Source organism: Vulpes vulpes, chromosome 8 (genome assembly GCF_048418805.1).
Source record: "Vulpes vulpes isolate BD-2025 chromosome 8, VulVul3, whole genome shotgun sequence".
Classification (NCBI taxonomy): domain Eukaryota; kingdom Metazoa; phylum Chordata; class Mammalia; order Carnivora; family Canidae; genus Vulpes; species Vulpes vulpes.
Window position 1 is genome coordinate 74,046,049 of NC_132787.1, and position 72,089 is coordinate 74,118,137.

Consider the following 72,089-nt stretch of genomic DNA (forward strand, 5'->3'; position numbering starts at 1 on the left):
GACCATACCTGCACTGGCCCCTGCCTACCGTGACAAACTCACCTCTCACTTTTCTTTCCTTTTCATTCTGCTCCAGCCACGCTGAGAGGGTTTGGGTTGCAACAAAACTTTACATTTCTCCCTGTCTTAGGGCCTGGGCATTCAGGGCCTTGGCCCAGTGTCTGTAATGCTTTGTTCCTCTTCATTCAGGACAATAGGACTTAACTCAAATGCTACTTCCTTGGAGTGGCCTTCTTCTGATCTGACTCCATTTTCCTAGGTTTTGCTGTCTTAGATTTGCTTGGGGACACTGTCCCAAGGATTCAAAGTATAGCTTTAGGTCTATCAAACAGCTAGACATGTTGCCCTGGTTGGCAGGCCACCTCATATGGCTTTATGAATGAGGATTTAATAGGAAAACATCATGCAGTAAGCATACACAGACAACCTAGAAGCAAATGTGCCATATAGCCTGAACTAATATAGCTCTGGTCCCCACCCCTTTGCTCATATCTGTCATATGAGCCTGGATAAATATTTGATACACTGTTGGACCAAGTTTAACTGAGTACATTACTGGATTACATTCCCCCAGGGCCAGATAATCTGGGGGAAATTGGCCTGTTCCAGAAATTCTTCACAGCAGGAAACGGAGGAAGACTTCATAATCTAAATATAGCAGGTTACCATTGCCTCTAGTGACCAAATTGACCCTTCATTAGGGAGGATGGTCTGCCACCTGGTGGTAACTCTTAGCATTGCTCCCTGATAAACCACAATGAATTCCTGTGTTGGCTCAACGTATTGGGCATAGAATCTTAGAAGGTTAAGAACTGGGAGAGTCCCATGTTATAGCTATATTTCTAACCTCTAAAATACAGAAACCTGACAAAGAATTAAAATTTTTTCTTGCTTCAGTATATTGACATACAATGTTACATTAGTTTCAGGTATATAGCATACTGATTCAACTTCTCTTTTTGTTATACTATGCTTACCATAAATGTAGCTACCATATAATACTATTAGAATATCACTGACTTTATTCCCTATGCCGCGCCTTTTATTCTTGCGATTTATTCATTCCATAATCAGAAGACTGTGTCACCTACTCTCCTTCACCCATTTTGTCCATTCCCTTATCCCTCCCCAAATACTTTTAAATGATTTGTGAATTCTTCTATCTATATGAGGCATCTCATAACAGGGTAAGGAAAAAGAAAAACAAAAATCTATGGAATACTTATATGAACTAGACATTCTACATAGATTACTTTTCACAACAACCTTGTAATATGGATAATCATATATTTTACACATCATGAAATGGATACTCAGAGACTTTAGGACATTTCTCTGAGATTAAATAAGAAAATAAAAGGTACAACAAAATTCTTTCTGGCTCCAGGGTGTAAATTCAGGCTGTTACGCTACATTTTGCCAAACATTTAACAGACCACCTTTGAAAAAATTAGTGTCATTCCAGTATAGTTTACATACAACATAATTGTATGTTTTTTAACATTTTATGTTGAAATATATATATTTACAGGCAGTTGCAAACATTTTACATCTTCTATAACTATGGTAAAACATGTATAAATTCATGTAACCACTAGTGCAGCCAAAAGACTGTTTTAGCACCACAAAGACCCCCTTTATAGTCACACTGTTTGGTGCTGGTCTCAAACTATCGATGGCGATGCTATGAGCTAGGAGTGCCCATACTGCCTGTACTGTGAGCCCCCATAGACATTTCACCTTCTGGAGCCAATGGTGTGGCTGAACTGGCCCTTGTGGTCCTTATTATGGTAGCAAGACACACCCCATCAACAGCCATCAGGGAACTTTGAAAAAACAAGGTTTATTACTCACAAGTCTTGGAGAGTATCCTGCTTGTCCCTACTTGTCCCAGGCCACACAGTGAGATTGTGGGTAGAGAGAAACAAAGAGAGTGAGGACCTGCGGCTCTGCCTTTATTGGGGTCACAAGTGGGGGGCCTGGGGTTTCTCAGGTTCACTCTTTGGGGAGTGAAAACATGGGAGGGGAAGGCAGGGTTACTCAGATGGTCAGTTATCTAAGTCACCCAGGGCTTTTCTAAAAGGGGAACTTCACAGGTGGGGCGGTTTGGCTCTTTATCTAGTTGTGTAGTTGGCAACGTGTGCATTCGAGATGGATGTCTTTGAAGCAAAAAAGCTTAAAGGTGGGCACTTACTTTACAACCAAATAAAGCTGATTGTCAGACATTGACGCTACACACACCCACACCTCTCCCCTCCGCCATTTCTAAACCCTGGCCTCCGTTAATTTGTTCTCCAGGTCTATAATGTCATTTGACAATGTTATTTAATTGAAATTGGGCAGTATGTGACTTTTTGAAGCTGGCTTTTCTTCCCTCAGCATAAAGCTCTGAGGCCCATCCATGTTGCTGTGTGTATCAATAGATTATTCTTTTATATTGATGAGTTTAGTTCCACGGAATGGCTGTACAATTTGTTTTGCCACTCACTCACTGAAGAGCATTTTAGTTGCTTCCAGTTTTTATTAGAAATAAAGCAAAAAATAAAATGTTTTGTGAATAGTTACATACCAGTTTTTGTGTGGATATAAGTTTCCATTTTTCTGCCCTAATATCTGGAAGTGCAATTACAGAATCATAATTATAGTTGCATGTTTAGTTTATTTAACTAAAGTAGTTTGCTAAACTACTTTTTGGAGTGGTGTATTATTTTATATCCTCACCAGCAGCGTAACAGAGATCCGCTTTCTTCACATCCTTGCCAGCATTTGGTATTGCCACCCATTTTTATTTTAGCTGTTTTAATAGGTGTAAAGTGATATCTCAATGTGGTCTTAATTTGCATTTCCTAATGGCTAGTGAGGTTGAAAATCCTTTTGTGTGCTTGTTTGCCTTTAGTATATCCTCTTCAGTTAAATGACTTCATGTCTTTTGCCTGTTTTTTTTTAAGATTTTATTTATTCATTCATGAGAGACACAGAGAAGCAGAGACACAGGCAGAGGGAGAAGCAGGCCCCCTGCAGGGAGCCCACTGCAGGATTCGATCCCAGGACCCCAGGATCATGACCTGAACCCAAGGCAGATGCTCAACCACCCAGTCACCCCTACCCATTTTCTAATTGGATTGTTTGGTGTTCATTTTTTCTTTTTCTTTTCTTTTTCTTTTTTACTGATAAGTTTTGGGCATTCTTTATATATCCTAGACATGTGTCCTTTTTCAGATTGGTGGTTTGCAAATATTCTCTTCTAGTCTGTAGCTTGTCTTTTCATCCTTTTCATATTAACAGCATCCTTCACAGAGCAAAAGTTATTAATTTTGATGGAGATCAATTTATCGATTTTTCTTTTGTGGATCATATTTTAGGTGCCACATGTAAGAATTCTTCACCAAGTCCTGGGTTCTGAAAATGTTCTCCTATGTAATTGTGGTATTGTGATATAATAGGAAATAAACTTTGGCCTTTATCCATTGGCACACAACTCCTAAAACCCTTGTAATTTCCTAAGTGATAAAGAGCAATCAGAGCATCTTTTGTTATAATATTTAGTTTTTGTTCCCAGCTCCTGAAATAGCTGGAGAATATAAAGGTGAAAGAAGTATCTTGTGTTATTCATTTACAATCCCTTTTCATTCACTCCGGAGGTCAAGTTAATGAAGTGACTTTTAGAAAGCCCCTAAAAATAGTGGGGGTGGGGAGGAAGGGGGAGGCTGAGGTGGGGATTGAAGCTGGTTGCCAGGGAACTAATCCTGTGATTAGAGGGTTGGAACTTTCGGAGCCCCACTCTCACCCCGGGGAGGGGAGAGGGGCTGGAGATTGAGTTTAATTATTATTATTTTTTAATTTATTTAATTCAATTAATTAACATATAATGCATTATTGGTTTCAGAGGTAGAGGTCAGTGATTCATCAGTCTTCACCAGTGCCTATTACATCACGTGCCCTCCTTCCTGTCCATCACACAGTTACCCCCTTCATGTCCATCACACAGTTACCCCCTTCATGTCCATCACACAGTTACCCCCTCCCCCCACCTCTCTCTCCTCCAGCAACCCTCAATTTGTTTCTTATGATTAAGAGTCTCTTATGGTTTGTCTCCCTCTCTGATTTCATCTTGTTTTATTTTTCCTCTCTTCCCCTATGATCCTCTGTTTTGTTTCTTAAATTCCATATATGAGTAAAATCATATGATAATTGTCTTTCTCTGACTGACTTATTTCATTTAGCATAATATCCTCTAGCTCCATTCACATCATTGCTAATGGCAAGATTTCATTCTTTTTTTCTTTTTAAAGGTTTATTTATTTATTCATGAGAGGCACAGAGAGAGAGAGAGAGAGAGAGAGAGAGAGAGAAAGGCAGAGACACAGGCAGAGGGAGAAGCAGGCTCCCCCAGGAAACCCTATGTGGGACTCTATCCCCGATCCCAGGATCACCCCCTGAGCTGAATGAAGGCAGATGCTCAACGCTGAGCCATGAGCCACCCAGGCGTCCCAGATTTCATTCTTTTGATGGGAGTAATATTCCATATATACCACATCTTTATCCGTTCATCTGTCAATGGACATCTGGGCTCTTTCCATAGCTTGGCTGTTGTGGACATTGATGCTATACACATTGGGATTGCGAAGGTGCCCCTTTGGATCACTACATTTGTATCTTTGGGGTAAATACCCGGTAGTGCAATTGCTGTGTGATAGGGTAGCTCTATTTTCAACTTTTTGAGGAACCTCTATACTGTTTTTCAGAGTGGCCATACCAGCTGGCATTCCCACCAATAGTGTGCGAGGGTTTCCCTTTTGGAGACTGAGTTTAAACACTAATGGCCAGTGATTTAATTAATCATGCCTGTGTAATGAAGACTTCATAAAAATCCCTAAAATAAGGGGTTTGGAGAGCTTCTAGGTTGGTGCAAGTGCTGAGAGAGCGGTGCCTCTCGAGAGGACATGGAAGCTCCAAGCCCTTTCCCACATACCTTACCCTATGATGTATCTCTTCCATCTGGCTGTTCCTAAATCGTATTGTACTGAAAAAATTGTACTAACATTGTACTGAAATTTTAACTTGCTGATTTTGTCCTTTATAATAAACTGATTTCATGAGTTCTGTGAGCTGTTCTAGCATATTATTGGACCCAAAGAGGGGATTGTGGGAACCTCCGACTGATAGCCAGTTAGTAAGAAGCCCAGGTGATAGTCAGGGACTTGTGATTGGCACTGAAGTGAGGGCTGTTTTGTGGGACTGTGCCTTTCCCTTTCTACTGTGCTTACGCCAAGTAGATCAGGTCAGAACTGAGTTATATTATAGGACACCCCGTTGGTGTCTGCATATAATCAGAGAACTGGTCAGGGTGTGGAACACATCTGTTGTCATAAGTAAGGTATGGAGAGTAGTTGTGGAGCAGAGAGGAGAAAGGGATTTTCCTTTTAGTGATCTTCTGAAAAATTTTACTTGTATATTTTACATTTAAATCTATGAGCCATTGTGAATTAATTTTTTTGTACAAAGTGTGAGGGTTAGATTGAGGGTTTTGTTTTTGTATTTTTGTTGTTGTTGTTGTTTTGCTTAGGGTTATTTGTGGTAGGCTGACTAGTGGCCCCTCAAGGAGATCCAAATCCTAATAACTGGAACCTGTGATGTTACCTTATATGGCAAGAGGAATTTTTGTAGATGTGATTAAGTTAAGGTTCTTGAGAGGGGGATGATTATCCTGGATCATCAATGTGGGCCAGGTATATCCACAAGGCTTCTAACAAAAGGGAAGCAGCAGATCAGAGTGAGCAGTAGGAGATGTGACCACGGACCAGGATGTTGGAGTGTGTAGAAAGGAGTCAGGAGTCAAGATATGCAGGCAGTCTTTACCAGTGAGTACAAAGACAGAATGAAGTATTAGTTCTTTTAGCTCAATTCTTTTTTTTCTTTCCATTACATTATATATTTATGTATGATGCTATATGTTAGTCATATACCTTATATATGTTAAATCACATTTTGGTAAGCTATAAACAATTTCTGGGTTGTACTGAAATTTTAACGTGTTTAATTTTGTCCATTTGTCATCCATCCATCCATCCATTCACCCCTCCAATAACTACCTACTGAGTGTCTAACTGGTGCCAGTGTAAAGCCCTAAGGATACTGGCGTAAGAAAGGTAGGCTCCAGGGAGGCCTGGGTGGCTCAGCGGTTGAGCATCTGCCTTCCACTCAGGGTGTGATCTAGTGGGATCAGTCTAGTTTGAACTGCAAGTACAGTAAGGGGATCCAGATGGAGTCCCTCATTGGGTTCCCTGCAAGGAGCCTGCTTCTCCCGCTGCCTGTGTCTCTGCCTCCTGCCCCATCTCTCATGAATAAATAAATCTTTAAAAAAAAGAAAGAAAGGTAGGCTCCAGGCTCTGAATCAAGGAGCTTGCCCTCTAGTGGGCAAAAGTAGGCATAGGCATATACTGTGTACCAGTGTGAAAAGGAGAGATGGGCTAAGTTTGTTCAGTAAGTGAGGCCTGAGCTGGATCTTAGAGGATGAGGCAGGAGTTAGTCAGATGACAGTGAAGCCTGGGGGGATAGCAGGGTTGTGGAGAGGACACCGTAGGCAGAAGCACCAGGTCTTGCAGAGGCATGAAGCCATGACAGAACATGGCGCCCTGGGGAAACCTTGCTGGCTGGCTCTGATTGGTGCTTGGTCACTGAGGGTGCTAGTGAGGGAGGAGAATGCTTAAGGAAAAGGCAAGGGTCCACTCACGGAAAGCCCCTGCATATCTTGTTAGGAAGTTTGGCTTATCCTGAACACAATGAGGGGCCACTGTAAGATTTAGGCAGGGATAACGTGATCAGATTTGGTTTTTAAAAAATTGTTCTGATGGTTATGGAAGGGAGTTGAAACTGGGGAAAGGGAGAGAAGTTATGAAGTTGCTGTGGTAATGTAGAATTGACAAGTGCCTGGACTGGGGCAGGACTGTTGGACATAAAGACAGGGTCTTGGTCTTGGTCTGACAGTTACAAGAGAGATAGGACATGTGAGTAGAAAGTGATGAGTTGGATACGGTGAAAGAAGAGACCGTTCCTAAAACCCTGTCTTGGAATTTGTTTATTCATTCATTACAATGGTTCTGTTTGTTGGTTGCCTGAATATATCATCTGCAGGGAAATAGAGACGTGTCCAATGATCTGGTGTTGGTTATGATAATATTTCAGTAAGATAGCATTGTGGATCAACTTTCCCTTGTTTTGTGTAAAATATCTAGAATGGAAGTTGCCTACAAAAATATTTTAATTTCAGCTATTTTTTCCTTTACCATATTGCTCATTCACGGACTGTGTCCTGACATTAGCAGAGGGTGGTTGTGTAAAGAGTAGATGACAACTCATTTTAATATTGTATTGATTGTTTAATGTATTTATAACTCTACCTGTTTCAAGAAGGAATTTGGAACAGTCTAGTTTGAACCACAAATACAATATGGATGAACATAGTAGATACAAAGCAAAAGACTGATAGTCCTGGTTCTCCCATTCACAAGTGGCCATTTCCCTTTTCAACTTCCCAGTGTCCATTTCTTTTTCCTACCCAGTAACAGTACCCTAATTTTTATTACACCTTTCCTTCTCACAGGCCTTGGGACAAGGTGACTGTAGCTTCTAAAGAATTTGAAGCTGAAACTAAACAAAACCCTCCCCACCTCTCACATCTGCCCCTATTGGTTCTGAATGAATATATTCTCTAAATTGGTCTAACCACAGTAAAGCTGAGGGCTTTTGCTTAGAGGGTAGGAATGTCTGGAGACACTGTTGGTCACAACTGCGGGGTGTGGGAGTGCTACTGGCATCTAGTGAACAAAAGCCAGGGATGCTGCTGTTCTTTACAACAAAGAATTGTGTGGTTCAAAATGTCCATAGTGCTGAGTCTGAGAAATCCTGTGCCAATTCCCTGTAGTTTTAGACAGATAGCATCCATGGGAGCCTTGACATTGGCATTGTAGGGAAAATTTTGTGTGTATATCTGTGAGAAACTCTGCATTGTCTAGACTGTAGAGGACACTCCTCCAGGTTATCTGATTCTAAGAAAGCTACTTTGCAATAGCAAACTGCAGGCTATAGATAACTAACAACAATTCAAAGTCATTCTTGTCAACCATCTGCTTGTCCTTCTCTATAGTCATGCAAAGTCTATTCTGTCTAGCAGGAATTCAATTGATGTCCCTGTCCCATTGTGGAATATATTTGCTTTGCCCCCATTGGCATGTTCAGTTAAATATCCCAACTCCATATAAGTTTGTGATTTTTTTTTTTTTTTTTACTTTTCCTTTAAACTGGTTGTAATACCTCACCAATTTTTTCCTTCCTGACAACAAACAATGCATTCGTTTTTAACCCATTTTAAGCTACTTTACCTTTTAAAATTATTTTATTTTATTACTTTAAAGAATTCTCTGTTAATAGCATCACCTGTCTTTGAGGAGCTAAGGGAATGAGAGCACTTCAATTGGAAAACGCTCTGGTTTCAGTAATGGAGGCAGGACCCTGGACTTCCATGGAGCTTCAGAACAATATGTATTTGTTTGTGTGGCCCATTGCTATATTCTTGGTGTCTAAGCAGCACCCAGTAGTAGTAAATGCTCCATAAATATTTGTTGAATGAATATATGAAACAACCGAATTGACACCTTCCGTTTAGGCTGAATAGATTGAGAAGAAAAAGGGAGAGAAAAGGTATGTTCTCTGTGGGAACAAAGGAGGGGAGATTTCTTTAAGGAGAGGGGAAAATTGATAATGGCAAAACATTTGTGTTAAATTTTGTAGGGTCCTAGCGAATTTGGGCCACCTTACATTGCTGGTAGCTGTTTTATTTGGTGCATATTGCATGATCCAGTCTAGGCAGTTGAGCATAATTTCAAAGAACAGGTGGTGACTTCTCTCCTTTCTGGATAGTGTGACTTTGGGATAAGTGTATTTATTTCAAAGGCTTTTAGGATAAAAATAAAAGGCATTCATAAACTATGTAAGGTGCAGCACTACTTATATTTTTGGTCCAAGGTGAATATATAAGGGGACAACCTCAACATACTAGGAATAATAGGAAATGCACAAAAAGTAGGAAATGCTTGTTTAAATCTACCAGCTATGTTCCATTACTGAAGAGTGAAAGGTTTGAGCTTTTGAGAAGACTGATCATAGCTTTTGTTGTCCAATAGCTGAAAGGTCTCCTGTTAACCAGGAGAGTACACAGAGATTTCTTGGGACCTGAGCTATAAGGGAAGTTGTTACAGATGGTTCTGGAAAATGCAAAAATTAATCTAGACACAGAACTTATACCCTTCACAAAATTTAACTCAAAATGGGCCATATACTTAAATGTAAAATGCAAAACTATAAAACTAGGAGATAACAAAAGAAAATTTAGGGGATCCCTGGGTGGCGCAGCGGTTTGGCGCCTGCCTTTGGCCCAGGGCGCGATCTTGGAGACCTGGGATCAAATCCCACGTCGGGCTCCTGGTGCATGGAGCCTGCTTCTCCCTCTGCCTGTGTCTCTGCCTCTCTCTCTCTCTCTCTCTGTGTGACTATCATAAATAAATAATATAAAAAATAAAAATTAAAAAAAAAAAGAAAATTTAGAGGCCTGTGGCTTTGGCAATGATTCTTTAAATGCAGCATCAAGAGCATGATCCATGAAAGAAAAAATTGATAAGCTGGATTTCATTAAAATTAAAATGTTCTGCTCTGTGAAAGACATTGTCAAGAGAAGTAGGAGACAAGCCACAGACTGCAAAAACATATATGCAAAAGACGTATCAGATAAAAAAAACTGTTGTATAAAAATATAAAGAACTCTTAAAACTCAACAATAAGAACACAAGCAATCTGATTTAGAAATTGGCCAAATACCTTAACAGATACCTCACTAAAGATCTAAAGATGACAAATAAGCATATGAAAAGATATTGCGATAAAAGACATGTCATCATATGTCAATAGGGAAATGCAAATTAAAACAACCATGAGATACCATTTATTTTTTATTTTTTTATTATTTAATTTTTTTTAAAGATTTGTTTATTCATAGACACAGAGAGAGAGAGGCAGAGACACAGACAGAGGGAGAAGCAGGTTCCATGCAGGGAGCCCAATGAGGGACTCAATCCCCGGTCTCCAGGATCACACCCCAGGCTGCAGGCGGCGCCAAACCGCTGCGCCACCGGGGCTGCCCCCATTTTTCTTTTCTTTTCTTTTCTTTTTTTTTAAAGATTTTATTTATTTATTCAGGAGAGAGAGAGAGAGAGAGAGAGAGAGGCAGAGACACAGGCAGAGGGAGAAGCAGGCTCCATACAGGGAGCCCAACGTGGGACTTGATCCTGGGTCTCCAGGATCAGGCCCTGGGCTGAAGGCTGCGCTAAACCGCTGAGCCACCCAGGCTGCCCATGAGATACCATTATACACCAATTAGAAGGGTCTAAATCCAGAACACTGACAATACCAAATACAGGCAAGGATATGGAGTAACAAGAAATTATCTTTCATTGTTGATGGGAATGCAAAATGGTACAGCCACTTTGGAAGACAGTTTGGCAATTTCTTACAAAACGAAATCTCCTCTTACCATATGATCCAGTAATTATACTCATTGGTGTACCCAAAGGAGCTGAAAATATATCCACACAAAAACCCACACACTGTTTATGGCAGCTTTATTCATAATTGTCAAAAACTGGAAGCAAATAAGATGTCCTGGGAGCAAATGGATAAATAAACTGGGGTACATCCAGACAATGGAATATTATTCACTGTTAAAAAATAGTGAGCTATCAAATCATGGAAAGGCATGGAGGAAACTTAAATGCATACTATTAAGAGAAAGAAGCCAATCTGAAAAGGCTACATAGCGTATGATTCCAACTATCTGATATTCTGAAAAAGGCACAACTATAGAGACAGTAAAAAGATCAGTGGGTTCCAGGGATTAAGGGGGAGGAAAGGATGAACAGGCAGAGCAGAGAGGATTTTTAGGGCAGTGAAACTACTCTGTATGATGATACTTCAGTGGTGGATACATGTTATTATACATTTGTTGAAATCCATAGAATGTCCAACACCAAGGGTGATGTATAATACAAACTGTGGACTCTGGGTGATAAGTAAATGTTAGGTTCATCGACTGTAATAAATGTATCACTCTGGTGGGGGATGTTTGATAATGGGGGAAGCTATGCATGTGTGGGGGCAGGGAGTATACATGAAATCTCTGTACCTTCTGCTCAATTTTGCTATGAATGTAAAACTGCTTTAAAAAATAAAGTGTATTATAATATTATAATCAAAATGTCTGAGTCACAAACCCAATAAATATTTAGAGTATAATTTAGAAAGAAAATTGAACCCTGGGAGAGCCTGGACTTAACCAACCTAAGAAAAACATGCTGAGAAAGTTAGCAACTTGTTTTGTTTTTATCCTCCCTGTGATAATGAAAACAATGCTTGTTTCCTGCACCTTCTTTTCTCATTAGTAGAACTTTATGTCAGGCCACTTAAATGGTGTTCAAAATGTATCCTGCTTTTCTAGTTTGGGGGGAGCGGTGGCAAATGTAGTTGACCTCATGTTTGTTCCTCTCCTCCTTGCACTCTGCCCATGCATGGCGACACCAGGCCCAGCAGCCTCTACCAGAAGTCCATCCCCTCTAAGTTCTGGCTGCCTTGAGCCAGGGATCTCAGCAAGGAAACAGTTAGTGTAAAAAACATCAGGAATGCTTTGTAGAGCGTCCAATGTCTGCGGTGTGCTTCATACTTGCCAACAGCCCCAGAGTTACAGGAAAAACACGTGAGATGGAATTATGTTGGTCTATTGTTTTATCATTGATCTTAGTAAAACTATTTCTTAAACTCCTAAAACTGCTTGTAAGCTAATAAAGAGGGAAATTATTCTGTACCATGCCTGAGGTGGAGTGGAGATGAGGGTGGGGAGTTGGAGAATGAGGAGAAGGAGGAGCCAAACCGGGCTGGTACCCTGTATTCATTCATTCTGTGAATTCAGGCACACATTAGTGAACAAGAGAGGCAAGTTTTCTGTTTCTATTCCAGAACAGGGAAATACAGGCAATAAATAAGCAGATTACTTAACATGATGATGTTCAAGCAGAATAGGACGATATGATGGGCATGAGGTGGGGACTTGGGGGCTGAGAATTGGGGCAGGGGTACTTTATTAAGCATAAAGGGAAGAGCACAGAGCAGAGACCTGAATGAGGTGAGGAAGCCAGCTGTGATGGTCTCTGGCTAAAAGGTACAGTCCATTTTAGAAAGGGGCCCTCTGTTTTTTCTGGAGAATTCATTTATATACTGAGGTAGCAGAACAGGTTATTTTCTTCATTTCTTGCCTCCTTCTTGAAGTGAGATACAAACCTATCCCTTCTTTGGGGGCTAGGTACCTGGTAAATCAGACTGATGTTGCTCAAGGTTTCACAGAGACAAATTCTTGGTGTATACTGAGACTATATATAGTCTCTCTCTCTCTCTCTCCATATATATATCTCCATCCTGAGCTAAGGAATAGGATAAATGCTTTGGGCTTCAAAGGGGAGAAGGGCAATGCACAGACAATAAGGGGGCAGAGAGCAGATGTTGGGTAATTAGATGTTCCCTCTGCTATACAGATGTCAGATAAAATTTTTCATTGGTAATGAGTCATAATCTAAGAAAGACACTCAATTTAGATACCTCTAGGCAGTCGAAGGAGGAACAAAAGTTTCTCTTGAGTCCTCAGGGTCTGGATTGCTTTCAGCTTAACATAGGCCACATGACAAATTGGCACATTTTGGGGACGCCTGTTCTGAAACCGTTCATTAGTCAGCAAGGATTGCCAGGGCTCTGCAGGCATACTTGTATGTATGTATGGGTCCAGACTCCATCGTGGGATAGTAAGCCATCCCAAACTGTCTGATGTAGAACAACCTCTAAGGCTCGCAGTTCTAAACTTGTAGTCCTGGGGCTTCAGTTCTGATGATAAGATTTCAGCATGTAACAGCACTCCCATCATCTAGGGTTAACTTGTTTCATGCTTATGCGCTCTTTTGCTGACCGAAGTTCCTTGGTCTATAGCAAAACCATCTTCTTTTCCTCGAGATTTGCAGACCACTGGCCTTGAGGAATGAAGGCCCTTGCTTGCTGACCAAAGTCCCTTGGTCTATAGCAAAACCACCTTCTTTTCCTTGAGATTTGCAGACCACTGGCCTTGAGGAATGAAGGCCCAGAAGATAAGGCCTGTCTACATTCGAAAACACTACCACTGACGCCAGCAAGTCCTTCTAGGGTTATGTCCACATACGACTAGCTGCCGGGGCACCCGCTTCTCTGCACATAGCCCCCCTCCCTCTTTTAATGTCTTCCACTTTAAAACACTCCAGCTTCGCCTGATCGGGGAAGACCACCTTTGAGACCGTAGTCTATCACCCTCCTAGGTTGCTGGCTTTCTGAGTAAAGCAACGTTTCTTCCCCACACCCCCCCCATCACTTGTCTCTCGAATGTTGATTTTCCAGCAGGGGGCAGCTGAACCGGAGTTGTTCCCTGTCCAATAACAAGCCTGCCAAACCGCATGTGCGTTTCGCTGGGGAGTGTCTAGAAAAGTCACTCTCAAAAGGGGGCGACGTCTACCAGAACAGCGACTGGCCTCAGGACTTGTCCACGGCCACTTTCTTACTGGTAAGAAAAACGACAAGGTCAGCTCCCATTCCCTTCTCGGTGGCGAGGGCAGACAAATATCCCCGGGACCCACGCAAGGGCAGCGTAAACACATCTCTGCTAAGTGTCACAACTAGATTCCGATCTCGGCCCCAGCGCGCCCAAGCCCGTCGGGGGCTATTTGCGTCCCAGTCGCTCAGCATTGTGGGATTGGTAGTCCAGGCTGGTGCGTGGGCCTGGACTGCCGAAGCCATAGAACTACACTTCCCAGCAAGGACCCCAGCAGTAGCTGGCGCGGACCGTGTGCGTCAGTCACCAGACTTCCGGACGAGCCGGGGGCGGGCCCGCGGCGGAGGCTGGAGCTAGGCGTCGGGATGCAGCGCCCCGGGCCCTTCAGCACCCTCTACGGGCGGGTCCTGGCCCCGCTGCCCGGGCGGGCCGGGGGTGCGGCCTCTGGCGGAGGCGGGAACAGCTGGGCTGTCCTGGGTTCGCACGTGCAGCCTCCTGGGCGCGCGCAGTCCGGGACCCGCGCCGGCATCGTCAACACAGGTACCTACGGCGGAGACGCCAGCAGAGCCTGCCCGGCCCCCTCTACGATGTCCAAGGCGGAGGAGGCCAAGAAGCTGGCGGGGCGCGCGGCGGTGGAGAACCACGTGAGGGTGAGTGGCTCCCGGCGTGGGGCTTCCGTGCTCGGCGCGATGGGCTCGTGTTGCGCGCTCCGGCTGCTGCTGGAGCCAGGGCGAGGGCTGCGTGAGAGGGGAGAGGGTGTTCCCTGCACCCGGGTTTAGGGCTCCCCTTCTCCTTGCTTCTTAAACGTCTTTTAGATGTGAGATCGATGGGGGTGGGGGCGAGTCTCCCCAAAAGTTGAGCTTTCTAAAGGACTCCTTATCCGGCCGGGTAACACTTTGCAAAGTGGCGTCTGGTGGTGCCTGATGTGCTTGGAGTGGCGCTGGAGGGGATTTGCCGTGGGGCTTCTTTACTAACAAATGGAAAATGGTGAGTTCCGGGGCTGCCAAGAGAGCCTCACTTCTCTTTACTACGCAGGGAAGCTGGTGGAGAGCTGGTTTGAAAATCGCTTTGAAATTTCACAACAAGGAGGTTTATCTCGCGCCCGGTGCTGAGTGTGCTCGCCAGTGAAGGAGACAGCCAAAGAGGGGAGACCTGGGCTTTAAACCTCCTGCCTTTGACGGGCTGGGTGGACCCATGAATTCTGGAGAGAGAAAAAAAAAGCTATTCTTTAAGGTTAGGGCACAAAGTTTAGCTGTAACCCGCGAGGTCGTGTTGGGTGTGGTGCTATTCTGTGGAGTCTCTTAACCTGAGTGGATTTATTGTCATCTGTCAAGTTAATTATCTTAATTACGGTACTTCCGTGGAGCCAAGTGGAGTATCTCTGCCCTTTGGTGGAGTTTCCTTGGCTTTGTTGGCCTTTTGTCTCTTCTGTTTCTTAGAAAGTGGTTTCAGATTCCCTTTCTCCTCTCATGATAGTTCTTTACATTTGTTAATGCTTCGGTGTACAGAGTTACTTCGCATATATGATGTTTGATCTTCCGTAGCTTGACCAAGTGGGAGGGACCCAGTGTGACAACCTGTGGGTCAGCATGTGCTGTAGCAGGAATGGCAGAGGATCCTCCAGAACCCAAACGGAGTGACTCCTGTTCCAGTACCCTTCCACCAGTTCCCTAGCTGCTCTGTTTTTGGTGTAGTTTGTTCCAAGTCTGGTTAGTAGTGGAGTTTTCTATGGGAATTCGCAGAGACAATGCAGAATGTGTAGTCTGGCTCTACTATTAGGATTCAGTGTCTCTGCTATTAAATTGGGACAGTAACCTGAAATTTTTAAAATGCCTGTATAAAGGGAATGATTAATAGATGGGTGAATGAAATCTGTACAGCTAGAGAAGTCTCATATCTTAGTATCCCTATTAACCTGGTTACGTTAATATTTAGCGTTGTAAGTCTTGGTGACTTTCTCTTTATAATGTATTTTGCTTACATAAAAATCTGCAAACCCCCACCTCAGGCTAGAGCTACAAAACACTGGATTCCAGCCACATTATTCTGTGAAATTACCAGGCGATCACGGAGAGATCTTCTTTAGCCTTTTGGAGGCACCTCACTCCAATCTCAGTTGCACCTACTTTCCCTACCAAACTTCTTCCTGAGATGCTAACATTACCTGAATTTTCTATTTTCTGCTCTTAAATGTTGATGTATTCATTTCATCCATTTATCAGGTATTTGAGGGCCTAATGTGTGTCAGGAAATTGGTGTGGTGGCCAGAAATGTGGCTGCAGAGAGAAAGAAAATCAGGGCCTGGATACTTTGTAAACAGGATAATTAATTCAGATCTATATATGAATTAAACATAGTCATGTGCCTAATTATCATAGTCATGTGCCTTAGCTGGATGCCCTTTTTTTTGGGGGGGGGGGGCGTGTCTTTTGCTCCATCTAAGCCATGTTTTCCTCTAGTACTTTGTGTCTTGAAATTGTTTACTCGTATAAGTTTATTGAGATGGCCATGTGTGGGGTTCCATTGGTTCTACTTTTGGCATGTCGTTAGAGCTGACCCTTCCCTTTGACCTATCACCTTTCCTAGTTGAGACTCTCCCTTGGCCTGAAGATTACAGTTGCCTTTATCCTGTCGCCTCTGCCAACCTCCCACATGATGCACTGTCATCTTCTGAAGCGCTCATCTGTTCTTGTCATAGTGGCCCTCAGGTGGTCTCATCCTAATATTGGCATAGCATAACTAAAGTCTCTGTTATGAGCCAGGTACTGAATCAGATAGAGAGGACACACAGATGACAGACTGTGATTTTTCTCTTGAAGCCCAGTCTTGTTTCTTTCTATAATCCTTTTTCCTCCATGTACCAGAACATTGGAAAATATATACTGGCATATAGCGTGCGTTTTAATATAACTAAACTCTACTTAGAATGTTCTTTCTTGTCCTCTGACCTTGCTGGTTAAAATCATATGTGTCCTTTAGGATTTGATTCAAAGACTCTTTCCTCCTTTTAGTTTTTCCTTAGCTTCCTAAGTTGGGGAAGATGTCTTCGATTTTGTAGCCCTTTATACCTCTTAGAAGTTTAATGGTTTCTTAGGTACCTAGTCATCTGTATGTTTATCTCTCCTGTTCCCCTAAACAGTAAGCTCTTAGTGGATGGTTAACCTTATCTTCACCCAGTGTTGGTCACAAGGGGGCTGCCTGGTAAATGTTTGTTGAGTTATGTGGAATGTGGACACAAATATGGGGTTATTGGTGGCCCTTTGCTTAGACTCTCTGGACTGTAGGGTTTCCAGTTCCCTCGCCCATTGGTGTTCCATTGTGGTGACCACTTCTACATCTGGATGGATGGAAAATTTGGTGATTTACAAAAGCTAAATCCTTTGGGTAGCCGCTCTGAACTCAGATCTGCCTATCTCTGGGAGTATAGCCACCCAGGATGGGTTACCATGCAGGGCCATGTTCTCCTGAAGGTCTGTAGCTCCCTTTGTTCTCTTTGGAGCCTGGCTTTGTTTTTTTCTTTTTTCTTTTTTTTTAAAGATTTATTTATTTATTACTGAGAGACACAGACAGAGGCAGAGACACAGGCAGAGGGAGAAGCAGGCTCCCCTGCAGGGAGCCTGGTGAGGGAGGGACTCAATCCCTGATCCTGGGATCGTGACCTGTGCCAAAGGCAGGCGCCCAACCACTGAGCCACCCTGGCGTCCCTGGCTTTGTTTTTTGACTGGCTTAGCTTGAAGAGGTTGGTGACTAGTGACTCCAGTTGATCAGCAGAAGTAGTATTTCCAAGTTAACCTCAACACAGTGAGTGAAGTTCCAGTGTTGCATGTATGACATGTGATTTAGTATTACCCATCAGAAGGGGCCTGCTTCTCCAGCAGAGCTTGTTTGGCAGCTGTCTACTATTGGGCCACCTCACAGGCAGCCTTTGGCTATCTCTGTTTTGTTTTGGCGAGGACACTGATTCCTGGGCCAGTCATTTGACTCCAAGGTAGGAGGCCCTTATGGGTAAAGAGCTTTGGGCCTGGCAGGTCCCTGCAATTTCCTGGCCTCCTCCAGAAGCCAAGGAAAGAGCCTCGCATCGAGCCTGTCTGACTCACCAAAGTTCATTTGTGTGCTTCCTGCCTGCTGGGAGCTTGTGAGTGACATGAGTGTTGATAAAGAGGATTCTGGCAGTTGGATTACTATAGAGCTAGAGCTCTGGGCTTCAGGTCAGGTGTGAGAGTCAGGTTGAGCCTACGTAGGCAATGGTAAATTAAGTAATTTTCTCATTACTTGAAGATGTTTACATATTCAGATATTCAGCTGTTTTGAACATTTTGACATATCATTCACTTGTGTGGAAGGCCTTGCTGTAGAGGTCTGCCCAGGTAGCTAAATGATGACTAGATGCATTGACTTCTTGAGAGCATCACTGAAGATGGAATTCTGACCTAGAACAAGTTCTGCTCTGAGGCTCCTTGGTATTTTTGGTGACTAGGGAACTATGAGCTAGTCAAAGTGATTTCCATCAGCTTTCAAACAGAGGCTGATGGGGTCTTCACCCCTGGGAGGCCCAGTTAGAAGTGCTTTAGTTGCTGGAATATTAGCATTTGATTTATTTTTTGTAGCTCCCTCCACATTTGGTCATTTTTTTCTAATCTTTCATAGTTTGAGATGTAGTCTTTGAGAAGGACCATAGAAGATACGGGCCCAGGGGCTGGCATTGGATACCCTGTGGCCTTTGTCCTCTGGGAAGTGAGGGGTGTTGGCTGTAGCTCTGGGTTTGTCCCAAGTTGCCTCCAGGACTTTTCTTCCTCCTACAAAATATTAAAAAACAAAATTCCACTGAGTAAATTTTAAAGATCTATTGGCTTTATTCAGTGATTCATGAATCAGGCAGCATCCAACCTAGCCCACAGAGCGGAGTGCCAAGGAGCTGTACAAAATGAAAGACTTATAGCCAGAAGGGGCAGGCACTAAGAAGTTGTACTAGGCATGAAAGCAGGTTGGTTATTACAACTTTCTTTATAGGGGACGGCAGGGGTCTCTCAGGCAGATAACCTAGCTAGTGCTGATTGGACAAGTCTTAATGGCTTAAGATTTCATTTTGGGAGCAGCCAAAAATCTAATTAAGTCATGTCTTGGTTTGGTGACCTGGGGCTTAGCCTAAGTGACTCCATGTTGGGACTTTTTTTTTTTTTTTAACACTTCCTGTTTTGTATCAGGCAAAAGATTTGCCTTACTTACAGTGTGCAGTTTAAGCTGGCTTTACAAAAATGGTCTGTAGGTGAGTACTGGCCAACCCCAGGGGCGGTCAGAAAGGAAGAGCCCCACAAAAAACACAGAGCCTAGGTACACCTTAAGAGTGAAAAGCAGAGTTTTCTAGCTTCAATGACTTTTCACATAAGTTTAATATCTAGAAGACAAGGGACTGACCACAGGCACTGTCAGGCTGGTGGTATCACAGGGAGACCTCGGGGACATCAAGCCCACCATCTAGAGCCTCCCTGAAATCAGCAGAAGGTGGAGAGCCTGAAGTAACATTGAAAGTTACCTTTTCAATTAGAAGACAAACCATGAGAAACCGAAAACTCTGGGAAAACAAAGGGTTGCAGAAGGGGAGGGGGAGGGGAGTGATGGGCACTAAGGAGGGCATTTGATGGCAAATCAAATATGTTGGCAAATTGAATTTAAATTAATTTTTTTTTAAGTTACCTTTTCTTTATGGCGGTGCAGTCTGGCCAGCTCCAGGGAACCAGAGGGGGGTACCATAGGACCAGCCAAGAGGGTCCTTGGCTTCACACAGGAACAAAGCCAAATTTGAGCTGGTAGGAAGTAAGAGCAGAGTTTGAATACCATGAGTGATAGAGTATGGCAGACTAGTGTCTGGAGATTCAGTAAGGAAAGGAGAAAGTCTTGTCTTTGCTTGGAGGCTGGGGTTTTTAATTGAGGGCAGTGGCCTCAGTGTATGTGCCTCTCAGGCGTCCAGGAACTGGTCAAAACAAGGTTGAGTGCTCAGGTGTCCTCTCTAAGTCACTTATGCCCTGGAGCCAGGGCCTTGTCTGGAGTCTGTGGTCTTGGAAAACCCTTCCTGATGACCCCGCCCAGTCACTCCTTAGATGTTATCTGTTGTTCTGGAAGACTCTAAAGATATTAACTCCTTGACTTTATACGAGATATGTTATCTGTACCATAAGGTATGTTTAGGGTGGCGGTGCAGGTCCTAGCAAGAATAGAATCATGAAAAAAAAGCAGTGTTTTTTTTTCATGGAGTCTCTTCACTTTCCCTGTCTCAGGGGGATGGCAGAAGGTTTGAAATACCAGACCACATTAGCATCTGACCAGTTGATGTCAGAAGGTCCCCATTTTGCAAAAGCCTGCCTCAGAATATGGGAAGAGGGTGAGGCTTAGTTAGGATTATGAGAAATAGTCTTTATCCGCAGTAGGGAAATGTGTAAGGGAGTATTTATGAGTACAAAGGTCAAGAAGCAGGCATCACACTACTGAGCCTGCCATTTTAAGAAAGGGGGAAAGTCCCTAAGAGCAGACTAGGAACCGCCAAAGTCAGTTAGACCACAAACAGCAAAAGTGTCAGGGTAGTACAATTAGGAACTAATGTGGAGCTCACTCAGTTCCTAAGCAACTTCCTGCCTGCCAGTCTAAGGCAAAAGAGCTAAAAACCAAAGCAGCAGCTACTATTTAATTCAGCACCTACCAAGAAGATTTATAAATGTTAATATGAGTCAGATCTTACCACAACCTCTTGTGACCTCAGGAACCAGTTATCCCCACTTTAAAGATTATTTATTTATTTATTATCTATCTATCTATTTATCTATCTATTTATTTATTTTAATGATTTCTTTATTCATAAGAGACACACAGAGAGAGTCAGAGACATAGGCAGAGGGAGAAGCAGGCTCATCTCAGGGAGCCCAGTGTGGGACTTGATCCCAGACTCCAGGATCATGCCCTGAGCCGAAGGCAGACACTCAAGTGCCGAGGCACCCAGGTGTCCCAAGATTTATTTATTTATTTATTTATTTATTTATTTATTTATTTATTTGAGAGAGAGTGTGCATCTGCATGAATGGGGATGGGTGGGGGAGAAGCAGACTCCTGTTGAGCAGGACCCTGAGATCATGACCTGAGCTGAGTCTGATGCTTAACCCACTGAGCCACTCAGGTGTGCCTCCCCACTTTAAAGAAGTATTCGGCCCTAGAAGGAAACATTTAAGACTTGGAAATGAAGAAAAGAGATTCTTGGATATCCTTTCATTGGAGTGCTGCTTCCTGCAGGTGTTTTGTGTATCTTAGCCTCCAGTAGTCTATTTACAATCCTAGAGAGAGACTTGAATTTGTAGAACACTCTTAATGCAAATAGTTTCTGTCAATTGAAATGCAAATTAATTGTTTTATGAGATTCAACAGATTACTCCAAAGATCTTGTAAATTCATTTGAACATTTCCTGACTGCATATGAATTTATGGTTCTTGGGTTTTCCCTGTGAACAGATTGTAACAGTTTCATGATTTTTTTTTTTTTTTTTAAATAATTTAACAATATCAGTTACCCGCCTACACAACCTCACTTTGAATAAGCAACTTCGGGAAGTTCAGCATGCTGAAATATTTCATGTCAAATTTCTTAGAGTTCCAGCAGCTGATTAAAAACTCATTTGGCAAGGGGAAGCCTATCATAGTGAGATTTTCTTTTGTTATAAACAGGACAACAGGCCCCAAATTGAGTCACTTGTGCTAAGCTCACGTCACTAAGAGGAGACTTAATTACTGTTTCAACTCTCCCAGAAATGGAATGTTAAATTAGTCAGAAATTGTCTGATCAGCATTAGTTAGGTAATCTGCCTGAGAGGCCCCTGCCATCCCCTGAAGAAAAGTAACATGGCAATAACCAGTCTGCTTTTCTGCCTGCTATGACTTCCTTGTTCATACTTCCTCTGGCTATAAAAGTTTTCTCATTTTTTATAGTTCCTTAGAGCTCCTTTCTGTCTGCTAGATTGGATACTGCCCAATTTGCTCAAATAAACGTAAAATTTTTAATGTGCCTCAGTTTATCTTTTTAACAGGAGGAAATGGTGATACTAGGGTCAGACATAAAGGGAGGAGGGTGCTGCTGATAAATCACCTTGGGCACTAGGATAAAGGACAGCTCTGAAGTGGTCTGTTCAGTGCTTATGTTTCTATAAAATGGGCACAGTACCTACTTTGTACTGATGTTGGTGAATTGATCCAGAAAGGGGGCTAAAGAGGGAGTAAAATACAGTATTAATGAGTTTTGGGTTTCTCTCTCTCTCTCTTTTTTTTTGGCAGAATAACCAAGTACTAGGAATTGGAAGTGGCTCTACAATTGTTCATGCTGTGCAGCGAATAGGTATGCCCTTGGTCTGTCTACTGGATGTTTTGTGTGGGGTGGTGGGAGTGGGGATGGAGAGGAGGGGGAGGAGATGGGGCACAGATTTGGCACCTGCCCAACTCTGCTCATCTCTGAGGGGTATTTTTGGCTTCTTCAACCAACATTAGGGGATGCCTGACTTTTTGTACTCTGCTCATTTGGAGGGTGGGAGCTGATTTAAGATGAGGTCTCAACAGTATTTTAATTCTCATCAGTGGTCCTATGTGGGACCCCGGGGGCCCTGAGGCAAGCTTTCTAAAGCCTTTGGGTTCCTCAGGTCATCTCAGATAGACAGATTGAGCTCAGAGCAGGCTTGCCCTGTCCGTGACCCTGGTGTGGATTTGAGGCATCTGAAGTTGGTGGCTGGTTCTTGCAGGTGCTGACTTCCGTTCTGATTAGGGTGTCTCTGAGCTTAGGAAAGGTTCAGGAATTATCAGTCCCTATGGCTGCTCAACAGGTTTTACTACCCTGCTTTGTTTGTTAAAACAAAGCTCAGAGGAGAGGCTTGCCTGACTGCTGATTGCTTCTAGGTGCCAAGGGGCAGTGCTCAGGAGACAAAGTCCAGGAACACTGTGTCTTTAAAAGAGTGTTTATGGTGCTGGCGTGAGGGCTTCTGGAATTCTTCTCACTGGCTTAACCTGGGCTTTAGTGTTGCATACCTTTCTCCCTTAGCAGTGAGGGTGTGGAGGATTTTAGGGCACAGGGATTGCTGTGGGTTTCATAGTAGTGCCTTCTGAACCTCCCATGATGCAGACCTAATGATTAAAAAGACTTAACATTTTAATAAGATAGTTATTTCCTTAAGACCCGCCCCCCCCCCGCCCGCCAGCAAAGTACAAACCCAAAATGAATAAGTAAACCTTGTTTAACCACCCTTTGGGGCCTACACATGATTATATTTTTTACTAAATGTAAAAGTAAAGTACTCTTTTTCTGTGAAAGGCATTATAAGGAAATAGTTAAGACTGGAGCTAGACTGGGGGATCATAGCTCAGCTCTGCCACCTATTAGCCATGTAACTACCTGGTGACTGGAATCTGTGTCTCAGTTTCCTTATCTGTAAAATGGGTATAATAACAGCAACTTACCTTTGGGTTGTTAAGATTAAAAGAGTTTACATGTACAAAGGTCTTTGAACACTGCCAGGCATGTTATAGTAGCAAACATGACACTGCTCTTGTTGCAGTTAGTATTTATGCCTTGAGCTATCTAGTGTCCCTGTCCTGTGTACTCCATGTTTGTTTGCGAGCATTTTCACCAAGGCCGGGGACCCAGAATAAAAGGCAGCTGTCAAAAAAAAAAAAAAAAAAAAAAAAAAAAGCAGCTGTCAGTGGGGGATAAACCTTTCCTTTTCTCTTGGATTGAGCAAATGTGCATGTGACAAGAAACGTAAAGTGAGGAGAGTGAAAAGCCACCAACAAGTCTTTTGTCTCTACAGCTGAAAGAGTGAAACAAGAGAATCTGAACCTTGTCTGCATTCCCACCTCCTTCCAGGTAGGTCTTACTTTCCATTCTGCATCTTGGCACTTGCTGCTGAATCTCCTGGGTCCCTGAGGACATGGAGGTGTGGCTTTGGGTTGTGCACCAGAGTTGTTTTAGGTGAGAGAGCCAGGAGCAGGAAAGCAGCTGATTTACTGAGGATTGCTCTTCACAAGTGTGGCTTTGGATGCAATATTTCAGTGTATTCTGTGTGTTAGACACAGTATCGTATATGAAGTTTTAAAACTCTTTCCTGGTTGGACATTTGCTCCAATATCTGGAAACTGCATGCTTTTCTTGCTACTTAAGAAAATTTTTTTTTTTCAACTTGGTGGGATAATTCTCTACTGAATGGATGAATGAATGGAAGATGGGTGTTTGCTTAATTTTTACATCCTTGCTTTCCCAGTTCACACACGGCCCTCTCTCCCAACGTTCCAGTATAGTCACCTTTTGGTGAGGCGTTACTCAGTGTGTGCAGAATTGTGATCAGCAGACTATGGCCGAGCCATGTAGTATACTGTGATTACTCCTTCTTACCTGCCCATTAATTTCGTTTCCCTGAAAGTAAGTGTTGCCTTTGTTTTTTTTTTTTTACTTGCTTGGTTGTCTATACACTCCTTACTAATTCCACCCCAGACTCTCTTACCCAGATGGGAAACTCTCACTTCTTTCAGATACTTCTTTCTGGGTATTCCACTGCACCCATTTCATCTTGGCCAAGTCTCTGGGTCATTGGGATTGGGAATGCTGTGGCAGTTGCACTTGGCTGTTGTCTTGGAGTTCCCCTTTGCAATCAGGAATTTTCTCTTCTTTTTTGGATTGTCCTGTTTCTTGGTCCTGTTTTTCCTCACTCACCCCTCCCTAACCTTTTGCTTTGTTTCCTTCAGTTTTGTTGAAGCACATCCTTTAGGTAGCTATCCAGGTGTGTGGTATGCAAATTGTGGGCATTTGGAAGTCTGAAAATGTCTTTATTCTACTCTTTCTTGAAGTTGGTTTTATGACTTAGAGAATTACATGTAAAGTCATTTCTGAGGAATTTTAAAGGCATTTCTTTATTGTCTCTGTTATCTTCTGATTTTCACTTTGCTGTTGAGGAGCTTGATGACATTCTATTCTTGGTTCTTTGTGTGAAACCATTTTTTAAAATTTTATTTATTTGTTTTTAAAGCCCCAGTGTGGGGATTGAACTCAATGCTGAGGTCAAGACCTGAGATCAAGTGCACTACTTAACCCACTGAGCTACCCAGGTGCCCCTGAAACCTATTTTTTTTTTTTCTCTCTCTGTACCTTTATACTCTTATATTATCTTTTCTTCATGTCCAGTATTCTGAAATTTCACCATACTGTGTCTTACTGTGGGTTTGTTTTTTATCCACTCTGCTAAGCACTTGCTGGGACATTTCATTTTGCAGATTCACACTCTTTGATTTGGGTGAGTTTTTTTTCCATTATTGCTTTAATTTTCTTGCTTCTGTTTTTTTCTGGTCTTTCTAGGATGCTTGTTGTGTATCCTTGGTGCTTGTGGCCTATTACGTCCTATTACCTTTTAGCTTTGTCTTTTCTAAGCCTTCTATGGAGCTTATTTTACTCTTACGTTTAATTTCAAATAAAATCTTCTTTTATTGTCTGAGAGGTTTTTTTTTTTTTAATTTGTTTAATGAGTTCAGCTTTCCCTTATCTCCATGAAGTTATTAATGATAATTTTGTTTTTGTTGTAAGATTTTCTTCTTAAACATCTGTTTTCTCAAAGGTTTTTTTTTAAGTTTGTTGGAATTATAATTTATATACTCTTTTTTGCATATAATTCAAAATTTACTCTTTTTTGCATATAATTCAGAGCTTTGACAAACCAACCAAACACAGTCAAAATGTTGTTTGGTTGCCTTGGTCATTTCTTATTCTGGCCTTCTTTAGCTATCTGCTCATTTTGAAGACTGGTAGACTAAGAAGCTGATTAGAAATTAGCTCATAGGATGAAAGTGGTCTTTGTTTCAGGCTCATCTGCTAGGCCCTCATGTTGGGGAACTCCTGATGTCAGATTATTTGTCTTTCTTCTGGCTGCTCAGATATCTGAGAGAAGTCTGGTCAGCACCCCTTTGGAGGAGTATGCCTGGCTGCCTGTGTTCTGGGATCCAAGTAGGTGAAAAGGGCTAGAAGACATCTGTCATTATTCTGGATATAATCTTGCTTTGAGTTTTTAGTGAAATACCTGTGATAGTTGGGAAAGAAGTATCTCCAATATTTTGCAATATCTTTGATGATGAGTGATGTTAAACATCTTTCTTGTGTCTCTTAGCTGTCTGGATATCTTTGGGGAAATGCCTGTTCAATATTCACTCTTTTAAGCCTCTGAGTTTTGGGGTAGCTGCTGTGCAGTAAGAGCTCGCTGATAGAGTAATCTTGTCTTCAGCTGTGCCTGTAGCCAGTCTTGAGTCCTGCTCTTTGACCTTCTCCAGAGAATAAACATGCTGCTTTGGGAGTAGTGGAGAGAGGTACAGCAGGTTCTTCATACCCTTTGAGCCAGTATTCCCTCTTTTACTCCCACTATCTGCTTCCTGAAGGTTGCAGTACCATGCAGCCCTGAACCTTTTGGGAGTTTCTTTCTGTGATATTTGGTTGTTTCTTAGCTTCTTGCAGTACTGCCTTAGGATTTGTCTTTTTCATTTTTGCTAGTTACCATTGTTTACAAGTGGTCCTGCTTTTAAAAGTTTGGTATGGTTTTCTCCTCTTTTTCTTTGTGTTTTAGAAAATTTCCTTTATTACAGTTTTAGAGAGGTTTTGGGAAAAAGCTGAGCCAAAGAGAGGTTTTCAAATTGCTATCTTTAATTGGAGGTTTAATTCTGTGTTTTAAAAATAACATCCACCTTACCCACCTATATTTTATGGTGGTAAGTGATGACAATGTACTTAGACTGGAAAATGCTGGCCAGTTTCAGTAGATTCAGTGGAATCATTCACAATTCACAGGGCTTTTAAAAATTCACTTGTTCAGAGTTACTGTTTTGTTTTTTTCCCTTCATACCCAAACTTATTTTGCATTAAGTTCAGCCAGATGGGGATCCCTGGGTGGCGCAGTGGTTTGGCGCCTGCCTTTGGCCCAGGGCACGATCCTGGAGACCCGGGATCGAATCCCACGTCAGGCTCCCGGTGCATGGAGCCTGCTTCTCCCTCTGCCTGTGTCTCTACCTCTCTCTCTCTCTCTGTGTGACTATCATAAATAAATAAAAAATTAAAAAAAAAAAGTTCAGCCAGATGCAATCTCCTGAAATGATTGAAAAAGTTAAATTTTTTTATGTTCTACTTTCTAAACAAATAAACCTATAGGGATTTAAAGGATTTTTTGGTAGATTTTTCCTTTAAAGTTAAAAGTTTTTGAAAGAGGACAATAGAAAAACGTATTTAAAAGCCAGATCTGGTCTGAGCCAAAAACAGTGTTTATTTTTTGCATCAGCCTTCAGTGCACCTCAATTAGATGATAGAAGGGAAAATACAGACTCTCAGATTTTATTGTGAAATTTATGAATAACAGAACTGCTGGTCTCTGCCACATGCCACTGTCCGTAGTCACTAGAGGCTTCTGGGAGCCCATTTGTGGGATTGCAGTGACAAGGCACTGGTTCCTGTCTTTTTTCTAAAAGCACAAGCTAGTCATTAGCTTTATTGCTCCCTGAACTTTTCTAGAGCTAGAAGAGGCAGACAGGGGTGTCTGCTCTATGCCCCCAGGAGATCCCTAACTTGTGAGCTCAGAGTATCTGGTACCCAGCAGATGCTAATCTTAGTTGAGCACCTGTGGCTGCATTTGTGCTGACTGAGCCAGTGTTGGGTCAGTACCCCCACAATTGGGCTGTTGTGTTGAAGTTAGCATATTGGTTTCTTAGGACTGCCATAACAAGGTACCACAAACTGGGTGTGACCTAAAGACCAGAAATGTATTGTCTGTTGATTCTGAAGGCTAGCAGTCCAAAATCAAGGAGTCTGAGATCAAGAGGGACAATCTATGGGGTGCCTTTCTTCTATTTCCTGATGGTTTCCTGTCTGTTTTTGGCATTACTTGGCTTGTAGGTGCATCATCCTGATCTTTGTTTTCATGTTTGCATGGTGTTCTCCCTGTGTTCACCTGTCTGTATCCAGATTTCCCCTTTTAGGGACACCAGTGATATTGGATTAGGGCTCAGCCTAATGACTTTGTTTTACCTTGATTACATCTGTGAAGCCTTATCTCTACCTCACATTCTGAAGTTCCTGGGGGTGATTAGGACTCCGACCTGTTTTTTTTTTTTTCTCCCCTCCAGGGGAATAGGTCAGCCCATAACAGGAAGGATAATGCTCATGCCACTTGTGACTCGGGCTTCTCTGTGTGTGCAGGACCACTCACAGAGGTCCTGTCCAAGTTGAGGAGTCTAGTCAAAGCTGAGGAGAAGGGAAAGTTGTAGGACACAGATGGGAGGAGGTTAAAGGGTCCTACCCTGATGGGTCTTGAGATCAATGTACAGGGTTCTCCATGTTGTAGATGGAGATGCAGGGCAGATGCTGTTTAGAGCAAGGGCAGATGCTGTCCTTGTGTTATTGCTTATTATCTGGGAAGTTGAGAATCCCAGGGCTTGCAGAAGTTGGGGCAGGGCCTCCCAGCCATACAAAATAGACAGCGCTTATCTACTGGGCTCTTCATGTGCCAGACTCTGGACAGGAACTGCAATGGGTAGCTGCTGGTCTGGTGAGGAGGCAGAGTTCAGTTGGGCATAGTGATCGTTGAGGCTGTACTTACTGTTATAGGGCTATGAGGCTCCTCTACATGGGAGGTGTTAGTCACCACATCTAGCATCCAGTGTGTGTCTGGCTCTTAGGCATTCTGTATGTGTGTGTTGGATGAATTAATGCTCCATTTCTGTGTGTCATTATTGACAAATATATGGTAGAAAAGTGGAGTTAGTGTGCTTTTTAGAGGAAGGAGAGCCTGTGCGTTGCCCAGGGAATTGGGGAGGGCTTCCTGGAGAGGATGACATTTGAGTTGGACATGCAGGGCTGGGGAATGGGAGAAGGCAGTCCATTTCAGGTACTGGAGGAATGCCAAGATGTCAAAGAACTCCTTTTAAAATTGTCATCGTTAATGACATGTTATTGTATAAGATGACTTCAGTTCTGTTTACAAATGGGCCTGTCTTCGCTGCTTCCTGCTGTTTCACTATTCCCTCTGTTTTCCTTTTCTTCTAATTCCCTTTTTAGTCCCTAGACAGGACAAGAAAGCAAGAGACTATTTCTGGTCTTCACCCTGTCCCTAACTTACCACTGTGACTTCTTTGGGCATCCATTTCTTCCTTAAAACAGGATTTGCACTAGGTGACTCCTAGAATGAACTCAGAACAATTGGTTATTTACCCAACTGCTGGCTCAAATGACACTAACTGCTGTATGGTAACAAGAGTATGTAAAATGTGCTCTCTCATACTCTGATTACAGGCTAGTTGGACAAATAAGACATCCTCATGAGACAGTAACATTGTCCATAATGCAGGCAGTCTTTGAACTTAAGAAATTTTTTTTTTAAAGATTTACTTACTTATTTATTCATGAGAGACACAGAGAGAGGCAGAGACACAGGCAGAGGGAGAAGCAGGCTGCCTGCAAGGAGCCCGATGTGGGACTCCATCCTGGATGCCAGGATCATGACCTGAGCCGAAGGCAGATGCTCAACCGCTGAGCCACCCAGGCAACCCTGAACTTAGGAAATGTTAAATGAAAACGATCTATTTACACAGGATTTTTTCTTCCAATCCTGACATCCAGTTTTTATGTAATAAATCCAAGTGCAGTTTAGTATTGTTTTTAAAGAACATAAAATAGGAAATCATAGTAAACATCAATCACATAGTTTTATTTGTGTGATAGATTATCACATTAAGTTATGTACAATTTGTATCATTTTTCTTTTTAAAAAAAGTATTTATTTGAGAGAACACACAGGCGAGTTGGGGAAGGGGCAGAAAGAGAGAGAGGGAGAGAAGCAGATGCCCTGCTGAGTGGGAAGCCCCACTGGGGGCTCAGTCCCAGGTCATGACCTGAGCTGAAACTAAGAGCTGGACGCCCAACTGACTGAGCCACCCAGGCACCCTGTATCAGTTTTCTAATACCATCTGTATTCAATATCTGTTGCTATGGAACAAATTGGCCCAAATTTAGCAGCTTAAAACAACAAACATTTATTATCTCATAGTTTCCAAGGGCCAGGAATCTGTAGTGTTTTAGCTGGGTGGTTCTGGCTTCCAGTCTCTCCTGAGATTATAGTGAAGCTGTTGGCCAGGGCTGTGGTCATCTCAAGACTCAACTGTGGTTCAAGGATCCATTCCAAGCTCAGTCACATTAGTGTTGCAGGCCTTAGTTCTTCACAGGCTGTTTGGTAGAGGGCTCTGTCGGTGTCTCTAGGATGTGACAGCTGGTTTCCTCTAGTATGTGTTAGATAAGAGAGGGGTCAGAGGGAAGAGGGAGAGTAGGATGGAAGGATCTTGCTACAGTATGCCACCCTTACATATGCCATGGCTTTCTTTATAAACTAATCTCAGAAGTATCTTGTATCACCTCTTCTGTGTACCATTGGTCACACAGACCAATCCTGGGACTTTGTGGATGTGGATTATCTAAAGGCATGAATAACAAGCAGTGGGGATGATCATCTTGGAGGTGCCTTCTAGACATTCCCATTGTTTTTATAGCTTCAGGGTCTGGAATTAGGATGATTTCTCCAGTACTACTTTTAGAGAAATCTAGGAACTGAGAAGTAATTCTGCAATACCATTTTTATTGTTTTCTCCTTTCATTATATATTTCTCTTTAACAAGAACAAAATTGTGGTTTAAAAAACATTTGCTATTTTCAGTCAACATTTTATTTTAGCTTTTTATATGGAAAATTTCACATTTCGGAAAGGATAAAGAACAACATAATGAACTTTTATGTACTTATTGCCCAGTTTAAAAAATCACCAATTCATGGCCAGTTTTGTTTTCATCTATACACCATTCTCCACTACCGTGGTTATTTTGAAACAAATCCCAGTCATAATTTCATTATATGTATTTCATTATGTCTCTTTGAAAATTAGGGAGGCTTTTAAACATCTCAGTAATAGCAAAAAATTTAACAATAATCTTTGGTAACAAAAACCCATAGTTTAAATTTCTCCTATTATCTTATCCTTTAAAAGTACTTTTTTTGGGTAGTATTTATTTATTCATGAGAGACACAGAGAAGGAGGCAGAGTCACAGGCAGAGGGACAAGCAGGCTCCCTGTGGGGAGCCTGATGTGGGACTTGATCCCAGGACCCTGGGACCATGACCTAAGCCTAAGGTAGACACTCAATCACTGAGCCACCCAGACGTCCCTAAAAGTATTTTTTATAGTTTGTTCGAATTAGGATCCTAGGAAGGCCTATATATTGCAAATTCCAGGCTCTTTGTAGTTTTTTCTTAGAATCTTAAAATTTTGGATTTGAATATTGGCATTGTTCATTTCATCCATCCCCATCTTTTTATAGACAAGAAAAGTTGCCAAGGGTCATGTGGCTGGTTTGTTTATGATTAGAGCTGAGATTTTCTGATTTTTAATCTTGGGTGCTTTTCATTTTAAGCAGAAAATATTTTTAAGACATGCCTTTGAAAGAAATTTTTCCACCCTTTGATACCTCTGCATATTATGGACTATGACATGGATACAGATCCTTATCACTTGGCTTTGGGTTGTCAACCTCCAAGGTTCAAGGTATATTTATTTCAGCTGTCAGTCCCCCTCAGGGCCACATGGTGGTGGTAACCACTGCTCTTGCCTTTTGTCAGACCCTTTGAACTGTTAATATGAGGCATGTCTATAAAGTGAGTCCTAGGACTGTCCCAGTGTGGTGTTCTCAATTTGCTGAGCTCATTTAGCCATTCTGGACATCCTGCCTTTGATACAGTCTACTGAGTGTATATATTCTTTTGCTTATTTTCATTAAACATGGTAGCCTGGAAATCACTCTGTATCAATTCAGTTCTTATTTTAGGAAGGTTTTTTGTTTTGTTTTGTTTTGTTTTTAAATACTCTATTACCATAAGCTTTAGGAGTCCATGACATTGTCTTAAATAGCAGGTCACAGAGAAGGAACTCTTAGCCTGGCATTGGGAGCCTTCACTGTGTGCTATTTGCCTTCTTCTGGCTCCCAGGATGAATTAACTTAGTTTTGCCATTCATAGAGCTATATCTCCTACTTCTTAGTGGACCCAGTGGATTTAGGAGGGAGCCTTGTTCCGGACTCTGTGTCAGACACTGAAATCCAAAAGAATGCTGAGAATCTTTGCCACGTGTTCAGAGCAAATGATTATGGTGCTTTTTCTTGTCTTCCACAGGCCCGTCAGCTCATCTTGCAATATGGCTTGACTCTCAGTGACCTGGACCGACACCCAGAGGTAAGAGAGGGTTGGGCTGCTGTGTCTTCATCCTTTCTTATGGCTGTCACTTGCTCATGGGCTCTGGATATCTTGTTGAGTCTAGGAGAAAGGTCAGTGAGTCATACTAGATTTTCTCCTGGGATTTTGAGTATTAAATTTGGCTAAGGTCACAAGAGGAGAGGTTGTTAGTTTCCAGTACATTCCCCGTGGTTTAACCCTGAGGGCTCAGTATGAGTGTAGTGAAGGGGGATTGGACAAACCCAGGGCTGGACCCAGAGCTTCTGGGGATCCTTGTACAGAAGTATGAGTGAGCTAGCCCACGGAGCTTACCGCTAGGTGGAGATAAGAAGTAATCATCTGAGGCAGCCATGGAATTTGCAAACAGATTATAATTAAGTGTTGTGGCAAAGATGGTTATTAAACACATGGGCAATTCAGAGGAAACTGAACTTGATGAGAGTGAGCAGCATATTAACAACTAACTTTTACTGAGTCCTTCCTGTATACTATGTATTATGCTAAGTACTATGTTTGTATTCAACTACTTAATATCTCCAGTAGTCTTGAGGGTGCATACCATCATTACCCCATTTTACAGGTGTGAAAAAGACATAGAGAGGGCAAGCCGTTTGTCAAAGCCACGCTTTCTGCAATTGGTAGAGCCTGAATATGAATTCAGATGCTTTTGGCTCTAGAGCAATGCTACTAGGTTTTGTGGGGAGAGGTGAGGTTTGAGCAGAACTGTGAAGGCAGGGTGGCCATAGCAGGAGAGAGCATTCCAGAGAGGAGTAGTTGAGAACCCGGGGCATTGGGCATATGTGGATAACCCCCAGGCTGGCTGGGGTGGTAAGGACCTAGTGAGTGGTATGCATTGGTGCATGGTGGGAGAGGAGAGGCTGGACTGGAAGAGTGGGAAGGGGTTATGGCAGCTTGAGAACCAGACTGCAGATGGGGACCCGATGGTCTACTAATCTGTGTTGTCCTGGTACACGTGGGTCTTAGAGAGTTTATTAAGAACCATGGGAAGGGCTCACTGGGGGATTTCTGTGGGCAGAGCCAGGGTAGAGTGTGAGTCAGTGTTCAGCACTGTGAGGAGAGTGGTTTGGGCTGAAGGTAGGCCTGGAACTCACACAAAGAAGGTTGCAGTCTTCCAGGCCCCCAAGAGTTGCCATGATGTAGCCTGGCCCTGGGGTTAGTGCAGGGTGCGGAGAAGCAGTATAGTCTCTCTTTTTAGACAAAGAACAGAATCTGAAAGCATGGAAACGAGGTGAAGCTGAAACTTTGTGCACTTTATACTTGTGCCATGCCAGGCAGCTTAAACTGACTTGTACCCTGAGGTTTCTTCATACAGCTGCTTTAAATAACCATACTTAAGACTCCCACACTGTCTACTTGGAGTCCAGGAGTGTCACGAAATACTTAGCTTCCTTGATTTCAGATCTTGAAAGATGAATGAACCCACCTGCCCCTGACTGCTCCTGGGGTTGGTGGTAGAATTTCCTAACAGTGGGAGTGGGCATGCCTGGACAGGTGCTTTGGCGGGGTCATAGTCAGGGTGCCTCAGATAATTTCCAATTGCAGATCAAATGTGTGTCAGCTTTATAACTCTTCATTGGGTTTTCTCTCTGTGCTGGAAACTGCCTTTATTTTTGCCACTTTAGCATGGAGACTTCTGAATCAGTGTTTCTCGGCCTTTTTTCTGTTGCCCCCCTCCAGTAAAATTTTAATACCACAGGTATACTGTGTATCTTTTCTGTATTTGGGGGTGATGTCACCCACATTGGGATTGTGTACTCTTAATAATTCTAGCTCATCCACAGAGACGCCTATCAATGAGAAAAGGGAGTGTAATGTGGGTAAGAACTAGACCCATGTGTGGCTTCCAGGCTCCATATTTGTTTCTTGGTGACCTTAGTGGAATAGCTTAACCTCTCAGAGCCTGTTTTTTGACTGATTAAATGGGAATAACTCTACCTAACTAATAGGGCTGCTGAGGATCTGATGAGTTATTACATTTTCAAGCTTTGCACAGAGCCTCCCCTCTAATGGCTCTCAGCAGTTTCTGTATCTTTCTTCTCCCCTCCCACAGATTGACCTCGCAATTGATGGTGCTGATGAAGTAGATGCTGATCTCAATCTCATCAAGGGTGGTGGGTGAGTGTTGTGGGGACTTTCTTGCTGAGGAGTATCTGCCAGTTAATCCTTAGCAAAGCAAGGTGGAAGACAGAATAAACAAATGGCCACTGTGATGTATGTGAGCTTGTCTTTTTTCTAGGAAGTTGATGTTTGTTAGAGCCAGTTTGGCATTTCTAGTTATGAGTAGCAGTCTGCTGACCAGGAACCTGGGTCTCTTCAGTGAGATTATTCATCTTACTGAGTTCTCTGTATCTGCATTCTTCTGCTGATTCAAATTTTAAAAACTGTATGAATTAAACCAGATATGTTGTTGGGGTAGATTATTAGGTCTGTGGGAATTAGTGTGTGATCTTTGCTTAAAGCTGCTCTTAACCTCTGTGAGCAGTTAGTCGTACATTTATTTATTCACTTGGAAAACATTTATTGAGTATTTCTTAAATGTTGATTAGGTGGTAGGGAATGATGGATTGAAGAAGGCAAAGTCCTGCTCCGCTATTGTAATTTAGAATCATACCGTACACTCTGCTTCATCACCCCAACTGTCAAATAGTAGATAGGAAAGGTTGTTCAAAGCTTGTCCTTCTTAAGGTATAGACCCTTCCATTCATGCCATCCATGCTCAGATGACTTTTTCTTGAGCACAGATATATTTTAGATAGGAGTGTGCCTGGCCTGACTGGGATCCATTTCTCCCAGACATAGGCTCATTTACCAGAAGCAACATGTCTTAGCTCAGGCTGCCTTAACAAAATGCTGTGGTCTGGGTGGCTTCAGCAACAAGTAATTTTTAAGAATTCTGGAGACTTCTGGCTTGAGTTGGCTGCCTTATCATTGTGCCCTCAGGGTGGAGAGAGAGCAAGTGAGCTTTCTGGTGTCTGTTCTGTTAAGGACATTAATCCTATCAGACCAGACTCCTCCACCCCTCCAAACACTTTTAACCATAATTACTTCCTTAAAGTAATGTGCACTTGGGAGTTATGGCTTCAATATATGGAATTGGGAAGGACACAGTTTAGTCCATTGCCCAGCATGATGGAGTTGAGGATCTCCCTTTAAAAATTATAAATTCAATTTCTCATTAAGTAGATTTGGGTTTCCTGTATCTGACCTCAGTTTTCAAATTGAGTTTGTGTCCGACCCTGTATTTGTTTGCCTCTTCCCATCCCCAGAGGCTGTCTGACCCAAGAGAAAATTGTGGCCGGCTATGCCAGTCGCTTCATCGTGATCGCCGACTTCAGGTACAATGTTGAGTGTTCTGAGCTGTCCACTGGGGGCAGGGGTAGATCACACCCCAACCTCATCCCCATTTTATAGAGGAGGATAGAGAAATGGAGGGGCTGTCTGGCTTTCTGAGACTGATGGCTAAGACTGAGGGAGTGTCTTGAAGGATTTTGTTCCATTTTCATACTGAAGGTACATATTGCTATGTTTTGTGTCCATTGGAAGGAGGAGGAAATAGCTTGTCACTCTTGTGACAAGAGCATGTCCTCATATATCACTCATTTGATCCTTGTAGGAAGGACAGGCCCTGCCCACGGGCAGTGACTCAGCATGCTCTGCTTCCTCTGGACTCGCACATAACTTGTGTTGTGCAGAGTCTTTGACCAGGCTCTCAGATTCTCCTTCAAGGAGTCTGGTAGATGGTGCTTATGCTGAGCATGTTAATTAAAAAAAAAAAAATTGTATTGACTTACAAGATATTATTACTGTAGAAAGAACATAAATAATAAATACCTGGATAGCCACAAGCTAGTCATAACCAGTTTTAACATTTTTAAAAGTCATATTTATTTGAAATACCTCATTTCTTAACTAGTAAAACAGCCCAAATATTAGCAGCCCGGTGTGTTTCCCTGCTCTCTGCCCACTTACTATGTCTGAATTTGGTGTTTGTCTATACCATTGAGTTTATTTATATTTATTGTACTTTCTGACTTTCTTTCCAGGAAAGATTCAAAGAATCTCGGGGATCAGTGGCACAAGGGAATCCCCATTGAGGTCATCCCAATGGCCTATGTTCCTGTAAGCCGAGCTGTGACCCAGAAGTTTGGGGGCGTGATTGAACTTCGGATGGCTATCAACAAGGCAGTAAGTGGTCAGGGAGGTTTCTCAAGGGCATTCTAGCTTCTTAATGTGGTGTCCTCCCTTTTGTTTCAGTTAGGTCCCTCTGTGTATAGCCTGGGTAGTCAGCTTTTATTTATTTTTATTCAGATTATTGGTTTATTTTTAGAGTACTAGCTTTATTAGTTCTTATATTCAAACTCGTGTAGATAATATGACACTTAATGCAGTGCATATTCTCTGTACAAGTGAGGGAATTGATTCTTTTTCTTGGTCCCTTGGGGTCTTATAGTCCTCAGGTGATGGGATCTTTGTACCTTGTGGTCTGGACCACTGTGCTTCCCAGTGGCTAAAAATGGCTTTGGGAGGCACCCCAGGGCAGGAAGTTTTCCAGGTTCCATGGTATAATTTTCCTTTTCTCCTCTTACTTCATTCTGTGACAAGAAGTAGAATTTCCTGGGGGATGTGAACTATTCCTTAGGAATACGCTTTGGAAACTTAGTGCAAATGTTTCTCTTCTACTTCTAAAGTGGGCTGCACAGAACTTTTTTTTCCTCTTACACTTAAATAAACAAGCAAAAGTAATAACCCAAAAGCTAACTGTATTTATAGATATGACTTTATAACAAGTTTAGAAGATACAGAAAACAGATTATCTGTGACTTTACCCTGATGCATTTTTATGTTGATTTTTTTTCCTGGCGTTTTTCTGATGTTTTAAAAATCAGTCCTAATTCTAGTGGTTATGCAGAGCTCTGGGTCTAGTTCCCTCTGTAGCTGAGAGGTTCGGAGGAGACTGTTGGAGAAGGGGGTTCTCTCTCATGGCTGGGGTGACTCCAGACAGGAACCCAGCATCCTGCCTTCTTGGGGCTCTTCACTGATCTCCCATCCCCTCACCTCCAACCTGCAGGAGCAGCCTAGTTTCCTTGCCTGTGACTGTAGTGCTCTGTCCACATTCGTGGTCCCAAATGCCTACTAGTGCCCAAAGCTGTGGAGGAATTTTGGGTTAATTATCTAAAACTACCCTCTGCTCTTTTTTGGAGCCCAGAACACGTCTCTGCTTCCTCTTTTGGTGGGACTGCCTGCGAGGTGAAGTGATGGGTGCAATAGCACTGCCTTATTTTTTACTGGGCACCTAATGTGAAGCAGTGAGAATATCCACCGTGTGGATAGTCTACTTCTGTTGTTCTAGTTTTTCATTCTAATAATAGCCAATTGGCTATTATTAGCCAATTAGTGAACCCGTCCTATGAGCCCTCACTGTGGTAAATGCTTACCCCTACGGTTTATACATAAACTGCTTTCTCAAGTATGTATCATTATCCTCTTTTTGTAGTTGAGGAATCTGAGGCTCACAGAGGTTAATAGCTCCTCTGAGCCTCCTCTATACCTATGTGGCTTCAAGACTCAAATTTTGATGCCAGAGTTCCTGCTCATTACTTCTTCATAGCACTGCCTTCTAGAAAGCAGGAGGTTGGGGTACTGGCTGGAGCAGGTTAATTAAGATACTTGTCTGTGGGCCTCCCTTTCACTTTCTTGCCCCTCTTTCTCTCCCTACCTGTATTTATAACTTCTGTAAATGTGGAAAATCATACCTTCTAGGGTCCCGTGGTGACGGATAATGGGAATTTTATCCTTGACTGGAAGTTCGATCGGGTGCATAAGTGGAGTGAAGTAAACACAGCTATCAAAATGATCCCAGGTAAATGTGATCCCAGTAGTGTTCATTGAGAATAGACACCCAAGCACTTTGTAACTGTCCCCTGGCCATAGGAGGCACAGGGTTTTGTAAGACTTGGTTGGAAAGAAGAATTTCCTTTGTGCTATGCTTGGAGTTTCTGACTTCATGCCTTTGATTCCTCCCCACCCCCCAATAGTTATTGCTTACCTAGCAGCTTGTTGGTTGTGCATTTACAACCCATTTTAGTTGGGAGAGGCCTAGAGCTGATGGAGTATCAGAGGGGATTTGCCTTAAAATAAGCTCACCCTCTCTGCATAGAGCCTTCCCTTCCAGAAGCTTAACTAGAGCCTCTTTCATTTCAAGAAGTAGGCTGTCTTGAGCAGTGGGGAATAATGACTCTGTTCACCCACACTCATTAGATATGTACCATAGGCTGGGTGCTGTGCCACATGTTACAGGGAATGCTCCATCTATAGAACTTGGAATCTGACTCAAGGAGAGTTCACATATACCTAGGGAGAGTGTGCATGGCTATGTAGAAGCCAAGCCTACAAATAAGATGGAATGCTAAATTTGCTAGAGAAATATCAAGAGTCTAGAGTGCACATAGGTTGCTTCCTTTGGAGAGTGTGTGAGAAAGTTAAGGAAGAGAGGTGGCTTTTGATCTATGCTTTGGCATAGTGTAATCTAGACATTGCATTAAGTGTTTAAAAGTGTCTTATTTGATTGTCCAGTTGGATGAGATAGTTATAAAGGAGAACATGGATCATGGAAGATTACATGACTTGCCCAAGGGCTACAGTGCCAAGAGGGAGTCCTTATTTCTTTGAGTTGAGGAGGGGTGGTATGGCATGAACATTTGGGGTGGGAGAGCCTCTAATGCTAATAGTAGGGGTCTGGGGCCGTGGGTGAGGCTGGGTGGGCAGTGTAGAGGTGAGTCAGGCATCCAGGCCAGAGGAGGTATCAAAGGTCCATGCAAGGGGATTGGATGGAGGGAGCAGATGTGAGAGACATTAGTCTTAGGATTTTGAGAGACTAAGACTCTGACTGGAAATAGTTCATGGCATAGAATATTCTTGGGCCAGAATAAGCTAATGGGGCAGGTAAGATCAGTTTAGCAGATTTTAGTGGCTAATAGTAGATTCAAGAGCAGACTGCCTGATGGGGTTCCTAACCCAGCCTCACTCTGCCAGTGTGAATTTTGTGCAGTTAGTTGATGTCTTTGTGACTCAGTTTCTTCCTCTGTGAAAGAAGCTAATTTAAGTGCCTACTTCATAGGATTTTTGGATTAAATGAGTTAAAAAGATGCCTAGCACATAAAGGAGTGTTTGTTGAATGAACACATCCCTAGGAAGAAAGGATAGTATTGTTAAATATGCTAGATTCTAAGTAATCCATGCTATTTAGGAATGAAAATAATGTGACTATATGCCATGTAATAAGCTAATTTTTCCAACCTTACTATAAATTTAGTCTGCTCTTTTCCTTTGACTGATAGTCTTGGAGCAGATTTATTAAGCAAAAAAGAAGAGTTGTATTAGGCTTTTTCTCTCAGTACTCTCATTTAATAGAAGAAGTAATGAGCCAAGAGGGCAAGAGGAAGAGAAGAGGTAGAGGTCACCATAAGCAGATGGAAACATTTGCCCCTAATGATAATGCAGATAGACCAGGGGATTGCATAGGAGCAGCTCACCAGTGGGGGCTTGATTTCTCTGGAGGTGGATTTCTTGCAGTGCCCACTAGGTAGCTCTGTTGCTCCTGCTCAGATCAGAACCTTTCTTGGCTTATTGAGACATTGAGCTGTCCTTCCATGAGGAAGTTTCTCCCGTATTTGCCCTCTGCCTCAGTAAGTAGAAGTAACCTACTTACTGAGAAGTTACTTATTTTTACTCAATTAAGTACAAGCCTAGAGAAGTTCAGAATCTTAGTAGGAACTTCAACTGAAGAAAATGAAAAAGAGAGGCTAGATGTTAAATCCTGCCACCAGAAGCATTGGTGTGATTTGTTGTTTCTCCTGTTCTCTCTCTTCTTTCCCTGGTCTGTCTGTTTTGATACTGCTGGACCAAAATCCAGGGAAGGGGAGCAGGGCAAGTTTCCATGTCTGTCCCTGTCACCCGGCCCGTCCCTGTCACCCTGCCCTTGCCCTGTGTACATTTGTGTGTCTGAAGACACAGGACAGCTGTACTGGTGCCTGCCTAGTCACTTCCTCCCTTGGATATGCCACTGGGTTCCACCCAGAGCACAGAGGCTCTGTAGAAGGGCCAAAGCTTGTGGGTTCTTGGCCCCTTGCTCACAGTAAGCCACCTCTGTCTGCCCTTTCCACTACTAGGTGGGTCAGTAACCTGAAGATGGGGTGCCCTAAGATCAGACTTGGCTCCTGCCATTCATCTCTGCTCTTTCTCTGAAGCCTTTTCTGAATCTGGTTTGACTTTCTTTTGGATCAGGGGGAAGCTGTCACCTTGCATTAACAGAATTGTTGAAAAGGATGGGTCTTGTGTGTCCCCTGTGCTTCCTTTGGGAGACTTCAGTTGGTGCAGTGGTGTGCCAGAGCCCTATGTTTCTCAGCAGCTCCTTTCTCTGCTTCATGACTCTTTCTCACTGATAGGTATTTTTTTTATGTATTGGGAACCTTCTTGCTAAGTTTCAGTTTTAAAATCTTTTTTAGTTGATGTTCTTCAAGATTATAAGAATAAATGGTGAAAAGTCTCTTCCTTCTTTCCCTCCATTTTTTCCCCTGTTAGATGGTGCTAAACTTGCCCTGCATGGATTGCACCAATTTACCCCTTTACTAGCAATTTTTCCTATACACTTGTCCATCAAACTTGTTTTCCTGATGGTTCGAACACCATTTTATTGGACATTTTACATGGCCTCTTTTGTAAAGTACCTCTTTAAGTCTTTGGCCCATTTTTCTACGAGGTGGTCTGTCTTATTGATTTGGGGAAATTATTTATATATTTTGATGCGAGTTTTTCGTTGGATATATGCATTGCAAATATCTTCTAGCACTTTGTGGGAAAACCTTTAAGGCTGATAGTGTGATTGAAGATAACTGGGTGTGCAAATAGCCAAAGCAATCTTGAGAAAGAAGAGCAGGGCTGGAGGTATCACAATCCCAGATTTCAAAATATACAACAAAGCTGTAATAATTGAAACAGGATGGTACTGCCACAAAAATAGACACATTAATTAATGGAACAGAATAGAAAGTCTAGAAATAAGCCCATGCATCTATGGTCGATTAACCTATGACAAAGAAAGCAAGAATATACAGTGGGGAAAAGACAGTCGTCAACAAATGACACTGGGACAACTGGACAGCTACATGCAAAAGAATGAAACTGGACCACTTTCTTACAGCTCTCAAAAATAAACTCAATGGGGTTAAATATGACATTAAAGCCATGAAACTCCTAAAAACATAGGCAGTAATCTCTTGGACATTGGCTTTAGCAACATTTTTTTCTGGATCTTTCTCTCCAGGCAAGGAAAAGAAAAGCAAGAATAAACTACTGGGACTACATCAAACTGAAAAGCTTTTTGCACAGCAAAGGAAGCCATCAACAAAATTAAAAGGGAGCCTACTAAATGGGAGAACATATTTGCAAGTGATATATCCAATAAGGAGTTAAAATCCAAAATATATAAAGAACTCTTACAACTCAATACAAAAAACTAATAATCCAAATAAAACTGGGCAGAGGACCTCAATAGACATTTTTCCAGAGAAGACATACAGATGGCTAACAATCACATCAAGAGATGTTCAGCATTGCTAATCACCAGGGAAATCCAAATTAAAACCACAGAGAGATATCACCTTACAACTGTCAGAATGACTAGAATCAAAACTAAGAAATAACAAATGTTAAAAAAAACAAAACTAACAACCCCAAAATCAAATGTTGGTGAGGATGTGGAGAAAAGGGAACCCTCATTCTCTGTTGATTGAATGTAGGTTGGTGTAACTACTATGGAAAACCATATGGAGGTTCCTCAAAAGATTAAAAATAAAAGTATTAGATGGTCTAACAGTTTTGCTGGATATTTACCCAAAGGAAATGAAAACAATAATTTGGAAAGATACATGCATCTGTGTTTGTTGCAGCGTTATTTACAATAGCCACGATAGGGGAGCAACAGAAGTGTCTGTTGACAGATGAGTGGATAAAGATTTGGTATGTATGTGCAATGGAATATTATTCAGCCATAAAAAAGAATGAGATCAAACCATTTCCAACAATGTGGATGGACCTAGAGGGTGTTATACTAAGTGAAGTAAGTCATAGAAAAATACCATATAATTTCACTTACATGTGGGATCTATAAAATAAGACAAGTTTGAAAAAAACAACAACAAAAACAGAAACAAACTGGTTTTCATAGAGGAGGAGCAGAGGTATAGACAAAATAGGTAGAGGGGATTAAGAAGTCTAAACTTAGAGTTATAAAATAAGTAAGTCCCGGAGATGTAAAGCACAGTATGGGAAATAGAGTCAGTAATATTGTAATAACTTTATATGGTGACAGCTGGAAACTACATTTACCACTGTGAACAACATGTAAGGTACAGAATTGTTGAATCACTTTATACCTGAAACATACTCTAGCCATATATGACAACTTCAATTTAAAGAAAAAAGGAAAATAAATGGGAGCAGGGGTTACTTAGAGTAGTCACATAGGACCTCTCTGAAGAGAGGACTTATCATCTGATAGCCGAAGGACAGAGAAGAACCATCCCCTTGAAGTGCTCAAAGATGAATAGTCCAGCAAACAGAATAGCATGAGCAAAGGCTCTGAGGCAGGAAAAAAGTTGGCATGTTTGGACAGCATAGAAAGCCAAGATGGCAGGGGAGAAAGGGATTGTAAGAAGAATTAAAAATAATCAGAATCTTTTTCATTGTTCCGAGAGAGGAAAGACTTCAGAGCTGTCATTTGTCCAGTGCTGCTCAGAGTATTGCTCTTACTGACTGTATGGTCCTTGACTCTCTTCTTGCCTTGAGAAACTGAAACCTAAGGCTTTTTTTCATCTTTCATCTTGCAGGCGTGGTGGACACAGGCCTTTTCATTAACATGGCTGAGAGAGTCTACTTCGGGATGCAGGATGGCTCTGTGAACATGAGGGAGAAGCCTTTCTACTGACCCTGCAAGAGTGGAGCGTGTTCACCTTGAACCCCCAGTGTGCAGCTGAGGTAGACATGCCTCTCCAGGAGCCTTTGCCTTAATGCATCTGTGCCAGACAGACGGCTGGCAGGGCGGGGTGGGGGGGTTAACTCCAGTCTTCTGAAGTATTGTTATTTAATGTCTTTTTAAAAAGAGAAATATAAACATATATATTTTTACTATTAAAAATACTCAGTTTTTTTAAAGTAGAACTTGATTTCATGTTTTATATATGAAACATTTACCAAAAAAAAAAACAAAAAAAAAAACAAAAAAAAAAACAAAAACCCACAAACAGGAAGAGGACTGTCTTTTAAACTTTTAACTTGAGTCTGCTGGTTAAGCTTCTGAATATTGGGTGTGCTGAGAAATGTAAATCAAAACTTTTCTTTAAGAAAACTGGTAAAATGAAGGGCCCAGCCAGCAGTGATTCCCTGATGCCTTACTGGAAACATTAGAGTTTACTTTTCTACCACATTGTTTTGTCCTTAGTTTTTGTTGTGATCACGCACAATCCTTGGGTCCCTGTTTTAAGATGAGGTTTACAAGAGTCTGGCAAGTGGAGCAGTGTGGTGTATAGTGACTCAGAGTGTAAACTGTCAGGGAGAAACTGGTTCTTTTGCTAAGATCCGGGGGTTCTTTCAGACCTCTGTCGTGGGAAGCAGTTGGCCAGAAATACTTGCCAGTACTGCCAAAGCACTGCTGTGAAATGTGAAATACTTTTAAATCATTGTCTTTTTGTTGTTAATATTTTTTCTGTTCCTTTATTATTATTTGCATGGTTCACCATCAGAAGTCATCTCCATACATTGTTTGAAAGTTGAAATAAAACAGTATGGTGCCGTTTTGACTCTTTGTCTTTACTGTTTGCAGAAGTTTTGCAGTAAAATAGGGATCAACTTCTCACCAGTTTACATTGGATCTTTGAGAAGAGGCAGAGTTTACTTGAGAAATCTTGAACCAAAGACTAAGTAAATATTTCCTTTGTTTCTGAGCGAGCTTGACATCAGTTTTATTCCATAGGCCTTTGTCAAACAAGACATTATTTTCTTTGTTAATGGAAGATAACTCAGCTGAACAGAAGTCACCAGTTATTCCCAAGTGTCATATTATTAGTCAGACCCTCAGTCCCAGAAGCTGGTGAGCATGAAACAGGTTCCTTGTATTCCCTCCTTAATCTCTCACTGATCTTCAGATCGTGTGCCCTAGTGGGCAGTGCACTGTCCAGAAAGCGTCAGAGATGGGGAGAGGGAAGGCCTCCATCAGTTGGGTGGTAATTCTGGATGGGACTGAGGAGCCCAGCCTGCTAGGTGTTTGTGCTGAGGGCCCTCATCACCCCTGCACTATACTCAGGACAGTCCTTTCCCTCGGGGTGCCCTCCATTGGGAGCCTTGGATTGTAACTACCCAGCGTACTGGCGTCTCAGTCCCTACTAATCCAGGTGGCTGAATGAAAGTTAACAGAATTGGGTTTAGAAGCTCTCTTTTTCTTACCAAGTTCTTTGTCTTTCTCTTCACTCTAAAGTGCTTTTTAAAAATGATTGCCTCATACTTTGTTAGGAAGCCTGTTGTTAGGAGAGCTCTAGTTTTCAAGCCTCTTCTAGTCTAGATAAGTTTTGCACAAAATGGGCACAAGATCTTAGCCAAGAAAACTTGATAGAACTAATGTTTGAAATCCTTTAAAGCTCTTGTAGCATGGGTTAAGTTCAGGGATAAAGAACAAAGTTAAACTGGGTTTCTGAAAAACACCTGCATGCTCCACATCACATGGGCATTTTCAGTGGGTTTCAGGGGTGTTTGCACCTGTGACCAAAATGCAGTCCCTGTGAGCATTGGTGTGAGGTTTTCCTTCTCTTGAAAAAAACACAAAACCCCAGCTATGCTTGAAGCACACATATAGAAGTTTGTTCTACAAGTGTATTTTGATCGAAGATTCTTCAATAAAATGGTTGTTAAATGCAATCTTGCAGTGATAAACTGGATGGAAAAAATTTGCAGGCACATGATGAATCAGAGGGGCATAGGGCAGGCTGCAGGTCTGGCTTTTGGAAAAGGTTATAACCCAGTTAAACAGCCACGCTTCTGGGAGGCATCAAAGGGGAAAATCACTTGCATTTGAATAAGATCTGTTCCATTTTGGTTTCAGCTAGAGCTCAAAAAATTTTGATTCATTTATCAATCTTTCTTTTTTTTTTTTTTTTTTTTTTTTTTTTTTTAAATTTTTTTATTTATTTATGATAGTCACAGAGAGAGAGAGAGAGGCAGAGACATAGGCAGAGGGAGAAGCAGGCTCCATGCACCGGGAGCCCGATGTGGGATTCGATCCCGGGTCTCCAGGATCGCGCCCTGGGCCAAAGGCAGGCGCCAAACCGCTGCGCCACCCAGGGATCCCTCATTTATCAATCTTTCCTCCGTTGCTATCACATGCTAATTCCTAGTGGGCACTAGTGGGAGAGAGAGGACAGAGACCAGAACACCCCTTTTATGCTCTGGATGGTGGATGAGACAGGAAGGCTGAGGAATGCTGTGATGGAGCACTGATGTGAAGGAATCGTCAGCATAGTCGGAAAGAGGTGGGAAAGGGGTTCTCAGGTGACTGGCACTGGCGACAGTTCCATACCTGCCATCATTCTGGGCCTTTGCCCTTAGGTCTTACAGCAACTTCCTGGTGGTGGTTCTCTTCAGTTGCAGAGTAAGAAACCGGAGTTCAGTTTAAGTAACTTGTTCAGGTTGTACTGAACCTGTACTTGGAAGCAGGCCAGACTTAACTGGCTGCAGGCCTTACTCCAAATTCAAGAGGGTTGTAGGACTCCAGTTGTTTGCACTCCTTAATTCTTAAGTCCATTATTTGCAACTTGAGCCATGAGTAACTTGTTAAACAGTTACTGAAGTTAATGAAATGGTCTCTGTGTGCACACATGTCTGTAGGCTGATAGGTAATCCTATAAGATTAATTTCTAGTTTTGGATGAGCTTTAATGGCAGAACAGAGTAGAACATTGTACCAGCCTGGGGTGAGCCATGGAAAAGTGCACTTTGGAGAAGTCATCCTTCTCTGCCACCACTGATGGTTCTCCCCTATGCTTGTTTCCTTTTCTCCCTGAGGCATGGCTCTCTTGGGAAAGGGTGTTGATGGTTAAGGACTGAGTTCCCTTTAGCTAAGATTCTTCAGGAATGTGTAGTTGAACAGAGTTGGTTTTATTGACTCATTGAAGGAGGGAAGTCACATGCCATGTGGGGCTGTGGGGTGTCTCAATCAGAGCATGTTAGGGCTTAGAGGATTTGGGCTTGTGTCTGGTGCTTTGGAGGAGGGCTCAGGGAAGCAGGGCTCTGCTCTGGATTGAATTGGATTGGATTGGATTGGATTGGATTGGATTGGATTGGAAGCAGGAGAATTCTGTGATCAGGTGTTTTAAATTTTTACCAAGAAGGCAAGAAGAATGGAGTGAGGCTAAATCTGGAATTGAAAAAGAAGCAGCACTCAGCCAGAATATGGTGATGTCTGGTCCTTTTTATGATTTGGACACTTAAGATTTTGTCTATGTTGAGATGTAATTATGGAGTCCTCTAGTTTTTGTCTTCACCCACCACATCACAGAGTGGCCATGTCTGATGGAGTTGTGTGAAATTGTTAGTGTTCCACAGGAGAACACCTCAGCCTCGCTGTGGGTGCCAGGCCAGCTCATAGCAACACCAAGACCTGACTGTAGCTAGTACAGGGCTGCGTTTCTCTTTCTCAGGATCTGCTCACCCCAGACCCAGGAGGCCCACATGTTCTTTTTTTTTTTTTCTTTAAAGATTTTGTTTATTAGAGAGCATGGTGAGGAGGGGTAGAGGGAGAGGGAAAAGCAGGCTCCCCACTGAGCAAGAAGCCCAACAAGGGCTCAATTCCAGGGCCCCAGGATCATGACCTGAGTCGAAGGCAGACACTTAGCCAACTGAGCCACCCAGGCGCCTCAGGCTTGCACATTGTATATAATCAACTCTTCTCTTTTTTGATCAACAATATTGAGCACTTGCTGGGCATTGGACACTGGGACAGAGGAGTCAGGCCCCAGATATCCATAACGCAGCTCCAGCCTTCAAAGACTTCATTGATGCCATGACAACCACTTCTCATAACTCTTTTCAAATGCCTGTGTTTGCTCGCTTCCTGTCACACCTACTTAGCCGCTGAGATAGCCCGATTTAGGATGGTGTCAGCCTTCACTCTCCACTAACCCGCTAATCAGATGATGTTTTTGAATAGGTTCAGTGCCTTTGCTTTTTTAGTAACCAGTTTGTATCGCAGGACAGCAAAACACTCCAATATAGCCTAGCATTCAAATGTGCCCAGGTTGACTCTGCAAGTAAACATCTGTAATGGTGCTTTGAGAAGGTGGAAGTGTGTGTTAACATGGGTAGTGGATGGGGGTGCAATCCAGAGAGGGAGGGAAGGGTCTTCCCTGGAAGGGCAACTCTCATGTTCTGTGGACAACACCTAATGCAGACTGACGAATGAAATAAAGTCAGCATTGAAACCCATTCCTGTGTCAGATCACTGAGGAGCATCTCAGCAGCAACGTGGGAGAGGAAGCAGCTCCATGTCTGGGAACTAGAGCTCTGGCTGCATGTCCGTCGGCTTTAGCCCAGTGGCAGGGAGACCCGTGAATGTCTCCCTGGGTGACAGAACCACATTTGAGGGAGATCCAAGGTTCAGGTGTGTCCCAGTCTGAGTTTCAAATAGGAGAGTTGTGCTCATCCTCATTTTATGTCAGAAGCTGTTCTTAGTGCCGGCTGGACCAGTCTCCAGTCATGGATGACTTCTGAAGGTTCTAGAGCTCTGATCTGATTTTCACTGCCCTTGGCCCATGTTCCTCTGTGCTTGTGGTGCTGCTCCCTGTTTTTTCTTTGTGAATCTGTGGCAGGTGTTCACAAGGTGAGAGCCTGCAGGGCACTGGCATCCAGTGCAGCATAGGTATGATCAGAACAGCACTGCCCAACAGAAATGTGAGCCACATATGGAATTTTAAGTGTTCGCGTAGCCACATTAAAAAGGTACAAAGACACGGGTGAGATTAATTCCAGTAAAATATTTTATTTAATCCAACATATCTAAAATATTACTATTTTAACATGTAATCAATGTTTGACATTTTGTACTAAATCTTCAAAATATAGTATGTGTTCTACTTGAGCACATGTCGTCTTGGACTCGTCACTTTTCATGTGTTCAATAGCCACACTAGTGAATGACTTGACTATTGGTGAACTATTGAGTTCTGCTTCTAGAACTCAAGGCAACTCTGGTGGTGTCCTTGTTCTGGATTTTTGAAGGATCCTTTGATTTCTCGGAGCAAGCCTGAGCATCTCCAGTGGCCTTGGATGTTCCTTAGGGCCCACAGCATTGAGTCAAAGGGAGGGCTCCCCAGGAGGTCCACTCAATAGCCCCAGTTTGAACTCAGACCATCTATACTTCATCTGTGCTTCTTGACCTTGTAAGTGACCTTAACTCCAGGAAAGAGAACACCATTCTTTCAGCTTCTAAGTTAAATGATTATTTTAGTTGTGCTATACTACTTTTTCTGAGAGGTAGGTGTGGTTAAGATACTAACCAACCTTGGTTGAGAATTCCAATCTTCCACTGACTAGCTTTTGGAGAAGTTATTTTGGTTTCCTCAGAGTCTTGGTTTCCTCAGAGTCAAATGGGTATAATAATATGACCTCTTAGGGTTGTTTCAAGAGTTAAAAGAGGTAATTCATGCTTTGAACAGGTGGAGACCTGTAAAAACACTTATTAGATGCCAAATTGCTGTTAAACTGCTATGGACTTATATTTGCTAGGTTTCTTCCTTCCTTTTTTTTTTTGTATATTTTTTATTGGAGTTCAATTTACTAACATGTAGCATAACACCCAGTGCTCATCCTGTCAAGTGCTCCCCTCAGTGCCTGTCACCCAGTCACTCAACCCCCCCACCTCCCTTTGCACCACCCCTTGTTCATTTCCCAATTAGGAGTCTCTCATGTCCTGTCATCCTCACTGATATTTCCCACTCATTTTCTCTTCTTTCCCCTTTATTCCCTTTCACTATTTTTTATATTTCCCAAATGCATGAGACCATATAATGTTTGTCCTTCTCCGATTGACTTACTTCACTCAGCATCATACCCTCCAGTTCCATCCACGTCGAAGTAAATGGTGGGTATTTGTCGTTTCTAATGGCTGAGTAATATTCCATTGTATACATAGATCACATCTTCTTTATCCATTCATCTTTCGATGGACACCAAGGCTCCTTCCACAGTTTGGCTATTGTGGACATTGCTGCTGTGAACATTGGGGTGCAGGTGTCCCGGCGTTTCACTGCATCTGTATCTTTGGGGTAAATCCCCAGCAGTGCAATTGCTGGGTCCTAGGGCAGGTCTATTTTTAACTCTTTGAGGAACCTCCACACAGTTTTCCAGAGTTGCTGTACCAGTTCACATTCCCACCAACAGTGCAAGAGGGTTCCCCTTTCTCCACATCCTCTCCAACATTTGTTGTTTCCTGCCTTGTTAATTTTCCCCATTCTCACTGGTGTGAGGTGGTATCTCCTTGTGGTTTTGACTTGTATTTCCCTGGTGGCAAGTGATGCGGGCATTTTCTCACGTGCGTGTTGGCCATGTGTATGTCTTCTTCGGTGAAATTTCTGTTCATGTCTTTTGCCCATTTCATGATTGGATTGTTTGTTTCTTTGCTGTTGAGTTTAATAAGTTCTTTATAGATCTTGGATACTAGCCCTTTGTCAGCTATGTCATTTGTGCTAGGTTCCTTCCTTGATGAACATGATTTGGTGGGGGCACAGTAGATAGGGAAAACCATGAGCTAAGTCATAGGTACATGGAGGTTCACTGCTTTCTACTTTTATCTGGATGTTGTATTCTATAACATTTTTCTTAAAATGGTTCACTAACTCTTGTCCTGGAATTTACTGAAAGAAAAAATTGTTGCAGTAATTTTATATGCCTCAATGAAATGCCATATAAGTTTACTTAAGATATGTGTATGTGTGTGTGTGTGTTCTATCTGCGGAAGCCTGGTACAGTAGGTGGTCATTTACCTGAATCTTGAAACAGAGTTTTTCAAGTTAAAAATTTTTTCAGCCTTAGTGAGTTAGAAGTCTAATTTATAAGTACCCATTTAAAGTGTGCAAGTCAGTGGTTTTTAGTATATTCACAGAGTTGTGTAAGCATCACCACAATCAATTCAACATTTTCACCAACCCAAAGAGAAACCCTGTGTCCATGAGCAGGCACTCCCTATTTCCCCCCAATACCTCCCGCTCCCACCCCTCAACCCTAGGCAACTATGAATTCACTTCTGTCTCTATTGATTCCCCTTCTGGACATTTCATATAAAATGGAATCTTATACAATCTTGTATCTTGCTGCTTTTATTTAGCATAATGTTTTCAAAGTTTGTTTATGTTGTATCATGGATCAGTATTTCATTCTTTTTTTTTTTTATTGCTGAATGATATTCCACTGTAGCTAGACCACATTTTATTTATCCATTCGCTAATTGATGGACATTTGGGTTATTTCTACTTTTTAGGGTGAATGTCGCTGGGAAGAATCATGTACAACTCTGAACGGATATATGTTTTCATGGTCTTCAGTCTTTTTTGTTGTTTTGATCCTCCTTTACTATCTTCTTTTGATCTAAATAGGTATTTTTTTAGCATACCTTTTGAATTCCTCTGGTTTTTGTTTGTTTGTTTTACTGTATATATTTATATATATATATACTGTATATATTTAGTGACTTTCTCAGTAGCTGTTCTAGTTGCAGAGTTTTGAAGGAAGAGTGAAAGCCCAGCAGGCCAGGAGCAGTGGTGGGGAGAAGAGTGAGATGGAAGGAAGCATTCTATGAAGTGGGAACAGAATGTGTGAAGACAAGGGTTAGTGAGGACCTGGTGGATCCAGATAACTTGGGGGAGCTGTGTATGGCTCACCAATAATGCTGCCTCAAGGGAAGTGTTGAGAAATGGAAGGCAGTGGACATATACTGAAGGGCCATGTTCACCATAGCTAAGGATGTGGGCCTTAATCCTACAGTGGGCGTTTTAGGCAGTGGAGTGGCCTGATCAGAGGATTTGCTGGCTTCAGGGAGATAGGTGGGATGGATGAGGAAGAGTCCAGGCCAGGGATAACAGTTATGAGTCTATGGAAGTGGTCTGAGGGGCTTCCCAGAGTACTGGAAGACTTTTTTAAAGGCTGATGGAATGTTTTCTTTCTGCTGTTTAGGGCACAGCAAGTCTGGGTTAGGAGAGATGCTTCTAGTGCCAGGAAATATTCTCTCCTGTGGCCGTTTTGTCCCAGGCATTGGGCAGTATCACTACTTACCCTTAGGGCAGGAGCTTTGAAACTTCCTAAACCCAGTTAACTTGAAAGTGTTTCCATTAAAGTGATCAACTGTTTAATAATCCTACATATACAATAAGATTTAAAATGGAAGTAAGGGATGTAGTTCTTGGGAAGGAGACATGATTATCAGCATCTGTAGAGAAAAATCAGTATATAAAAAGCAGATACAAAAAGTAGATATTAAGTTTAACAGATTTTTAAAAAATTTCCCTATCATTTGAATCTCCTATTTCTTTTTTTTAATAAAAATTTTATTTATTTATTCAAGAGAGGCACAGACATAGGCAGAGACATAGGCAGAGGGAGAAGCAGGCTCCCTGCAGGGAGCCTGATGTGGGATTTGATCCCAGGACCCTGGGATCACAACCTAAGCCAGCCAAAGGCAGATGCTCAACCACTGGGCCACTCAGGTGTCCCTGAACCCCCTATTTCTATTTGGTGTTATTCTTCCTGTGTGAGCTTGCTGTGGCCATATCTCCCCTGCCCTTCCACTGAAGTGGAAAGGTCCATTCTCCCTACTCTCAGGCAGCCAGGGTATGGACCTAGGCTTTGCCAATTGGCTGTTCCTGCCCAGGGTTTGCCTGTAAAGACAGTATCTCAGTTACTATTGCTGCATAACAAACCACCATCATTCATTTGCACACAGTCCTGCAAGTTGAGTAGAGCTTGGTGGGGATGGCCCATCTCTGTTGCATGTGGCTTCAACCAGGGCAGTTCAGCGGAGGCTGAAATGTCTGGGGAATGCCCAGGTCTTTCACTGTCCATGGGCCTCTTGGGCTTCCTCGTAGCATGGTGACTGGATTCTTGGAAGGGGCATTCTTATGGAAACTGCAAGGCTTCTTCAGAAATTGTACCATATCAGTCTCACGTTTGTTGCCTAAAGCAGGTCAAAATGCCAGCCTGGATTCAAAGAGGTAGAGAGATAGATTCCACTTCTTGAAGAGGGAAAGAAGTGATGCAGAGTTTGCAGGTTGTCACAGGGATTGACAAAGATATGAGAACTGTTTAATGTTCATTCTGCTGGTGGCATCTAGAATTTGGTGCTGCATGGCAGCAGTGCCAAGAACAACCCTCAGGATAGCAGCATCGACACTGGTATTTATTAAGACCATTTTAGTCTCCTAAAATTGTTCTTGGTCATATTTCCAGCTTATCAGGTTCCCTTGGTTCTATTTCAACCTAATTTTCCAACCTTCCCATCCATTTTGGAACTTTATGGTATGTTTTAAATAAAACTCATTTCTGCTTCATTTGTCAGAGCCAACTCCTATTGCTTGCATCTCAGAACACTGACTGATGCCCCAGTCAATAAGAGAGTCACTAAGAACTATGTAGAAAAGTAGATAATTTACAAAAGAGGAAATGCCCACGACTTATAAACACCTGAAAAAATGTTCTACCTCATTAACAATAAAAACAAAACACATCTAAGTTAAACAGTAACAAGATGCCTTTTTGTTTTTTTGTTTTTTTGTTTTCTTTTGCCCAGCAAAGTAACAAGATGCCTTTTTGTTTTTTTGGTTTTTTTTTGCCCAGCAAATTATCAAATAAATTAATGTCATTAGGGTTGTGGAGGGCAGAGTGAGATAAACTCTCTTAGACTGCTGGCTAGGTTTGTAAACTCTGGTCTAACTTTTCTTCCTGGGGATTTTTTGGGCAATATTTATCAAGAATCTTTATTTATTTATTTATTTATTTATTTATTTATTTATTTATTTATAAAAAGATTTTATTTATTTATTCATGAGACACACACACACACACACACACACACAGAGAGAGAGAGAGAGAGAGAGAGAGGCAGAGACACAGGCAGAGGGAGAAGCAGGCTCCATGTAGGGAGCTCAACGTGGGACTCGATCCCGGGTCTCCAGGATCATGCCCTGGGCTGAAGGCCTCTCCAAACCGCTGAGCCACCCGGGCTGCCCTATCAAGAATCTTTCAATGAATCATTCCTTTTAAATCCTTTCTAAGAATCTAGTCGAAGTAAACACTTAAAAATGTGGATATAAATGTATGCCTAAATATTTTCATGCCAGTCTTATATTTTAGCAGACATTGGAAATTCAAATGATGCAAGTCCATTGTAATGCAATGTAATAAGATATTATGTAGCCATTAAAAAAATTGTAAAGAACTAAAGATACAGGAGAACTTAATAGAATGATACCAAGTGACAACACAAAATTATTGATGTGGCATATAATAGGATCTAATTGAGAAAGTAAACCACTCTAGGTGTTTCGAACAAAGGGAATTTATTATAGGAAATGCTTCACAAGTGATGGAAAGGCAGAGAAGCCAACCATTATGTTGAAACAACCCAGAAATGAGCAACAGCAGGAAGCCACTTCACTCCCAGGGCTGGAGAAGGTGGTGTTGCCAGAAGTCGGGCAGTTGGTAGAATCTAGAACCATAGAGGAGATGCAGCCACTGGTGGAAAACTCCTCAAAGCAGAGAGGGACAAATATCTTGGCTTATTTCTTCTCACTTTTCTGTCTTTTACCAGAACCTCCCATTAGCCCAATCTAGCCAGAAGCCAGTTGGCAATGGAGCCAAGGGCAGGATATGGATCAGAGGGTAGATGGGCAATGACTCTACCACAGAGCGTGATATCAACTAGGTATGATTTGTGCATATTAAATGTTGTTAAAAGTAGTTATTTTTTGCTGATGGGATTATATAAGATTTATTTTCATATGTTTTTCTGTATATTCTAAGAAACCCAAACAATATCATATTATTAAAATAGAAAAATGGCAAGTGTGTGCTGGGGAGATACCAAATAACATTTTTATGATGATACTAAGTTTGTAAGTTTGAATGTGATGCAAAAAGAATTGTAGACACTGGGTCTTTCATTAAGCTCTGGACTCTTGTCAGGGGCCTTCCAAGGGCTGCGTGTTCTCCTTTGGCAGGGGCCAGCAGGGGGCGCTGCAACCCAGCACACCAAGGCCTCCCTGGCTGAGACTGACACTGGGATTTCCATAGCCATTGTAGAGCAGAACCCTAGGGGGGCATTGCCCTGTTGGCTAGCCAGGGCCCCCAGAGGTTTGCCCCTGCCAGTTTATTTCAGAGCTACCCCTTTTTCCCATTATAGGATTTTGGGAGGACTTGCAAGAAAGCCAACCACCATCAGAACTCGTGGGTCCTTCCTCGTCCCTTTGGAGTGTTTGGCATGTGTGTCCATTGAACCTTGAGCCTTACTGTCCTGATTATGCTTGCACAGAGGAACCAATTGTCACTGGGTAGGGCTCTTGGCCCTAAGTGTCATATAAAAATAAATGCTCTGTGGAACCATCTTGGCCTTTTCCTAAACAAGTAACTCAAATTGATGAGTGCAGGACTCCACATTTACAGTTTTGCTGTTTCTGTAAGCCATTTTATCCAAAGTGGCTGACTCTGAGAGATCAGTTTGAGCCACTTAACCAGCAAAGTGCCAGGAGTCATGAGCTCCATTATTCAGGGTATTTCTTTATAGATAAGATGTATATCATCACTGTTTGCTACTTCTGCTCTTATCTTTCTCTGCTCTCCTGGGTACACAAAGCTTTCCCACTGCTGAAGATGCAGGCTGGGCTGGGCTGGGACTCCTCCCTGCCTCGACTTCTTCCAGGATTTGTTCAGGCTGATAGTTTTTGCTGGACATCTACATACGCACCCTCATTAGTCACAGGACATAATTCGAGGGAATGGGGAAGCTTTCCCAGGGAAGAATGAATCAGACTGAGTAGTAGACATTGCAAAAATGTCATGGGGCTCTGAATTGAAGGCACCTGGTAGCCCCATGAGGAGCCGCCCTGCTCTGCCACTAGGGCACCCACAGTGAGTGCTTTCAATCTGCGGCTCATACAGAAACTCTAGGGTAAGAGCTGGGTCATGGAGTCCCCCTCCCAGGTTGTGACCCATCACAGTTTGCTGTGTGTGTGTGTTTGTGTGTGTGTGTGGCGTATTGTTGGAAAATCCCAGAGAGGTCTGGGGTGGTGAATAATTTCATGTGCTTCTAGATAGTTTGTCCTTTCCCTCCCTCCCTTCCTCTCTGAGAGTATATGCTTTTATTTATGTGACACCCCCGTCAGATAAATACAGAATGCTTTACACTTTTCTGCTTTGGGAAATGAGATAAAACCTCTTAAAGGAAAAGATTGCTTTGGTGAAATGTAAATAAAGGGAGTGAGTAAGAAAAATACAGATACCAAGGAGAGAGAGGGTAATGGATGCCATTTCAGTTGTGAAAAATGAGTATGTTTTCATCAAAGTAAGCTGCTTCAGGCAGAGTCTCTGAATGAGCATCAACCCAGGTTGATAATGTTTCTAAGTGTTGATCTTAGAAATTCTCAAAGTACTTTGCAAAGATGGCAGTTATATTCTCTGGGCTAATGCCTCAGATCAGCTCCTTTCTATGAAGTACGGTTTTCTTGGGTTTTATTTAATGCATTCTTATTTTTTATTGATATAAAATTCACATACAATAAAAGTCATTATAGTTCCTTCTTGTTTGTAATGTAGATCACTATTTTATAAGATGTGAGCATAGAGAGTTTTATATTTATGTTTAAAAGTTTTGGGGAGAAAAGAGGAATCCTTTCTCTAAGTAACCTTATAGATTTTGTGTTTCATTATACCCATGTGGCAGATACTAATTATAAATCCATTTCATGGGGCAAAATATATTTTTTGTGTTTTCTGTAGGAACCTCACTGAATCATGTTTAAATCTGAGTGTATATCAGTATAAATAATGGCAGAGAGTAAATGACCCAAAGTATTCATCCAAATAAAGACTGAATTCTAGAACTTATTTTTCTGTATATTTTTTCTATAATTATAATGAACACCTTTACAATCTGAATTGTATATAAAGATTTTACTTACTTACTTAATTAATTTTTATAGTAAGGATAATTTTAAATGAATTCCCCAAATTTTGGTTTTAGAAATAGCTCAAAAATTCTTTTTCTCTACCAGGAGAGTTTATACAATGTGTACCTCCACATCTAGCTTACTTTATCTTTTCTAACATACTAGCACTGGGTTTCAGTCTACTTTTATTAAAAAACCTACTTTAGAACTAAACTACTTCATTGAGAATTTCTTAATCTAGGAGATATGGAGTGGTAGAGAGAGAATTACTTCCCATGATTATTCCTTGTATTATGTGAAGATTTTTACCAAGTACATGTATTACTGTTGCAAAAATAAAATGGAAAAACTTTCAGTGATCAAGTCAGTAAAATATTTTGATCCACTTTAGTGTTTTCAAAGTCTTGCCCTTTTAAATACTTTCAAGAATGAACTGCAGACAAATGGATGTGAGCAGTTGGAAAGAAGTGACTTGATTAACTAAAAAGCATGTCTCTGTCCCCAAACATGCCCTTGTAAATTTATTTTAGACAGCCGATCCTCAGTCCAGAACAGCACAACAAATTTTTTAGATGGTTAATGTCACTTGGCAAAAAAAAGACAATTTAAGATTCCAAGAAATATTTGCTGTAACTGGTAAAATTTTACCTTTGAGATCAGTTCACACTGTTGGGAGGCAGTTAGTTTTTGTGTTTGCCTGGTTAAATGACAGTGCTTTGCTTGGAATGCTGAGGAAGGGGTTCCAGGGCTGTGGAGTGATCTGATCAGGGCTGGGCATGGAGCAGGTACTTGGAAGGGTTGGACTGAATCTGAATCTGAAAATAAGACAATGGTTTAATTCTGACTTCAACCATGCAGCAAACTGTTGGCAAGTTGTTCCATGCCTTTTCCTCTTCCTGAATATTACTTATTGGAAGAATGATATTCTAACAAGAATTTCAAAGTTAGAGGCAGCTGTGTGGCTCAGTCGGTAAAGCATCTACCTTCAACTCAGGTCATGATCTCAGGGTCCTGGGATCAAGACCCACATTGGGTTCCCTGCTCAATGGGAATCTGCTTCTCCCTCTCCTCTGTTGTTTTCCCCAGCTCATGCTCTCTCTCTCTCTCTCAAACAAATAAATCATAAACAATTTTTCAAAGGAAGAAAATTCAAATCTTGCACTTTAATACAGTAGTCTTAGCATTTTTGTCAGTGTTTCCCCCCAATCTTTGTTCATAAGCACATATTGTTTTACATAGAGCTAATTGTAAGGTGTGTGGAGTTCCACACCTCGTTTGACAAATGCCTCCTTGAGTTTTCCATGTTGCCACACAGACTTCAGGAGCCTCCTCTCAAATGAGTATAAGTTAGTCCATTGAGTGGGCCTTCCATTATTTCCTTGACCATTTCTCCTATTGTTGGACATGTAGGATTTTTCTAATGTTTGATTTTTAGACTTAAAATTATTGAGTTAAAGGGAGTGGAATTTCTATGCCTTTTGATATATGTTGCTAAATTCCTTTTTAAAAGGTTATACCTATTTACCGTGTTAATTGCGGGTTTCCCAAGGTGTTATGTTTCAACCATGGGAGGATTGTTTTTTTTTTTTTTAATTTTTATTTATTTATTTATGATAGTCACAGAGAGAGAGAGAGAGAAGCAGAGACACAGGCAGAGGGAGAAGCAGGCTCCATGCACCGGGAGTCTGACGTGGGATTCGATCCCGGGTCTCCAGAATCGCGCCCTGGGCCAAAGGCAGGCGCCAAACCGCTGCGCCACCCAGGGATCCCGGGAGGATTGTTTTATGGTCTATTTCCACACCTCTGCATCCCTCCCCTCCAGGCAGCAAAAATGAGTGTTTCAAGGTGAGGTAGGACATACACGCATGCATACATACATACATGTATGTTTACTGGGAATGACTAAGCTTCACATACTAAATTGTACAGTATTATCTCACTGAGATTACAGAAACAACCCACAATGCCTCACGTCTGGCATTAGTTCCTCTTTGATGCCCCGATTCTGTTTAGTTTTTGTCACAAACCCTGCATAGTAAGAGTGGAAACTTTGACTTTCTGTTTCTGATTGTGATTGCAGGTGCTGTCTAGAACGAGAGTTGAGGGAAATTGTTGGCACCAGTTTAATTATTCAACATGGAGTCAGTAAGGAGAGCAGGCCTGTGAACCCATCACATGTAGAGAAACCAGTTTCATTCCAGATTGCTGATGAGGGCAAAAAGGTGCACCATGTGCTTTTCATGAAATGGAATTCTGCTTGTAGCCATGGGAGCTGTGGTTCAGAAGGTTGCTGCAATAACTTCTCAAGAGTTTCCTTGAACGTTGTTTGTGTGACCACTACTCAACATGATGTAGAGCATAAGCAGGTGTTTTTAATCCTCCATTTTATTTTAGGTGGCAGAGACTTATTTTAAATGGGAGAAATGACTCAGTCAGCATCACATAGGAGCAGAACCAAGTATAAGTCTGCTTTCAAATCAAGTGTCATTTTACTAGGTTTTATTTCCATTTTAGGTCACTTGACTTTTTTTACTTTGTTTGTTTATATTATTTATTTATTTGAGAGAAGGAGAAGCAGCACATGAGGAGGGGGAGGGGTAAAGGGAGAAAGAGACAAGCAGACTCCCTGCTGAACAGGAAGCCCAACCAGGGCTTGATCCCAGGACCCGGCGGTCATAACCTGAGCTCAAGGCAGAGGACCAACCAACTGAGCCACTCAGGTGCCCCAAGCCACTTGACTATTTTAAAACATGATATTTGAGGTTAGAAATTTCTCAATTAGCATCCACAGCACTGATGAAGGGGAGACTAGATCAGTTGCCTTGGCAATTTTGTCCAGTGTTGATACTCCAACCAGGATACTTAGGGATTTCTAGATTTAATTTATGCTTTCTTCTGCTTAATGTGTTTATATAATCTGGATAATATTCTAATCTTGCTCTTGGATTCTGTTGGTGTATTCTTAACATCCATTTGGGTGAACATATGTTTTAGGTGGTAAACTCCTAAAAGGTCTGTGGAGGCCTGACACATGGTGCACACGTCAGGGGAGTCATAGGTTAATCTGCACTATGGGCCCAGCCTCTGGCAGAGCATTCTCTTAATTTCTCTTGGGCCAGTCATCTTCCTTAGGGTGGTACCTCTTCATATGCCTTTTCACTTAGTGAAACTTTAACAGTGTTCTCAAATGAATTTTGCCAGACCTTTTTTCATTTTAAAGTGGCTATTTCCACATTATGGATAGCAAACCAGATTCAAAGAAAGGACCTTAAAAATTCTTCATATTGCCATGTGGAAATCATGGCATGTTAGATCTGGAAGGGACCTTCTCAGTCACTCAGTGCAATCCCCTCATCTTACAGACAGGGAAATGGGGGCCTGGTGACATGTTCAAGATTGTTAGCAAGGTGATGGTCTAGGAGTGACTACAGTCCACTGCTTTTATTTTTATTTTTTAAATTTTTATTCCTTTTTGAAGATTTTATTTATTTATTTGAGATAGAGACAGAGTGAGAGAGAGAGAATGAGCAGGGGGAAGGGCAGAAGGAGAGGGAGAAGCAGGGTCTTCACTGAACAGGAAGCCCAGGATGGGGCTTGATCCCAGGACCCTGGGATCATGACTTGAGCTGAAGGCAGACACTTAACTGCCTGAGCAACCCAGGTACCACCCTGCCCCACCACCCTCCATCCACTGCATTTAAAGACTATGTAGCAAGCACCAGATGCTTACTCTTTTCCAAAAGGGGAGTAGACAAAAGGAAAAATACCCTAGGTCAGAAATCAGAGGCAAATAATAACTACAGAGCCCCCTACAATTGTAAAGTCGTTTGCAGTTTATAAAGGTCTTGCAGTTGCAGAAGTATGAATACATAAAATGAAGTTTAGTTGATATTTTATGAAATGGATTCTTAATTTGCAAACATTTTGCCTCTTTATTGTACTATAGTAACTTTAAAAAAAAAAAGACTTTATTTATTTATTCATGAGAGACACACACACAGAGAGAGGCAGAGACACAGGCAGAAGGAGAGGCAGGCTCCTTGCAGGGAGCCTGATGTGGGACTCAATCCCTGCACCTGTGATTACACCCTGAGCCAAATGTAGATGCTCAACCACGGAGCCATCCAGGTGTCCTGATCATACTATAGTAACTTGTTGTAAGGTTCTGAAGTGACTTCTGAATTATTAAAGAAAGAAAATTGCTAAAGGAAGGAAACCAGTCTACTGGTTTTATTCTACTCTATTCATAATCTTTTAAAATCTTATCAATTTATTTTAATTAGAATCACCCATTCCTTAAGTGGGGGCAATTAATAGGGAATTTTCTGAGGTTATTTAACAAATTTTGTGAATTTCCTTAGCCTTGTAGTACGTATTTTAATTTTATCTTTTGCTAAAAAAAATAGGGCTTGTGGATTTTGATAACTGCACACAACAGATTTTAAATCATCAGGTAGTCATAGAGCAAGGAGGTTTGATGACATGATTTAACCTAAAACTCAGGATCCTTTGCACTTGAGTGGCAGGTTCTTGGGAGGAGGAGAATAGTAGAGAGTGGGCTTTGTATCATCAATGGGCCCCCAAGGAAAGGATTGATTTGCTCATGTCCCAAAACGAAGAACTGGCAGTGGAGGGTTTTGAAAGGTTAAGGCGATACTTGCATAAGTTGATAAAAATAACAAGAGTAGCTACCTTTACTTAGGCCCTTACTAGTGCTTTCATATTGTCATGTTCCTTACAATAGTCTCCAAAGAGGTGCTGTTATCTGAAAATTACAGATGAAGACACTGAAATTTTTTTTAAATTTTTTTTTAAATTTTTATTTATTTATGATAGTCACAGAGAGAGAGAGAGAGAGGCAGAGACATAGGCAGAGGGAGAAGCAGGCTCCATGCACCGGGAGGCTGACGTGGGATTCGATCCCGGGTCTCCAGGATCGCGCCCTGGGCCAAAGGCAAGCGCCAAACCGCTGCGCCACCCAGGGATCCCCAAGACACTGAAATTTTGATAGTGTTAATTTCAAGGCCAGTCAACCAAGTTAGTGGCAGAGCTGGATTCAAAGTCATGTCTCCCTAGTTCTGAAGTCCATAATCTTCCTTTGTAGTTTTGTTATTTTTTAAAAGATTATTTATTTATTTATTCATGAGAGACACACAGAGAGAGGCAGAGACATAGGCAGAGGGAGAGGCAAGATCCCTGTAGGGAGCCTGATGCAAGACTCCATCCCAGGGACCCCAGGATCACAACCTGAGCCAAAGGCAGACACTCAACCACTGAGCCACCCAGGTGTCTCTGTAATTTTATTGTTTTTATTATTATCAAGAAACTATGATTAATATTTTTCTGCTTTTCTTGTCAGTTGATTCCAAATTGAATTATTTTCCTTTTTGGACATGCTGAGTAGGAAGTGTGGGTTTTTAACTCTTCTGTCTCTAACCTATGGCTAGACTGGGCCTTCTCTTCCTTCCCATTCCTCTGGCTTAATCAGCACACAGAGGGGAGGGGAGGGGAGGAGAGGGGAGGGACTTCATGTGAACCAGAGTATTAAATATTCCCTATCACTGACTTTGCCTTACTTTTCTCCTTGGTGGAGTAGGGAGAGCTCTGTAGTAATTGACCTGGGAATTTTAGAGGAGAGGCCTCCACGTCTATGGGGTACACATCAGCAAAATTTGGTTCCTCTGCTGTGGCTGAAGCAGCCAGTGACGTGGACCCTCATCCCAGCCCCGTAGTGAGAAAACCCTGTTTTCATTTCTTCTTTTACCAAGCCCATCTGGATGCAGCAGGTGCAGGGGTGGGTTCTTAAAATAGTAGGCTTTGTTCCATGTGACGTGGCACTATGGAAGCCCCCTTGCTTCTTCACCTGTTGTTCAGATTAATGACATGATGAGGATCTGTCCCCTCATCATGGCATCTTCCTGACTTCTGTGGGGCCTTTCATTTGTCAATTGACCTCTTTAGTTTCTTCACTTGTAAAATACAGGACTTGTTCTTGGTAACCTCAACTGGTGTCCCTCCAAGCTTTGATATTCTGTGTCCATGTTTCTGATTAGGGCTCAGGTCTTTGAATTCATGATCTCTGTCTTGTTCCATTCTCCCAACAGTATTATTCTAGCAGAAGTAACTGGACCTAAAAATGATTCTTGATGGTTAAAGTATGTCATCTCACCCCATTGACAATCCCCGTTTGCTCTCTATTGGCAACTTTCTCTAAGGCAGGTGTCACATACCACTTAAAAGCTTGAATAAGTTTCCATATATGTGTTTGGGATCACAGAAAACAGCAGGTGATTTAATTTAACATCAGGGAAGGTTATTTCCATGGTAACTGTTCTTCCTTTCTGGCTTAAGAATTAAAGATTCCTCCCAAAGTTCTAAATCTTAAAAGACTAGATTTTTTTTTTAAAGATTTTGTTTATTCATAGAGACACACAGAGAGAGAGAGAGGCAGAGACACAGGCAGAGGGAGAAGCAGGCTCCATGCAGGAAGCCTGACATGGGACTCAATCCTGGGTCTCCAGGATCACACCCCAGGCTGCAGGCGGTGCTAAACCGCTGCGCCACTGGGGCTGCCCAAAAGACTAGATTTTAAGAAACTGATATTTATAAAATTCCTCTGTTTTTTTTTTCCTGAAAGTCAAACCAATCTTTGAGTCTCAGTCTTTTTTTTTTTTTTTTTTAAGTAGGAATATCCTTCATAGGGTTGTTGTGAAAATTAGCTGACCAAAGGGATGGGGCACTACTTGGCAAGCATCCCACACATGCTAGGCACTCAGAAAACGTTTATTCACCCAGGATCATATAAGTTTATTTTTTTCTGTTCATGAGTGCTAGTTATTGGTTAGCCTTGAGGCTAGAAAATCGGCCCTCTGATCCCAAGGAGCTAGCGGTGTTGTAATGAGACAAAACCAATATGTATGAAACAATTAGAGAACAGTTCGAGTCAGGACATGACCAGTTGCTGCCTTGGGGACAAAGTATCTAGGGGTTAAGCGTCCCTAGCAGTACAGGCACATGCTCCCTATGATGGTCTGTGAATTCAGTTTTCAAGGGAGAGTGGTATGCTGGCATAACTGACCATCCTAAGAGTCAAGACTAAAAGTTATGGGGTCCAACAATAGGGAAAAGACTAAGTAAAATTATGCATTATCAAGAGAAAATGATGTATATCATTCAAAATGATCAATATGACCAATATTATACTGTATGTTAACTAAAATTTGAATAAAAAAGAAAGTCATAAGGAAGAAAAAATAAATTTGCAGTACCATACTGTATTTATTTTTAAAAAATTGAAAAAAATTGCATATATGTGGATCTGCACATATATGCAGTTCAAATTTGTGCAGATCAAGGATCAGCTATACTTCTGGTGATAATGTAAATCAGAACAACAATGTCGGAGGATAATTTGTTAGTATCTAGAGAACAATAAACATACTTTATAAGTAGCAACCCCACTCATTCATATTCCATAAGAAACTCACTGCCAAAATTATGGAATAATAGAAATATTATTCCGGAAGGGGTGCCTGGCTGGCTCAGTTGGTAGAGCATGTGACTCTTGATCTTAGGATTGTGATCTCAAGCTCCACATTTGGGCATAGAGCCTACTTTTAAAAAATATGGAAATAACCCAAATGCCTATTGAAGGAGAATGGTGTGGCAGAGATTGCAAGTTGCCTGTCACCCCCAGGATCCACTTCCCATCCTTTTAAGACCTCTGATTTTTAATTAGATGCATAATCACTCTGAATAAAGGCTATTTCCTAGCCTCCTTTTCAGCTAGATGTGGCAATGTAATAAGTTTTGTCCAGTTAATTATAAGCAGAAGTCATGTGTATAATGCCTCCTTCCCCCTCATTTCTTCTCTGTGGCTGGAAAATGGAGTTGATAGCTGGAACTCGAGCAGCCATCTTGGCCTGTGAGATGACTTGAGGAAAGAAAATGACTCATAGCAGAACAATAAGATAGAAAAAGTCTAGATTCTTGTCACTGGGGAGTACCATCCCAGCTCTGGACCACTCATCTCTGGGCCTTTACATGAGAGAGAAATAAACTATCTCATTAAAAGCATTTAAAAACCCCCAAATGATCAATATGACATCTAAGTAGAAAAGAGAAGTGGGGTGAAATAGCGAGGGGGAGAAATTGAACACAAAATTGTTAAAAGGATGTGGATTATCCTGGAGCCTTGTATAAAGATACATAGATAAATATTAGACAAGAATATAATGTGAGGAATCAAAATAATAGATGTGTTAGGATTATGGATTTATGGATGAATTTCAAAAACATTCCTTTTAGTAGGCTTTCACTTTTAACAGTTGACACAGACCAACCATTTTGAATAATTTCATTCTGAATAATGACTTGGATTGAATATTGTTCCAGCCCTTGGGTGAAGTTTCCATCCTTCTCTGGGGCAGAAGTTCCTCTGTGATAGTCATTGTGATCTCTGTCTTGAATGGCTTGATTTTTTTTTAAAGAGGAAAAAAAGAACAACAAATCCAGTAGATTATGGAGTCCTCTTTCGTTTACATTTCTGTAGATCTTCCTTCTCAAATTCCCTACAACCAGATATTGAATCCAAAGCAAGGGAGAGGTCCTGGGAGCTCTGATTTTGAGCTTCAGGGATTTGGCCTGCTACTTCTTTATAAAATGCCTGGTTTTCCCAAGCATCAGTCAGCCTTACTAGAGGCACATACCCCTTCAAGAACAGCCGATATACCAACAGTCAACTTGGCAAATGGAGATTTCAGGTGTGATTTACATTTTATTTTGGCAGATCGGCTTTTTATTTTCAAAAGAATTCTCCCTGAATGGCCCCCCAAAATTTATTGATTTTTCAGGAACACTGATTTTATGTGGTGACTTACCCTGTAGGTAGTATGTAAACTTAGATTGGCTCTTCCAAGGCATGAGTTAGTGGGTTCTTCTTGTTTAGGGGAAGAGTATGAGGAGATATAACACAGCTCTCACCCTCAGTGGTCTTCCAGTTTTCAATTCGATTTAGGTCAAATCAGTTCAACCCTGTGCCAGCCAATCCAGTGCAAACTAGTCCAATCTAACCAGTTCAGAAAGCATGTTGATGTTTGTGTCAGTGAATCTAAGGATCATTATCTCCCTACCCCTCCATAATAGAAATTAACAAAGTAGCATGGCCTGGGTTGTCCTTCTCATCTGGGGCCCCTTTTCAGTCATTTTATGTGCCAACTTCTCAAGGCCCTCTTGCTTATGTTTGCTTAGACTGTAGACCAGAGGAAAGGGAACTGGACAGAGAGCCTCAACACCTGGTTTCTAATCTTGTCTCAATTTCAACTACTAACAGCATTGAGTAAGTTAGTCAACTCCCGAAGCCTTAGTATCCTAATTTATTAAAATAAAGAGGGTAGTCTGACTTTTCTGGGCACTTCTCTCTAGTCCTGATAGTTTATGAATTCACCTTCAGCTCTTTTATCCAAAATTCTTGATTAATTCAACCCAAATTCCATCCACTCTGATACTTTTAGTTGGCTCTTCTTAGAACATCAGTGTCCAATTTGGTGTCATTCCTTATTTGTAGCCATTTTTTGGGGGGAGCAAGGATTATTTTTTCTACAGATTTCTTGAAGACAGGATGTATGACATTCATCTTTATATCTTCTCATGGTGACTCAAACTCTTGGAATTATTGTCAAAACAACATCTTCTTGGTGATTATATCCTTTCTTTTAGGGTCTTTCTCTTGTCTATAACACATTCTTAACTCAGGAGTAAGAAGTTATCAAAATTTTAAATATATTCTGGAAGTTTTATAGATCCAGTATTTCTTTTTAGAGTTAATGTTGGAAATAATTTCACACACATTTCTTTAAAAGATTTATTCTTTTAACTAAATAAGGTTGTTTGATAAATGTGTCTGGACAGAAAACAGAATAATCCTTTACTGTTGTGAAAGAGCAATAATTCTGAGTTATTCAGTCCAAATGAACAATTCTTTTCTGTCAGCTCAATGGCTTTCTGCCTCTGGTCAAAGCACTGTACCGAAAAGTGGGCTTATCCTTTCCACTCCGAGTAGAAGTGCCTATCGTGAGCAGCCATTACAGAAGTGGTGAGAATGGCCATGGTGCTGAGTAGAGAGTGGTTTTGGCGGAATTGGATTAGATTATCTTGGGTCCTAAGAAATGAAATTTCATTTGTAGCAGTCTGGCTCCAGAAGGTGAAGTCTCTTATACTTACATGCAACAGTCTTTGGGACTAAAGGCAGCCTAGAGCAGGCATGCTGTACAAGGATAGCAAAGGAATAAGAAGACCACCCTTGAAAACCACAGTTGGAAAGTGGCTTACAAGTACAACAGGAAGACCTGGGTCATAAGATCTAGTCGTGTAGTTCCAGCAGATGGTTGTGTGGAACAAAAGGGGCAATGGGTTTGAAATCAGAGGGCAGCTTTATCTAAAAGTCGGCTTTTTCACTTGGGCAAGTCTCTCTGTCTTTTTGGTCCTATTTCTTCATCTGTAAATTGGGGTAGTAATGTCACACTCTGTGAGTTGGTGTATCCAAATAACAAATAAAAACAACCAGACACACAGAAAAACAACCCCAATAATAGTTCTATAAACATATATCAACCATCAACAATTCATCATTCATTTGCTCACTTAATTTTTTTCAAGAAATGCTTGAATAGCCATGGCACGGTGCTTTGTGCTTAAACACTGTAACAAGTAAAAAATTGTATAAATATCCAGGTGTAAAAATTCTAGTTCCGGTCCTTAATAAATAGTAGGTGAATCATAAACTGAAGCATAGAAATAAAGAATGACTTTCCATAGGTCCTCCAGCTACTATTATGATTCTCAAATGTTCTTTGGTGCACAGTGTCCAGGTAAAATGTTGTTGGTTTCTTTATGATGGACAAAAGGCCCTGCCTTTTAGGAGCTTAACTTCTGATGAGAAATAAAGACAGAGATACTCGAGCCTTACACAGATCAAACACATAGTGATAGGTGGTACACAGTGAATTCAGTAACATGGGATATCAAGAGAGAGTGGACTCTGGGTGAAATCATCAGATTATCTCATTATTCACAGATGATCTTTTGGAGAAGGTGGAATTTCCTTAGATCAGCTGGAAATAGAAATAATTTGTTAATTTTCAGACATACCTGCAGATAAATAGCTAACAAGAGTTATGAGGTTAATAAATTTGATAGTCTTACATTTGACATGTGACTCATCTTGGAGTATGTCATGAATCTGGTGACATGGGTGAAAAGGTTATTTGCAGCTGTCACATCAGGTAGGTCTGGTGAAAACATAAGCTTTAGGAACCTGTTAAATTTAAATTATAAAATATTACTGCAGAATACAGTAATTGAGAAAAGTATATTTCTCTTTCTTACATAATAATTAGGGGTTACTATATTTCTGGGCAACGATGCTTATGAAAAACCAAATTGAGGTTGAGGGTGGAGGGAGCCAAGTGGCCAGGGTGGGGAATGCTATAGATGGGAACATGTATCTGGGGCCAGGATCTGTCGAGGTGAGGGCAGTGAAGGTTGGATTGTGTCATTTTCCACAAATGTCTATTAGCTTCTCCTGTTCCAAGAACTTTGTCTTTTTTTATAATCAGTTTAGGAGACACTGTATTTTCAAGTAATTACAGTCTTAACGGAGCAGGGAGGGTGTAGAAAGGAGAAAACAAGCTAACATAAGGGCAGGAAGCCTTAGACCCATTCCAGCCTTGTGGCTGATGTGGCTCTCTTCACTAGTGTTGCCATCTGAGGAGAGCATTCCATCTCCAGGTGGCTCCTCTGATTAGTATAGTCAGTGGCGACTCATTGGAATGATTTCATCTAGCAATGGGAGCTTGTGTAGTGAGTGCACACCAGCTGATCAATCTTTCAAAACACAGCAGTTCTCAGGAGCCCATGAGAACTCCCATCCCTCAGGAGCAAGACCTCTGATTAGATTTCTACAGAGTTGACCCTGTTTGTCTATTTCTGTCTTTTCTCTCTTCCTTTTAATTCCATCCCTATTATCTTTTGTCTTTCTCCCAGCTCTCTTTATTATCCTTTTTCCTCTAATCCTCTTGTAAATGCACTTTAATTAAACACACCATGGAATTAAATTATAAACATTGGTTTGCTAAATAAAATGTTTCACACACACATGCATACAATATTTTCTATTTTTTGAAAAAAGAGAAGAGAGAAAAATTTAAAAATCTCTCCAAAATGTAGAAGTCCAGAGCAGATTACAGTTGGCCTTGAACAACATGGGTTCCAACTGTGTGGGTCCACTTACATGCAGATTTTTTGGGATGAATACAGTACAGTACTATAAATGTATTTTCTCTAATGCTTTTTAAAAATAACAGTTTCTTTTCATTAGCTTTATTATGAGAACATGGTATATAATACATATGACATACAAAATATGTGTTAATAAACTATTTTGTTCTTAGTGAGTCTTCTGGTCAACAATAGTCTATTAATAGTCAAGTTTTCCAGAAAGTAAATGTTAGACTTTTTTGAGTAGATTTTTGACTGTGTGGGGGTTTGGTACCCCTAACCCCCATGTTGTTCAAGAGTCAACTGTATTTGTTTGGATCAGTGATCCTCAATCCAGAATTTTCTCATGTCTAGATTATTGTCTTTGGTGGACAATGGAGGAAAATATATATTGGAAATTTATTTGTGGGGTTTTGAGTCTGTGGAGAGTACAGTGAAAATTGAATGGGAATAGGTAGGAGGTTCTTCTCATATTATCCAGGCCCAGGCAACAGGCCTGAGCATCTGTTTGGTGACTGAAGATCTTGAAGGTCTCAAGGTGAGTGTTTGTAGGTCAAGCTGTTGCCCCAGAAGGGCTTCTGTGTCCTTCTCTTTTCTGTGTACCTCCCACTATCCACCTCCAGTTCCCAGCACACAGACCAGGTACTCATAAATGTTTATAGAATGGAGGAATCCAGAAATACCTGTGGGATCAGAAGTTGTAGGAGACTGGATTGAATATATTCTGATTCCCAGGTTATTTATCTATGTATTTTCTTTTTTTTTTAAAGGTTTTATTTATTTATTTATGAGACACACACACACACACACACAGAGAGAGAGAGAGAGAGAGAGAGAGAGAGAGGCAGAGACACAGGCAGAGGGAGAAGCAGGTTCCATGTGGGACTCGATCCTGGGACCTCAGGATCATGCCCTGAGCCAAAGGCAGGTGCTAAACCATGGAGCTATCCAGGGATCCCTATCTATTTTCTTATTCTCCTCTATCTTTAGTTTTTTCTTTGATGTTTGTATTTTTGCACAGTGAAGGGCAACAAATAATTCAGTAAATGAGGCTTCACCTGCCTGCTCTTGAACCAAGTGAGTAGGAAGACAGAAGAGGTCAGGGGAATCTGGGTGGCTCAGTTGGTTAAGCATCTGCCCTCAGCTCAGGTCATGATCCCAGGGTCCTGGGATAGAGCCCCACGTGGGGTTCCCTGCTTGGTGGGGAGTCTGCTTCTCCCTCTGCTTCCTTCTCCCTGCTCATTCTCTCTTTCTCAAATAAACACAATCTTTTAAAAAAGGAGAATTAGAAGAGGTCAGATTGAGCACAGACTCTGTGGCATACTTTGTACTAAGTAGATTATAGACAGTGTTTTATTTTATGTTCATAGTGATGCAAAGACAGAAGTTTTGTTACTGTTACTTTATTATAGACAAAGAACCAGAGACCAAAAGGATCCTACTTCCAACATAAATTGCAAGTGATGAGAACCCATGTCAGAGCTCATTAATGCAACCTATGGCTTCCCAGTCAGAGGGCTGGAACACTAGAGTGATTTATGAGGACACCCTTGGTGTCAGCAAGTTCTAGGTTGGTTAATGTTTGGGTAGGGGGTGAAGGCATGTACCTTCTCCAATCTTCAGCACATGTTATGTGCATGTCCTGTGTGGTTCCATAGAGTTCTGAGATACCCCACAGTCTATCCCATTGCTCTGTGTTGCAATTTCGCTAACTTGTTTCCACATTAGGCTGGGAGCTCCTTGAGGCTGAGGGCTCTCTCTTGTTCACTGTGTTATCTGCAGAACACAGTACAGAGCCATGTACATAAAGATGCTAATCAATGTCTATGGAATGAATGAGGGTGGGCTTCCAAACATCCAATCATATAAACAAGTTTTGCTGTAGTTGTTAGGATTGCATGGTGTAGAAGGGCAAGCTGCTAACACTGTCACTTGGGAACAACTGGCTTGCTTACAATGTCTTTCTTACATGTAGCCTGTGTGGGTCCTATCACCATATCAGACCTCTGAGATGGTGCTGCCTATTCCGGGCTGAGGTTTTCCAGGGGGAGATGGACCCTAGGATTGGCGATGGGGCAGTGGGTTTAGGTGGAAAGGTATCAAGCAAAGTTAAAGTCAGTGTTACTTCTAGCCCAGTGCTGGACACAGACATCGCCAGGCACTGTGAGGACCCAGGTGCAGGGGTCCATAGAAACTGCTGGAAGGGTGTGGAGGGCACCACCCAGCCTGTTGGAGGAGGATGGGAGTGAAACCAACAGATGTGCTCAAGGTTTGATTTTCAGTTCCCCAAAAGGTCTTCTCCTTGACCATAGCAGTGTGACCGTTGCCATGACAGTTGCTATCTTGGTCCCTGGGACTCTCCCTCAAAAGGTGGCATTACTTTTTTAATCTTCTTAGGCCAGTCACCATGAAACTCGATACTAACCCACCTGGGGTGGGGATGGGTGGGAGGCATGGCTGGGGCCTGAGCACTGGGATGGTGGAAGATGTTGGGGCACTAAGAGGGACCTGTGGTTCAGGAGTTATTTTTCCAAACTAGACCAATACTCCTAGTTGTTTTAGGCTTGGCTGACTCTCCATTTTTGCAGAGCACCATGGATTTCTCTCCTGAGATGTCTGTAATTAGCTTGTTGTTCCATCTGCTAACAGATGGGAAGAACTCTGGCCTTAAATCTCAGTCTATTTCCAGGTGACTGGGCCATGCCATCCAGCCTCTGCTCTTCAATCTCCTGACCTGACTTCCAAGTTCTTTCCTGAAGACTCAGTGATTCTTTCACTTGATCTTAGCCAAAAGGCCGAGAAGCGATAGACTCAGTGATTCTTGGTCCCTGAGAATGGCAGCTATGAATAGCAGTTAAGAAGGGACCACGCTGTGTTTTACAATTTGGGCTCTCAATCAGGCTGCCTGAATTTGAGGCCTGAATTTTGGTATTTCCTGATTGTGTGGCCTTGGGCACAGTATTTACACTAAGTCTTAGTTTCCTTATCACACAGACTGCCCGTGGAGTTGTTGGAAGATTCAGTGACACAATCTCTGTCAGTGTAGAGACATTATAGGCATTGCATTATTATAAAGTGAAAACATGGTACAAGCTGGCATTTGTTGAGCCAACAGGAGTATAGTAAAGGTCTTCTCTTTGTACTTTTTGTTTCCTACCTTGACCATCCATGTTTTATTATGGTGTCATAGTTTGGAGGTTGTTCCTTATTTGTTCTTCGAGCTTGTGGTGAAATTAAAGCTTGTATATTTTTCTGAGAAAGACTCACAGAGAGGGAAGACCTTCATTCACCATCCAGTCCAATCTTTTTGTTAGTTTTAGAGTTGATTGAGGCCTAACTGTTACTATGACAATTATTGAAAACCTCCACAGAATCTGCCATGTGTAAACTATGAGAAAGACATGGTGGTTTGGGCTTGATAACCCTGGTTTAAGTTAAAGTCCTATATCTTATGAGCTCTGTAATTCTAAGCACACTACATAACCTTTCTTAGCCTGTTTCCTCATCCATGAGGCAAGGGTAATACGTACCTCAGTGTGTGGGGTAAGAATCAAGGTAGTTATACA

General features: G+C 41.8%; 1 protein-coding gene across 2 annotated transcripts; it reads left to right on the plus strand.

Moving 5' to 3' along the window:
* Positions 1–13,814: 13,814 nt before the first annotated feature.
* Positions 13,815–43,852, plus strand: RPIA (ribose 5-phosphate isomerase A). 2 transcript variants are annotated; one of them, XM_072767124.1, is made up of 9 exons: positions 13,815–14,316; positions 21,977–22,037; positions 23,497–23,552; positions 31,917–31,976; positions 34,048–34,112; positions 35,264–35,332; positions 36,041–36,182; positions 37,758–37,857; positions 41,320–43,852. In XM_072767124.1, exons 1-9 carry the CDS (start codon positions 14,032–14,034, stop codon positions 41,466–41,468), a joined length of 987 nt encoding a protein of 328 aa, XP_072623225.1. In that variant the 5' UTR covers positions 13,815–14,031; the 3' UTR covers positions 41,469–43,852. The 2 variants fall into 2 exon arrangements, with proteins under 2 accessions (XP_072623225.1, XP_025850168.1); XM_025994383.2 differs by having other exon boundaries at positions 13,929–14,316; positions 42,884–43,852.
* Positions 43,853–72,089: the final 28,237 nt, after the last annotated feature.

Coding starts and splice junctions, on each gene's coding strand:
- RPIA (XM_072767124.1), top strand. CDS start 14,032: ATGCAGCGCCCCGGGCCCTTCAGCACCCTCTACGGGCGGGTCCTGGCC. Junction 14,317..21,976: donor CGGTGGAGAACCACGTGAGG/GTGAGTGGCTCC, acceptor TTTTTTTGGCAG/AATAACCAAGTACTAGGAAT. Junction 35,333..36,040: donor ATCGTGATCGCCGACTTCAG/GTACAATGTTGA, acceptor CTTTCTTTCCAG/GAAAGATTCAAAGAATCTCG.